The sequence below is a fragment of the Spinacia oleracea genome, chromosome 1, assembly GCF_020520425.1.
Source record: "Spinacia oleracea cultivar Varoflay chromosome 1, BTI_SOV_V1, whole genome shotgun sequence".
NCBI lineage: Eukaryota > Viridiplantae > Streptophyta > Magnoliopsida > Caryophyllales > Amaranthaceae > Spinacia > Spinacia oleracea.
Genome location: NC_079487.1, coordinates 78642662 through 78714750, shown reverse-complemented (window position 1 = coordinate 78714750; position 72089 = coordinate 78642662). Strand labels below are relative to the sequence as shown.

Here is a 72089-nt window from a genome sequence, read left to right as displayed (position 1 = left end):
AAGGAAGATCAGAAGAACGGAACAGTCGTTCCATCTTCAGGTATTTTCGTTATAGACTGTATACTTGCTAATTCAACTTCTTGGGTATTAGATACAGGTTGTGGCTCACACTTATGTTCCAATCCACAGGGACTAAGAAGAAGTAGAAAGTTAAGCAAGGGTGAAGTCGACCTACGAGTGGGAAATGGAGCACGGATTGCTGCATTAGCTGTAGGAACTTATTATTTGTCGTTGCCCTCCGGGCTAGTTTTGGAACTGGAAGAATGTTTCCATGTTCCAAGTCTTACTAAAAACATCATTTTAGTTTCTTGCTTAGATGCTAAGGGATTTTCCTTTTTAATAAAAGACAATAGTTGTTCGTTTTATTTTAAAGAGATGTTTTATGGATCTGCTAGATTAGTCAATGGACTTTATTTATTAGATCACGATAAACAAGTTTATAACATAAATACCAAAAAGGCCAAAAAGGATGATTCAGATCTCACCTATCTGTGGCATTGTCGATTAGGCCATATAAACTTGAAACGCTTAGAAAGACTTCAAAAGGAAGGAATTCTAGAACCATTTGACTTAGAGGATTATGGTAAATGCGAATCATGTTTACTTGGCAAAATGACAAAGCAACCTTTCTCTAAAGTTGGAGAAAGAGAAAATGAACTATTGGGTTTAATCCATACAGATGTATGTGGACCAATGAGTACAAATGCTAGAGGTGGTTTCAGCTACTTTATCACTTTCACTGATGACTTCAGTAGATATGGTTATGTCTACCTAATGAAGCATAAGTCTGAATCCTTTGACAAATTCAAGGAATTTCAGAGTGAAGTAGAGAATCAATTAGGCAAGAAGATTAAGGCACTGCGGTCTGATAGAGGCGGTGAATATCTGAGCTATGAATTTGATGACCATCTGAAAGAATGTGAAATTCTATCAGAATTGACTCCTCCTGGAACACCACAATGGAACGGTGTGTCGGAACGGAGGAACAGAACCTTGCTAGACATGGTCAGGTCAATGATGGGTCAGGCCGAACTTCCATTAGAATTTTGGGGACATGCACTAAATACAGCTGCACTCACTATAAATAGAGCTCCGTCTAAAGCTGTCGAAAAGACTCCATATGAGTTATGGTTTGGAAAGCCTCCATAAGTGTCTTTTCTTAAGATTTGGGGATGTGAAGTATACGTCAAGCGATTAATTTCAGACAAACTTCATCCGAAATCTGACAAATGTATCCTTGTGGGCTATCCAAAGGAAACAAAGGGGTATTACTTCTACAATACATATGAGAACAAGGTGTTTGTTGCTCGAGATGGTATCTTTTTGGAGAAAGATCACATTTCCAAAATGACAAGTGGGAGAAAAGTAGACCTCGAAGAAATTCGAGTCGAACAACAAACTCTAGAGAATGCTCAAGATGACATTCAGGATGAAACTCAGAGATCTTTAGAAGTATCTGGTGAGAATCATGGCCAATCTAGAAATGTTACCCCCCGTAGATCGCAAAGATATAGATCTCAACCGGAAAGGTACTTAGGTATTTTGACGAACGAGAGCTATGACGTTCTATTACTTGAAAGTGATGAACCTGCGACTTACAAGCAAGCTATGACGAGCCCTAGCTCCACGCAGTGGCAAGAAGCCATGCAATCTGAATTAGACTCCATGTCTGAAAACCAAGTATGGGATTTGGTCGATTTGCCAGATGGCTACCAAGCCATTGGAAGCAAATGGGTTTTCAAACTGAAAAAGGACAAGGATGGGAAACTTGAAGTTTTCAAAGCTAGATTGGTTGCAAAAGGTTACAGGCAAGTCCACGGTGTGGATTACGATGAAACCTTTTCACCAGTTTTAATGCTAAAGTCTATTCGGATAATGTTAGCAATCGCTGCATATTACGATTACGAAATATGGCAGATGGATGTCAAAACTGCTTTCTTAAACGGCGTTTTAACAGAAACTGTGTTTATGACACAGCCTGAAGGTTTTGAGGATCCAAAGAATGCTAAAAAGGTATGCAAGCTAAAGAAGTCAATCTACGGATTGAAGCAGGCATCCAGGAGCTGGAATATACGTTTTGATGAAGCAGTCAGTGACTTTGGTTTCATCAAGAACGCAGACGAATCTTGTGTATACAAGAAGGTCAGTGGGAGCAAGATTGCTTTCCTAGTATTATATGTCGACGACATATTACTTATCGGAAATGACATTCCTATGTTGAACTCTGTCAAGATTTGGCTTGGAAAATGTTTTTCGATGAAAGATCTAGGAGAAGCACAGTACATATTGGGCATCAAGATTTACAGAGATAGATCTAAAAGGATGATTGGACTTAGTCAAAGCACTTATATCAATAAGGTGCTTGATAGGTTCAAGATGGCGGACTCCAAGCGAGGCTACCTACCCATGTCTCATGGAATAACTCTAAGCAAGAATCAGTGCCCAAAAACACTTGATGAGCGTAGACGAATGAATGGGATTCCATATGCATCATTGATTGGTTCAATAATGTATGCTATGATATGTACACGCCCGGATGTTGCGTACGCACTCAGTGCTACGAGCAGATACCAGTCAGACCCAGGAGAGGCGCATTGGACTGCTGCCAAGAATATTCTGAAGTACCTGAAAAGGCACAAAGATGACTTCCTGGTCTATGGTGGAGATGATGAATTAATTGTTAAAGGCTATACGGACGCAAGTTTCCAAACCGACAAAGATGATTTCAGATCACAGTCTGGGTTTGTCTTCTGCCTCAACGGAGGTGCAGTAAGCTGGAAAAGTGCTAAGCAAAGCACCATTGCAGATTCTACAACTGAAGCGGAGTACATTGCTGCACATGAAGCAGCAAAGGAAGCTATATGGCTAAGGAAGTTCATAGGTGAACTTGGTGTAGTCCCCTCCATTAAAGGACCAATAGCCCTGTATTGTGATAATAACGGAGCTATTGCACAGGCAAAGGAGCCTAGACACCACCAGAGAGTCAAGCATTTACTTCGTAGATTTCACCTTCTACGAGAGTTCGTTGAAAGAAAAGAAGTCGAGATAAACAAGATTGGAACTGATGACAACATATCAGATCCATTAACTAAACCTCTGCCGCAGGCGAAGCACAACTCGCACACTGCAGCTATGGGAATCAAGCATATTGGAGAATGGCTTTGATATCCCTGTTTAATGTTTTAAAGTTTTAGAGTTTAAATCTTTGTAAAACATTATTGGTTAATCATTCACAATAAATGAAAAGAATTCATTTTTCCATTTAATTTGTGGTTTATTAAATGATGAGTCCCTTCAATTTGACGATATATTCAAGATAGACTGTCAGGACCAGTCCTGTGACTAAGAAATGTCTATCAAGTGAACTTGAATGTCAAAGGTTGAAAATGGTCCCTAGTCGGAGTTTTCCATAAAATTGGACGCATAGAAAACGTTAGACGATTAGAATGCAAGATGACTAGTAGTTCTGTTTCTTGAACTATGTGGACATGGCAATGTCATAATCATTTGCATAGATACTTACTTTGGGAAGACTAGTATCGGACAAGACCTATGAAACTTTAATGTAAGAGATGAAAATCTGTCATAAGTAAATTTCATTAAAATTATTAGACACTAAATCCTCAATACCTGAGTGATTTGAGATTACTTGTTTGAGAACTGGTTGCTTTGACGTTGACCAACCGTCGCACCGTAAAAGGAGGCTATAAAGGCAACGCTCAGGTAATCACCTATCAAACGAAGTCTAATCTCAAGATCGCAAGATTGGGATTGTGCTCCCATAAATCGGGATGAGATGCTTAAAAGTTGTACAAGGCCACTCGGAGAGCTAGAAACTGTGAAATGCATGGCCGTGCTCGGATGAATCATAGGCTATGATTATCTGTTTATTTGATCAGTTGAACTCTGAAACCGAGGAACACCTCTGGACATAATAAGGATGACAACTCTTACCCTATGTTCAAGAGCAAGCATCGAGCGACAAAGGAATTAGGAAATTCACACTTGTCCCTAAGGACAAGTGGGAGACTGAAGGAAATAATGCCCTTGGTCCAAGTATGCATTCTATGTTAAAGTCTAATAAATGCGGTTCAGTATTAATTAACAAGTTAATAATTCAGTGAGATCAAGTGAGCTGAATGCCTAGCTAGAGGCCGCTTCAGTTCAAGTGGAATTAATGATATTAATCCACAGCTTACTCTTGACTGAACCCGTAGGGTCACACAAATAGTACGTAAACGGATCAAGTATTTAATGGCATTAAATACTCCATCTATGGATATTCGGAATCGACGGATCTTGGTTTCAGTGGGAGCTGAGATCGTCACAGGCAAGAAATGAATACTCCGGAAACGATGATATTACCGGAAACGGAAATATGGATCGTATCGGAAATATAAATATTATCCAAGTCGTAGATGTTGTCGGAAACGGAAACATGGTACGTATCGGAAAATATTATCGGAAATGGAAATATTACCGGAATCGGAAATATTGCCGGAAACGGAAATATTGTCAGAATCGGAAATATTATCGGAATCGGAAAATAATTCTGGAAACGGAAATATTAGATATTTGTTCGAAACGGAAATTAATTCCGGAATCGGAAATATTAAATGTTGTTCGTATCGGAAATGAATTCCGGAATCGGGAATTTAATCGGAAGCGTATCGTACGAATTAGCATCGAACGAGGCCCGCTAGACGAAGGCCCAGCACGAAGCCAGGCCATCGCCCAGCGAGCCGCACGCAGCAACGCACGCCTCGACCAGGCCCAGCGCAAGGCCAGGCCCAGCCAGGGGCGCGCACGCACGCAGCACCGCACATGGGCTGTGCGCTTGTCGTGGGCCGCAAGGCCTGCGCGGGTGCACGGCTTGTACGATGCGTGTGCGGGAAATCCTAATTCTATTAGGATTCGTGCGAAGATTAAAATCCTAATCTTATTAAATTAGAATTGCTTTGTTATTTAGAGTCCTAATAAAGTTCTAATTAACAAATCCAGATCCTAGTAGGATTACAATTCCTTTTCCATACCTCTATAAATAAGGGCGTAGGGTCATTATTTATATACAAGTTTTCAAGTATTCAAAGCTAGGATTTTTAAGCAGAAAAATCAGCCATAACTCTTGCCCATTTAGCCGAAAATAAGTGGTACCTTAAGGGCGATTCTAGTTAGTCAATCTTAAGGCGGATCCGGACGTGCTGTGGACTATCTACGGAGGGACGACACTTGGAGTCCTAAAGACTTGTTCTTGTTCGGTTCGGGCGCAGCTAGGGAAGGCACACAACAAAGAGTATGCATCTAAACTGTGCTAAATGATTATGTGTAAATAATATGCTTTCCTGACTTTATGGTTTTTCCGCATGATTTATGAATTGTCATATGTATCATAACCTAACAGGAGGTAGCTGGGTGGCTCGGTGGTGTGGCACGGTGCCAGAGGTGAGGCGGCGATGGTGGTGATTGACTGGTGGTGGCAGAACGACGAGAGAGGGAGAAAGGGGCGCGAAGGAGAGGAGAGACAGGGGAGATGGGGGGTGTTTCGTGGGTGGTTCTGGGCGGTGACAGGGCGGTGCGGCGATGGCAGCAGGTGGTTGCCTAGGTGGTGAAGGTGGCTGGAGGTGGTGGTGCGTGGTGTGGTGGTGCTGCTAAGAGAAAAGGGAGGGGGAACAGGGGAGTGTCGAAGGGGAAGAGCAGGGACGAGGGGTGGAGTGTGCGGTGGTGCTGGGGCGACGGTGGTCAGGGGGGGTTGAGGTGGTTGTGAGAATGGTGGTGCACGGTGGTGGCTGCGGTGGTGGCAGACGGTGGTCGATGGTGGTGGTTCGTGAACCGAATCAAAGGGAACAAGGGAGTGAGTTTGAGATTGAATGTGATTGTTGTTGAAATTCCACCTAAAGTTTCTGAATTTGTACATGAGAATTGTGTTGAACAAGCTAGGAATTGTGCTTGGGGTCCAAGCATTTTCATTTGGACTGAAATGTGGGAAGGAAGGAAGTTTTTGACTTCCTGGTTTGAGCGTGGGGAGCAAGAAAATAAAGCTGACATTTTCATTTTTTTTTTAATTTAATAAATTCACAATATTTGGCAAAAATTCAGAATTTGTAATAAAATGTTTAATTAAAATAATTCCTTAAAAATAAATAAATTATCGTTAACGAAAATAAATAATTTCAGTTTATAAATTTATCGTTTAAAATAATTCGTAAAAACGATTAAAATAACGAAATTCGATTATTCGTAATTTAATTAAAACGAAATTAAGTTAATAAATATTTTTAATTTTAATAAATCGAGTTTAAAATTTCGGGGTATTACATTCTTACCCCCTTAGAAAAAGTTTCGTCCTCGAAACTGGAGCTCAGTCGAACTAGCCATTCATAGAAATCATACAATTCATACTTATTCGTTCTATTCGCTAGACAAACTTGGCGGAATAACATTATAACATAATCATTCAAAAAGCATATTAGAATTCATACATCTTATCGTTTCTAAACGAATAACTGGGGATATTTCGCTCTCATTTGCGCTTCGACTTCCCATGTGGCTTCAGATGTCAAATGATTGGCCCACAAGACTTTAACCATTGGAATTACTTTGCTTCTAAGTCGTTTCTCTCTTCGTTCTAGAATTTCAATTGGCTTCTCCTCGTAAGTCAAATCGTTTCGCAATAGCAAGGGTTCGTGCGTAATCACATGGCTAGGATCAGGAACATATTTTCTTAACATCGACACGTGGAACACATTATGCACCTTCTCCAAGTCGGTTGGTAAAGCTAGTCGATATGCTACTGCACCTACTCTTTCTAATATCTCATATGGCCCGATATATCTTGGGCTCAACTTTCCTGTTTGACCAAATCTCATTATTCCTTTCGTTGGCGAAATTTTCAAGAACACGTGATCTCCAACCTCAAACTCTAGTGCTCTTCTTCGTTGGTCGGCATAACTCTTTTGCCTACTTTGTGCTTCCATCATTCTTGATTGGATTAAACGAATCTTGTCAGTAGTTTCTTGAATCAATTCTGGTCCTATAACACGTGCCTCATCGATATCACTCCAACATAATGGTGTTCGACATTTCCTTCCATAAAGCGCTTCGTAAGGTGCCATACCAATAGTGGCCTGATAACTGTTGTTGTACGAAAATTCAACCATAGGTAGAAACTTCTCCCACGTTCCTTGAAAATCCAAAATACATGCTCTCAACATATCCTCGACAATTTGATTGGTACGTTCTGTTTGTCCATCAGTCGTTGGGTGAAATGCAGTACTGAAGTTAAGTTTCGTCCCAAGAGCTCTCTGCAATTCTTTCCAATAAGTTGATTGATACTTCGTATCACGATCAGAAACAATCGAACTTGGCACTCCATGCAATCGCACAATAGTGTTCACATATAGCTCGACAAGTTGATCTAAACTCGAATTGCTCTTCATTGCTAAGAAATGCGCTGACTTCGTTAATCGATCAACAATAACCCAAATAGCATTCATTCCCTTGGTTGATCTTGGTAAACCTAGGATAAAATCCATTGAAACTGAATCCCATTTCCATTCTGGCACATCCAGAGGTTGCAACAAACCTGCTGGTCTTTGATGCTCGATCTTGATTCTCTGACATGTCAAACATTTAGCCACATACTCTGCCACTTCTTGCTTCATGTTGCTCCACCAATACACTTGCCTTAAATCCTTATACATCTTATTTCCTCCAGGGTGAATCGAGTATGGTGAACTATGAGCTTCTTCTAAAATTCTCTTTTTCAACTTCTCATCATTAGGCACACATAATCTTCCCTGAAACCTTAACGTACCATCTTCTTGAATGACAAAACCAGGTGACTTCCCATTTTGCACTTCGTTTCTTATTCTTTCTAATTGCAAGTCCTTACATTGCGCTTCCTTAATTTCATCAATCAAAGTTGGCTTCATTACCAACACATTCAAACAAGGGTTTCTTTTCATGGTAAACTCAATTTCCATCTCTTGTAGATCATATTGGTTGGCTCGGGAAAAAGTTAGGATAGAATTTAAGTGAGACTTCCGACTTAATGCATCTGCAACAACGTTAGCCTTTCCGGGATGGTATTGAATATCAAGGTCATAATCTTTAAGAAGTTCTAACCACCTACGTTGTCTCATGTTGAGTTCTTTTTGGGTGAAAATGTACTTAAGACTCTTATGGTCAGTGAAAATTTGACACGAAACTCCATACAAATAATGTCTCCAAATCTTAAGGGCGAAAACAACAGCTGCAAGTTCGAGGTCATGGGTAGGGTAATTTTGTTCATGAACTTTGAGTTGGCGTGAAGCATAAGCTATAACTTTTCCGTTCTGCATCAAGACACATCCTAACCCATTCTTGGAAGCATCACTATAGATTACAAATCCGTCAGTTCCAGATGGAAGGGTAAGAATAGGGGCAGTGGTGAGACGTTTCTTAAGTTCTTGAAATGCACATTCACAATCATCATTCCACACAAATTTGGTATTCTTTCTAACTAATCGGGTTATGGGTAAGGCAACCTTAGAAAAATCTTGAACGAATCTTCGATAGTATCCAGCTAAACCCATAAAACTCCGTACTTCGGGTACATTAGTTGGTCTAGACCATTCCACAATTGCTTTTATTTTCTCAGGGTCAACAGATACACCTTTCTCAGAGATAATATGTCCCAAAAATGATATTTCCTTAAGCCAGAATTCACATTTCGACAACTTAGCATATAACTGGTTTTCAATCAACATATCTAACACTTTTCTCAGGTGCTCCTCGTGTTCCTCATTACTCTTAGAATATACCAAAATATCATCAATGAAAACAACTACAAACTTATCAAGGTATGGTTTAAAAATACGGTTCATCAAATCCATAAATACAGCTGGCGCATTGGTTAACCCAAAAGGCATTACAACAAACTCATAGTGACCATATCTAGTTCTAAAAGCTGTCTTTGGAATATCCTCAGGTTTAATTCGAAGTTGATGGTAACCTGACCTCAAATCAATTTTAGAAAACACTTTTGCACCTCGAAGTTGGTCAAACAAATCATCAATACGGGGTAAAGGATACTTATTCTTAATGGTAATCTTGTTTAACTCTCGATAATCTATGCATAACCTCATAGTTCCGTCCTTTTTCTTCACAAATAAGACAGGGGCTCCCCAAGGTGAAACACTAGGTCGAATATATCCTTTTTCAAGTAACTCATCTAATTGTTTCTTTAATTCTTGTAACTCAGCTGGTGCCATTCTATATGGTGCCTTAGAAATAGGGGTGGATCCTGGAATTAATTCAATGATAAAATCTAATTCTCTTGGTGGAGGCATACTAGGTATTTCTTCTGGAAAAACATGTGGGTATTCACAAACAACAGGTATGTCAGTAATGGAAGGTACACGGGTATTTAGGTCAACAACACTACATAGGTAACCAGATAAACCACTCTCAATCATTTTACGTGCTCTCAAAGCATGGACAATTTGAATCGTTGGTTTCCTTATTAACTTTTGGAATGAAACTCTCTCTTCATTCGGTGTTCTAAGGGTCACACTTTGCCTCGAACAATTAAGGTTAGCTTCATACTTAGTCAACCAATTCATTCCCAAGATTACATCAAATTCAGATAGGTCAAAAGCTACTAAGTCTGCTAGAAACTCTACTTTTTCTATTACAATGGGACAATCTCTATACATGGTTCTACATTTCACTATTTCTCCACTAGGAAGGGAAACACTCATAGCATGAAAGTCACAACATGGTTTCAAACTTAAACATATAACAAACAATGGTGAAATAAAGGAATGTGAAGCTCCAGAATCAAAAAGAACATGGGCAGGTAACGAATGGATAGAAAAGGTACCGGTGATAACATTATCATCCTCATCTGCTTCATCTTGTCTCATCACAAAAACTCTTCCAGTTGGCTGTGGTCGTGGTGGATTGCGGTTCGAACCTCCTGCATTGTTGTTCCGACCACGATCGTTGTTAGTTGGAACTGGTCCTCTCATGGTTGACGTCACTTGATTTGGGCAATCTCTGACGTAATGATCATAACTTCCACATCGATAGCAAGCATTTGTGCCAACACGACATTCACTCTCAACATAACTCCTTTTTCCACATTTGGCACGTCCTTGCGACCGATTGTTCCTTCCTCGAAATCCTTGTCCCCTATTATTTCCTTGATTACCATCATTCCTCCTTTGATTTCCCTGGTAACTTTGGTTAGGCTTCTTTGCTCCTCCTTGGCTTTGGTTATCATTTCTCCTTTTATACCCAACATTCTTCGCTTCTCGAAGTAGTACCACTCGCTCCACATTAGCTGCAATATCAACCATATCCTGGTATGAAGTAAACCTCTGAGTGGACAACCTATCCTGGTATTTAAGGTGCAGACCTCGCTCAAAACGGTTCATCCTGGACTGCTCTGTCGACACCAGGTCTGGTGCAAACCTTGACAACTTCATGAACTTATTTGCGTATTCCAACACGCTCATTGTTCCTTGTTGCAGGTGGAGAAATTCGTCTTCCTTTTGTTTCCTCAAGGATGGTGGATGAATTTCTACACTTGCAACAAGGAACAATGAGCGTGTTGGAATACGCAAATAAGTTTATGGAGTTGTCAAGGTTTGCACCAGACTTGGTGTCGACAGAGCAGTCCAGGATGAATCGTTTCGAACGAGGTCTGCACCTTAAGTATCAGGATAGGTTGTCCACTCAGAGGTTTACTTCATACCAGGATATGGTTGATATTGCAGCTAATGTGGAGCGAGTGGTACTACTTCGAGAAGCGAAGAATGTTGGGTATAAAAGGAGAAATGATAACCAAAGCCAAGGAGGAGCAAAGAAGCCTAACCAAAGTTACCAGGGAAATCAAAGGAGGAATGATGGTAATCAAGGAAATAATAGGGGACAAGGATTTCGAGGAAGGAACAATCGGTCCCAAGGATGTGCCAAATGTGGAAAAAGGAGTCATGTGGAGAGTGAATGTCGTGTTGGCACGAATGCTTGCTATCGATGTGGAAGCCATGATCATTACGTCAGAGATTGCCCAAATCCAGTGACGCCAACCATGAGAGGACCAGTTCCAACTAACAACGATCGTGGTCGGAACAACAATGCAGGAGGTTCAAACCGCAACCCACCTCGACCACCGCCATGTTAGGTTATGATACATATGACATTACATAGATCATGCGGAAACAACCATTAACCCAGGACAACATATTATTTACACATAATCATATAGCATAATTTAGATGCATACTCTTTGTTGCGTGCCCTCCCTAGCTGCGCCCGAACCGAACAAGAACAAGTCTTTAGGACTCCAAGTGTCGTCCCTCCGTAGATAGTCCACAGCACGTCCGGATCCGCCTTAAGATTGACCAACTAGAATCGCCCTTAAGGTACTAGAAAATTTCGGCACTTTTATGAGCAAGATGTGTGTTTTAATTTTCTCTCAAAAACTCACTTTTGAATACTTTGAAAACTTGTTATAAATTGTGAGCCCTAGCCTCATATTTATAGGGGTATGGAAAGGGAATCGAAATCCTATTCAGATACAAATTAATTAAACCTAGAATCCTACAAGAACTCTAATTTAATTAATTTATCAAATAGAATTAGGAATTTAATCATTAACCGAACTCTGCATATTTTAGGAAACGTGCACGAACACAAACACTTGCACACACACGCACGGCTGCCACGATGGGCCCCATGCGTGCGCGCGAGCAGCAGCCCACGCAGCGCCCGCGCGCGCTGCGCAGCCTGCTGGGCCTGGCCTTGCGCTGGGCCTGGCGTGGCTGTTTGTGCGGCGCGCTTGGCTTGCTGGGCGATGGCCTGGCTTCGTGCTGGGCCTCGTCCGGCAGGCCTCGTCCGATGCTTATTCGTACGATGCGCTTCCGATTAAATTTTCCGATTCCGGAATTCATTTCCGATACGAACAATATTTAATATTTCCGATTCCGGAATTAATTTCCGTTTCGAACAAATATTTAATATTTCCGTTTCCGGAATTATTTTCCGATTCCGGCAATATTTCCGATTCTGACAATATTTCCGTTTCCGGCAATATTTCCGATTCTGGCAATATTTCCATTTCCGATAATATTTTCCGATACGTACCATGTTTCCGTTTCCGGCAACATCTACGACTTGGATAATATTTATATTTTCGATACGATCCATATTTCCGTTTCCGGCAATATCATCGTTTCCGGAGTATTCATTTCTTGCCTGTGACGATCTTAGCTCCCACTGAAACCAAGATCCGTCGGTTCCGAATATTCATAGATGGAGTATTTAATGCCATTAAATACTTGATCCGTTTACGTACTATTTGTGTGACCCTACGGGTTCAGTCAAGAGTAAGCTGTGGATTAATATCATTAATTCCACTTGAACTGAAGCGGCCTCTAACTAGGCATTCAGCTCACTTGATCTCACTGAATTATTAACTTGTTAATTAATACTGAACCGCATTTATTAGACTTTAACATAGAATGCATACTTGGACCAAGGGCATTATTTCCTTCAGTCTCCCACTTGTCCTTAGGGACAAGTGTGCATTTCCTAATTCCTTTGTCGCTCGATGCTTGCTCTTGAACATAAGGTAAGAGTTGTCATCCTTATTACGTCCAGAGGTGTTCCTCGGTTTCAGAGTTCAACTGATCAAATAAACAGATAATCATAGCCTATGATTCATCCGAGCACGGCCATGCATTTCACAGTTTCTAGCTCTCCGAGTGGCCTTGTACAACTTTTAAGCATCTCATCCCGATTTATGGGAGGACAATCCCAATCTTGCGATCTTGAGATTAGACTTCGTTTGATAGGTGATTACCTGAGCGTTGCCTTTATAGTCTCCTTTTACGGTGCGACGGTTGGTCAACGTCAAAGCAACCAGTTCTCAAACAAGTAATCTCAAATCACTCAGGTATTGAGGATTTAGTGTCTAATAATTTAATGAAATTTACTCATGACAGATTTTCATCTCTTACAGTAAAGTTTCATAGGTCTTGTCCGATACTAGTCTTCCCAAAGTAAGTATCTATGCAAATGATTATGACATTGCCATGTCCACATAGTTCAAGAAACAGAACTACTAGTCATCTTGCATTCTAATCGTCTAACGTTTTCTATGCGTCCAATTTTATAGAAAACTCTGATTAGGGACCATTTTCAACCTTTGACATTCAAGTTCACTTGATAGACATTTCTTAGTCACAGGACTGGTCCTGACAGTCTATCTTGAATATATCGTCAAATTGAAGGGACTCATCATTTAATAAACCACAAATTAAATGGAAAAATGAATTCATTTCATTTATTGTGAATGATTAACCAATAATGTTTTACAAAGATTTAAACTCTAAAACTTTAAAACATTAAACAGAGACATCAAAGCCATTCTCCAATATGCTTGATTCCCATAGCTGCAGTGTGCGAGTTGTGCTTCGCCTGCGGCAAAGGTTTAGTTAATGGATCTGATATGTTGTCATCAGTTCCAATTTTGCTTATCTCGACTTCTTTTCTTTCAACGAACTCTCGTAGAAGGTGAAATCTACGAAGTACATGCTTGACTCTCTGGTGGTGTCTAGGCTCTTTTGCCTGTACAATAGCTCCGTTATTATCACAATACAGGGCTATTGGTCCTTTAATGGAGGGGACTACACCAAGTTCTCCTATGAACTTCCTTAGCCATATAGCTTCCTTTGCTGCTTCATGTGCAGCAATGTACTCCGCTTCAGTTGTAGAATCCGCAATGGTGCTTTGCTTAGCACTTTTCCAGCTTACTGCTCCTCCGTTGAGGCAGAAGACAAACCCAGACTGTGATCTAAAATCATCTTTGCCGGTTTGGAAACTTGCGTCCGTATAGCCTTTAACAATTAATTCATCATCTCCACCATAGACCAGGAAGTCATCTTTGTGCCTTTTCAGGTACTTCAGAATATTCTTGGCAGCAGTCCAATGCGCCTCTCCTGGGTCTGACTGGTATCTGCTCGTAGCACTGAGTGCGTACGCAACATCCGGGCGTGTACATATCATAGCATACATTATTGAACCAATCAATGATGCATATGGAATCCCATTCATTCGTCTACGATCATCAAGTGTTTTTGGGCACTGAGTCTTGCTTAGAGTCATTCCATGAGACATGGGTAGGTAGCCTCGCTTGGAGTCCGCCATCTTGAACCTATCAAGCACCTTATTGATATAAGTGCTTTGACTAAGTCCAATCATCTTTTTAGATCTATCTCTGTAAATCTTGATGCCCAATATGTACTGTGCTTCTCCTAGATCCTTCATCGAAAAACATTTACCAAGACAAATCTTGACAGAGTTCAACATAGGAATGTCATTTCCGATAAGCAATATGTCGTCGACATATAATACTAGGAAAGCAATTTTGCTCCCACTGACCTTCTTGTATACACAAGATTCGTCCGCGTTCTTGATGAAACCAAAGTCACTGACTGCTTCATCAAAACGTATATTCCAGCTCCTGGATGCCTGCTTCAATCCGTAGATTGACTTCTTTAGCTTGCATACCTTTTTAGCATTCTTTGGATCCTCAAAACCTTCAGGCTGTGTCATAAACACAGTTTCTGTTAAAACGCCGTTTAAGAAAGCAGTTTTGACATCCATCTGCCATATTTCGTAATCGTAATATGCAGCGATTGCTAACATTATTCGAATAGACTTTAGCATTGCAACTGGTGAAAAGGTTTCATCGTAATCCACACCGTGGACTTGCCTGTAACCTTTTGCGACCAATCTAGCTTTGAAAACTTCAAGTTTCCCATCCTTGTCCTTTTTCAGTTTGAAAACCCATTTGCTTCCAATGGCTTGGTAGCCATCTGGCAAATCGACCAAATCCCATACTTGGTTTTCAGACATGGAGTCTAATTCAGATTGCATGGCTTCTTGCCACTGCGTGGAGCTAGGGCTCGTCATAGCTTGCTTGTAAGTCGCAGGTTCATCACTTTCAAGTAATAGAACGTCATAGCTCTCGTTCGTCAAAATACCTAAGTACCTTTCCGGTTGAGATCTATATCTTTGCGATCTACGCGGGGTAACATTTCTAGATTGACCATGATTCTCACCAGATTCTTCTAAAGATCTCTGAGTTTCATCCTGAATGTCATCTTGAGCATTCTCTAGAGTTTGTTGTTCGACTCGAATTTCTTCGAGGTCTACTTTTCTCCCACTTGTCATTTTGGAAATGTGATTCTTCTCCAAAAGGACACCATCTCGAGCAACAAACACTTTGTTCTCAGATGTATTGTAGAAGTAATACCCCTTTGTTTCCTTTGGATAGCCCACAAGGATACATTTGTCAGATTTTGGATGAAGTTTGTCTGAAATTAATCGTTTGACGTATACTTCACATCCCCAAATCTTAAGAAAAGACACATTTGGAGGCTTTCCAAACCATAATTCGTATGGAGTCTTTTCGACAGCTTTAGACGGAGCTCTATTTATAGTGAGTGCAGCTGTATTTAGTGCATGTCCCCAAAATTCTAATGGAAGTTCGGCCTGACCCATCATTGACCTGACCATGTCTAGCAAGGTTCTGTTCCTCCGTTCTGACACACCGTTCCATTGTGGTGTTCCAGGAGGAGTCAATTCTGATAGAATTCCACATTCTTTCAGATGGTCATCAAATTTATAGCTAAGATATTCACCGCCTCTATCAGACCGCAGTGCCTTAATCTTCTTGCCTAATTGATTCTCTACTTCACTCTGAAATTCCTTGAATTTGTCAAAGGATTCAGACTTATGCTTCATTAGGTAGACATAACCATACCTACTGAAGTCATCAGTGAAAGTGATAAAGTAGCTGAAACCACCTCTAGCATTTGTACTCATTGGTCCACATACATCTGTATGGATTAAACCCAATAGTTCATTTGCTCTTTCTCCAACTTTAGAGAAAGGTTGCTTTGTCATTTTGCCAAGTAAACATGATTCGCATTTACCATAATCCTCTAAGTCAAATGGCTCTAGAATTCCTTCCTTTTGAAGTCTTTCTAAGCGTTTCAAGTTTATATGACCTAATCGACAATGCCACAGATAGGTGAGATCTGAATCATCCTTTTTGGCCTTTTTGGTATTTATGTTATATACTTGTTTGTCGTGATCTAATAAATAAAGTCCATTGACTAATCTAGCAGATCCATAAAACATCTCTTTAAAATAAAACGAACAACTATTGTCTTTTATTAAAAAGGAAAATCCCTTAGCATCTAAGCAAGAAACTGAAATGATGTTTTTAGTAAGACTTGGAACATGGAAACATTCTTCCAGTTCCAAAACTAGCCCGGAGGGCAACGACAAATAGTAAGTTCCTACGGCTAATGCAGCAATCCGTGCTCCATTTCCTACTCGTAGGTCGACTTCACCCTTGCTTAACTTTCTACTTCTTCTTAGTCCCTGTGGATTGGAACATAAGTGTGAGCCACAACCTGTATCTAATACCCAAGAAGTTGAATTAGCAAGTATACAGTCTATAACGAAAATACCTGAAGATGGAACGACTATTCCGTTCTTCTGATCTTCCTTTAGCTCTGGACATTCTCTTTTGTAATGGCCTATTCCATCACAATAAAGACAGCTTGATGTGGACTTGTCCTGCTTTGATTTAGCATTGCCCTTGGACTTTCCACCTTTCTTGAATGGTCTCTTTCTAGCCTTGAGTAAATCTTTGGCTTCACAGTCCAGTACTATTTCAGCCTTTCTGACAAGGTGAATAAATTCTGCAACTGTTTCTTCTCTTGGTTCACTTAGGTATAGTTGCTTGAAGCGACCAAACCCACTGTGTAGTGAATTGAGCAAGACAGAGACTGCCATCCTTTCGCTTATTGGTGTTCCTAGTAGACTTAGGCGATCAAAATATGAACACATAAGATCCACATGGAACCTCAGTGGGACGCCTACCCTCTGTTTAGTGCGAAGGAGCTGAACATGTGTTTCTTGGACCTCCATCCTATAACACCTGTTGGGAGAACTAACCTTTAGACCAGACATTGATTCAATCAACTCATGGACGTTCAGGTCCCTGTCCTCCGTACTTCCACGACAGATATCCCTCAGATTCTTGATGAGCGTAAAAGGTTCATAGGCTACAAACCTTTTAGCCCAATCATCAGGGATATTGTTCAGCATGAGACTCATAACCTTTTTGAGATCCGCATCCCAGGCGTAAAATCTCTCAGGGGTCATGTCTCTGGCATAGTAGCTTGGCATGGGATGTGACAGTACATACTCAAGTCCATTGAGTTTGACTATTTCAACTAGCTTAGCTTCCCATTCAAGAAAATTTGTCAGGTTCAGCTTGACCATAAGCTCAGAACCCATGATGATGTTTTGATTGTTGTTTGCCATATTAAAACTACAATTGAAAAGAGTAAACAAATAAATAACCATTCACAGTTTCTCTTAATAAACTTAAATTCTAGCATACATGCATAATTCAATGTTTATTAAGCATTTTATTCAAGTTATGTGTTCCGGCAGGTGTGAATAAAATGATTCCAAGATCCTAAAATCATTGAAGAACTAAGCACAGTTTGTCGACTTAATCCTAGAACATCTTAGGTATGCAAAAGCCTTTTGCTAATAGTCTAGAAACTATTCTTGGTTGATAGGTACGTCTAAGAACTTATTAGGTAAACCTATCGAATTTGCCACGACATAAAAGGACTCCTTACTTATATCGTCGAGTTTCACCAAAACTAACATGTACTCACAATTATTTGTGTACCTTGCCCTTTAGGACCAATAAGTAACACCTCGCTGAGCGAAAACTATTACTAGATTGATGTAAAGGATATCCAAGCAAGTGTATATTTTGGCATGGCACCTTTTAACTCAATTTTTAAGTTTGGAACTTAAGGCTCTTACTATGTTGGTTAGATTTTAAGTGAACTAAAATCCTTAATCATGCAACATAATCAAGCTTTTGATCTCATGCATTTTAAGACATATTTAAAACAATAAATAACTTAAAGCATGCATAAGATAAATGTGATCTAGTATGGCCCGACTTCATCTTGAAGCTTTGACTTCAAAGTCCGTCTTGAAAATCTCCGTGGGAGGCACCATTTTCTTCAAATAGGATAAGCTATAACTAATTACAACTATTTGATGGTACGCAGACCATATTTGAATTGAAAAATAACTTTGGTACTTTAGACCAATTACATTCAAATTAATGGTACGCAGACCATATTTTCTATCCTATTTGGGCCATACTAGTCACTTCATAACCTGCAAAACAGTACATATACAATATATACCATTCACCCATTCATTATCATGAATGGCCCACATAGCTGGTTAGTAAAACACATTATGCATCACGTAAACATTTGCAGCAATTAATCAAGGGCACCAATAATCTACCAATTATTCAGTCCTTATTAATTCTAATCAAGTTGTTTTAACCTTAAGGATTTGTAGACCTAATCAAGAGTTTATGACCAAAAAGCGCTCCCACTTAAACCAATAAATTTATATGCTTTACTAATTTTAAACATAAAAATGTATTTCTAGTCCAACCGGAAACATACAAATTTAATTAAAATTTAAAGCTCATATCAATTTATAGTTGAATCCAAAAGTTTAATTTAATTTCAGTCGTATTTAAATTAATTCATGATTTTAATTTTAGTAAAATAATTAGAATAAATAAAATTTATTATAATTACAATATTCAAAATTAAAATCCAAGAAAATAATTTAAATTATTAATTTTAAAATTAATTAAAGTTACGTGAACTGAAATTTTCAAGTTAAACATTCAAAACGATCTTTAATCGTAACGCAAACACCCTACGCGTTGCACGCCCATGGGCCGCACGCACACAGCCATTGCTGGCCATGTGCGCGCAGCCCATGCGCTCGTCGCATAGCTGCTGCATCCCCATCGCAAGCCTCCGCACGCATTGGTGCTCGCTGCGCGCGCCAGCGCTCATCGCACGCGAGCTATCGCTCGCAGTGCGCGCGCGACATCGCTCGCTGGGCGCGCGAGCCATCGCTCGCTGTGCGCGCGAGCAATGCTGGGCGCAGCGCTCGTGGCACGCGAGCTTGCGCTCGCTGCGCGCGAAGCTGCGCGCTCTTGTGCGAGGCAGCGCGCGTTGTGGCGCAGCTCGCTTGCTGCCCACACGCGACTGCCTTGGCTCGCCCTTCGCCCATGCCCATTCGTCCATTGCTCGTGGCATACGACACAAGGCAGGGCTGCTGCCTTGTGCTCGTGCACTACGCCCTTGCTCATTGCATTCGTGCCGCACGGGCGACGAGCTCCCTTGCTCGTCGTCGCATGCCCGCATTATACAACACCCCTTAAGGGTAACACGAAGCGTCCATTGCTTCGTGCGTGCAAGTTTTATGAACGAATCGCATAAAAATTTAAAATTTATATTTAAAATTAATGACAAATTAATAAATAATATTAATTTCATAATTTTAGGGCGAAAAATCGAAAATTTATTATCCAATTGATTTCCGATTGTTATGGATTCAAGTCTAGGTCATAAAAATTTAAAATTTATCATAAATTTACAATTTTTATGGTGGTTTTTAATCATAGGTTTCAAATTAAATTACAATTAATTATGAAAATCAAATTAATTCTAAATTATTCTAATTTTCAACAAATTAATCATAATTACAAATTAGATTGCATAATTAACAAGACTAGGCATTCAAACTTGTTAAACATATGCAGTAGGTCAATCAAAAATTCAAGATTTATCAACAAGAATCGCAAATATTTAATTTAACATCTTAAATTTACGAAATTTTGCATTCGAAAAACTAAAACCTTCGAAAAGTCATAGTTAGGCTTCGAATTTGAGAATTCTGGGTTCGGCAGAAAAAAACTATTTTTGTCAAAATTTTAGAATGCCTTTTACATGCGGAATTGACACAAAAATCACTCAATTCGGATGAGTAACGAAGAAACTGCCGAAAAACTGCGTACGTATAATTAAATAAACGCAATTTGCAATTAACAATTACGAAAATTAATCACCCCTTTTAATTCTTGCAAATTTGTAATATTTAACCATGTTCATGCAATTTAGATTATGAAAATAATAAGGGGCTCGTGATACCACTGTTAGGTTATGATACATATGACATTACATAGATCATGCGGAAACAACCATTAACCCAGGACAACATATTATTTACACATAATCATATAGCATAATTTAGATACATACTCTTTGTTGCGTGCCCTCCCTAGCTGCGCCCGAACCGAACAAGAACAAGTCTTTAGGACTCCAAGTGTCGTCCCTCCGTAGATAGTCCACAGCACGTCCGGATCCGCCTTAAGATTGACCAACTAGAATCGCCCTTAAGGTACTAGAAAATTTCGGCACTTTTATGAGCAAGATGTGTGTTTTAATTTTCTCTCAAAAACTCACTTTTGAATACTTTGAAAACTTGTTATAAATTGTGAGCCCTAGCCTCATATTTATAGGGGTATGGAAAGGGAATCGAAATCCTATTCAGATACAAATTAATTAAACCTAGAATCCTACAAGAACTCTAATTTAATTAATTTATCAAATAGAATTAGGAATTTAATCATTAACCGAACTCTGCATGTTTTAGGAAACGTGCACGAACACAAACACTTGCACACACACGCACGGCTGCCATGATGGGCCCCATGCATGCGCGCGAGCAGCAGCCCACGCAGCGCCCGCGCGCGCTGCGCGCTGCGCGTGCTGTGCGCGCTGTGCGCGCTGCGCAGCCTGCTGGGCCTGGCCTTGCGTTGGGCCTGGCGTGGCTGTTTGTGCGGCGCGCTTGGCTTGCTGGGCGATGGCCTGGCTTCGTGCTGGGCCTCGTCCGGCAGGCCTCGTCCGATGCTTATTCGTACGATGCGCTTCCGATTAAATTTTCCGATTCCGGAATTCATTTCCGATACGAACAATATTTAATATTTCCGATTCCGGAATTAATTTCCGTTTCGAACAAATATTTAATATTTCCGTTTCCGGAATTATTTTCCGATTCCGGCAATATTTCCGATTCTGACAATATTTCCGTTTCCGGCAATATTTCCGATTCTGGCAATATTTCCATTTCCGATAATATTTTCCGATACGTACCATGTTTCCGTTTCCGGCAACATCTACGACTTGGATAATATTTATATTTCCGATACGATCCATATTTCCGTTTCCGGCAATATCATCGTTTCCGGAGTATTCATTTCTTGCCTGTGACGATCTTAGCTCCCACTGAAACCAAGATCCGTCGGTTCCGAATATTCATAGATGGAGTATTTAATGCCATTAAATACTTGATCCGTTTACGTACTATTTGTGTGACCCTACGGGTTCAGTCAAGAGTAAGCTGTGGATTAATATCATTAATTCCACTTGAACTGAAGCGGCCTCTAGCTAGGCATTCAGCTCACTTGATCTCACTGAATTATTAACTTGTTAATTAATACTGAACCGCATTTATTAGACTTTAACATAGAATGCATACTTGGACCAAGGGCATTATTTCCTTCACGCCAGCTGGAAGAGTTTTTGTGATGAGACAAGATGAAGCAGATGAGGATGATAATGTTATCACCGGTACCTTTTCTATCCATTCGTTACCTGCCCATGTTCTTTTTGATTCTGGAGCTTCACATTCCTTTACTTCACCATTGTTTGTTAAATGTTTAAGTTTGAAACCATGTTGTGACTTTCATGCTATGAGTGTTTCCCTTCCTAGTGGAGAAATAGTGAAATGTAGAACCATGTATAGAGATTGTCCCATTGTAATAGAAAAAGTAGAGTTTCTAGCAGACTTAGTAGATTTTGACCTATCTGAATTTGATGTAATCTTGGGAATGAATTGGTTGACTAAGTATGAAGCTAACCTTAATTGTTCGAGGCAAAGTGTGACCCTTAGAACACCGAATGGAGAGAGAGTTTCATTCCAAAAGTTAATAAGGAAACCAACGATTCAAATTGTCCATGCTTTGAGAGCACGTAAAATGATTGAGAGTGGTTTATCTGGTTACCTATGTAGTGTTGTTGACCTAAATACCCGTGTACCTTCCATTACTGACATACCTGTTGTTTGTGAATACCCACATGTTTTTCCAGAAGAAATACCTAGTATGCCCCCACCAAGAGAATTAGATTTTAGCATTGAATTAATTCCAGGATCCACCCCTATTTCTAAGGCACCATATAGAATGGCACCAGCTGAGTTACAAGAATTAAAGAAACAATTAGATGAGTTACTTGAAAAAGGATATATTCGACCTAGTGTTTCACCTTGGGGAGCCCCTGTCTTATTTGTGAAGAAAAAGGACGGAACTATGAGGTTATGCATAGATTATCGAGAGTTAAACAAGATTACCATTAAGAATAAGTATCCTTTACCCCGTATTGATGATTTGTTTGACCAACTTCGAGGTGCAAAAGTGTTTTCTAAAATTGATTTGAGGTCAGGTTACCATCAACTTCGAATTAAACCTGAGGATATTCCAAAGACAGCTTTTAGAACTAGATATGGTCACTATGAGTTTGTTGTAATGCCTTTTGGGTTAACCAATGCGCCAGCTGTATTTATGGATTTGATGAACCGTATTTTTAAACCATACCTTGATAAGTTTGTAGTTGTTTTCATTGATGATATTTTGGTATATTCTAAGAGTAATGAGGAACACGAGGAGCACCTGAGAAAAGTGTTAGATATGTTGATTGAAAACCAGTTATATGCTAAGTTGTCGAAATGTGAATTCTGGCTTAAGGAAATATCATTTTTGGGACATATTATCTCTGAGAAAGGTGTATCTGTTGACCCTGAGAAAATAAAAGCAATTGTGGAATGGTCTAGACCAACTAATGTACCCGAAGTACGGAGTTTTATGGGTTTAGCTGGATACTATCGAAGATTCGTTCAAGATTTTTCTAAGGTTGCCTTACCCATAACCCGATTAGTTAGAAAGAATACCAAATTTGTGTGGAATGATGATTGTGAATGTGCATTTCAAGAACTTAAGAAACGTCTCACCACTGCCCCTATTCTTACCCTTCCATCTGGAACTGACGGATTTGTAATCTATAGTGATGCTTCCAAGAATGGGTTAGGATGTGTCTTGATGCAGAACGGAAAAGTTATAGCTTATGCTTCACGCCAACTCAAAGTTCATGAACAAAACTACCCTACCCATGACCTCGAACTTGCAGCTGTTGTTTTCGCCCTCAAAATTTGGAGACATTATTTGTATGGAGCTTCGTGTCAAATTTTCACTGACCATAAAAGCCTTAAGTACATTTTCACCCAAAAAGAACTCAACATGAGACAACGTAGGTGGTTAGAATTTCTTAAAGATTTCGATCTTGATATTCAATATCATCCCGGAAAGGATAACGTTGTTGCAGATGCATTAAGTCGGAAGTCTCACCTAAATTCTATCCTAACTTTTTCCCGAGCCAACCAATATGATCTACAAGAGATGGAAATTGAGTTTACCATGAAAAGAAACCCTTGTTTGAATGTGTTGGTAATGAAGCCAACTTTGATTGATGAAATAAGGAAGCGCAATGTAAGGACTCACAATTAGAAAGAATAAGGAGTGAAGTGGAAAACGGGAAGTCGCCTGGTTTTGTCATTCAAGAGGATGGCACGTTAAGGTTTCAGGGAAGATTATGTGTGCCTAATGATGAGAAGTTGAAAAAGAGAATTTTAGAAGAAGCTCATAGTTCACCATACTCGATTCACCCTGGAGGAAATAAGATGTATAAGGATTTAAGGCAAGTGTATTGGTGGAGCAACATGAAGCAAGAAGTGGCAGAATATGTGGCTAAATGTTTGACGTGTCAGAGAATCAAGATCGAGCATCAAAGACCAGCAGGTTTGTTGCAACCTCTGGATGTGCCAGAATGGAAATGGGATTCAGTTTCAATGGATTTTATCCTAGGTTTACCAAGATCAACCAAGGGAATGAATGCTATTTGGGTTATTGTTGATCGATTAACGAAGTCAGCGCATTTCTTAGCAATGAAGAGCAATTCGAGTTTAGATCAACTTGTCGAGCTATATGTGAACACTATTGTGCGATTGCATGGAGTGCCTAGTTCGATTGTTTCTGATCGTGATACGAGGTATCAATCAACCTATTGGAAAGAATTGCAGAGAGCTCTTGGGACGAAACTTAACTTCAGTACTGCATTTCACCCAACGACTGATGGACAAACAGAACGTACCAATCAAATTGTCGAGGATATGTTGAGAGCATGTATTTTGGATTTTCAAGGAACCTGGGAGAAGTTTCTACCTATGGTTGAATTTTCGTACAACAACAGTTATCAGGCCACTATTGGTATGGCACCTTACGAAGCGCTTTATGGAAGGAAATGTCGAACACCATTATGTTGGAGTGATATCGATGAGGCACGTGTTATAGGACCAGAATTGATTCAAGAAACTACTGACAAGATTCGTTTAATCCAATCAAGAATGATGGCAGCACAAAGTAGGCAAAAGAGTTATGCCGACCAACGAAGAAGACCACTAGAGTTTGAGGTCGGAGATCACGTGTTCTTGAAAATTTCGCCAACGAAAGGAATAATGAGATTTGGTCAAACGGGAAAGTTGAGCCCAAGATACATCGGGCCATATGAGATACTAGAAAGAGTAGGTGCAGTAGCGTATCGACTAGCTTTACCAACCGACTTGGAAAAGGTGCATAATGTATTCCACGTGTCGATGTTAAGAAAATATGTTCCTGATCCTAGCCATGTGATTACGCACGAACCCTTGCTATTGCGAAACGATTTGACTTACGAGGAGAAGCCAATTGAAATTCTAGAACGAAGAGAGAAACGACTTAGAAGCAAAGTAATTCCAATGGTTAAAGTCTTGTGGGCCAATCACTTGACATATGAAGCCACATGGGAAGTCAAAGCGCAAATGAGAGCGAAATATCCCCAGTTATTCGTTTAGAAACGATAAGATGTATGAATTCTAATATGCTTTTTGAATGATTATGTTATAATGTTATTCCGCCAAGTTTGTCTAGCGAATAGAACGAATAAGTATGAATTGTATGATTTCTATGAATGGCTAGTTCGACTGAGCTCCAGTTTCGAGGACGAAACTTTTTCTAAGGGGGTAAGAATGTAATACCCCGAAATTTTAAACTCGATTTATTAAAATTAAAAATATTTATTAACTTAATTTCGTTTTAATTAAATTACGAATAATCGAATTTCGTTATTTTAATCGTTTTTACGAATTATTTTAAACGATAAATTTATAAACTGAAATTATTTATTTTCGTTAACGATAATTTATTTATTTTTAAGGAATTATTTTAATTAAACATTTTATTACAAATTCTGAATTTTTGCCAAATATTGTGAATTTATTAAATAAAAAAAAAAATGAAAATGTCAGCTTTATTTTCTTGCTCCCCACGCTCAAACCAGGAAGTCAAAAACTTCCTTCCTTCCCACATTTCAGTCCAAATGCAAATGCTTGGACCCCAAGCACAATTCCTAGCTTGTTCAACACAATTCTCATGTACAAATTCAGAAACTTTAGGTGGAATTTCAACAACAATCACATTCAATCTCAAACTCACTCCCTTGTTCCCTTTGATTCGGTTCACGAACCACCACCGCAAGCACCACTGCAACCACCAGCCACCACTACTGCCACCACCGTCCAACAACCACCAGAACCACCCTAATCAAGCACAACCGCCGCCACACCCACCGCAAGCACCACCTCACCTCCCCTGCTCTCTTCACACTCCCCTGTTCTCTCCCCTGTTTCCTCCCCCTTCGCCCCACCGCACCAACACCACACCACGCACCACCACCTCCAGCCACCTTCACCACCTAGGCAACCACCTGCTGCCATCGCCGCACCGCCCTGTCACCGCCCAGAACCACCCACGAAACACCCCCCATCTCCCATGTCTCTCCTCTCCTTCGCGCCCCTTTCTCCCTCTCTCGTCGTTCTGCCACCACCAGTCAATCACCACCATCGCCGCCTCACCTCTGGCACCGTGCCACACCACCGAGCCACCCAGCCACCTCCATCCTCTCCTCTCCTTCTCTTCGTGTTCTCCCCTCCCCTGTTCCGCGCCCTGCTCCCAGAAAACCAAAACCAAAATTTGGTTTTCTTTGGTTTTACTCTCCTTTAAAAACCCAAAATCAAATTGGATTAAATTAATTTGGGCCTTGGGTAAGAAACCAACTTATGATTTCAGATTTTCCTAATTTATTAGTTTCATGTTTTAATTTATTTCTATGATATTCACTAATAAAATTATTTACTATTTTTCAGGTTTAATTATCGATTTTAATAAAGGAAATTACTAGTTTTATTTAACAAAAATGGAATTTAAATAATATTCATGACAAACAATTTATAAAATAAATATATATACATATATATTTTTTGATTGAAAATTAGATTAATATTAGTTTCAGTAAATTTCAAAAGTATATTTTATTAAAACTCTTTATTTATAAAATTTATTAATTATAAATCTATGATTTTATAAACTATTGATTTTAAAGTATATTATCGATTTAACTAAAATCAGTTACTAAATGGATTTATCAGGGACAAAACTTAAATAAGATTTTCCTGTAAATTAACTAAGGAAAATATATATATTTCGATTGAAATTTCAATTAATTATATATTCTTCACTAAAATTGGCGTTTAATTATATTTTCATTAAAAATATGAAATTATATATTATTTTTAACATTATTATTAGAAAATTTGTTAATTATAAAGTTTCGAAATTATTAAGTTAAATTATTTATCAATTTGGTACTAATTCAATTATTTAATATTTTTTAAAGAAATTGGACTCGGAGCTCAGGACGAACGAACCAACGAAAATCCCTTAGCAAAGTCGCGGAATTAAGGTAACGGCTATTGCTAGTACCCGCAATTCCCTTTTAAATGTGATTATGAAATTACAACGTATGATTGATTTATTAAATGAATGTTTTGACATGTTTTATGAATTGCGGGAAATGAAATATGATTTTATTGAATAATTTATTATAATATGATTTGATGGAATTATTCCTTATTTTATGATTGATTATAAAATTCTATGATGATTGATTGAATTTCTTATAAAATGTTGTTTATAAGAAACCAGGAAAGAAAGGATGTTTGATCTTATGATCCAAAGGAATTATGTTACTTCAACTGAAGTAAAAAGACTAAAATGTAAAATTAAACGAAACGTGATAAATGAAAGTGAAATTCCTAGTCCGTTTGGCAGTATATGTTCACAGGTTACGATTCTCGGTCATGCATGTACCCATGGGGCATCCGCCCATTGAGCCAAGGCTCTCATGTTTTCGGGCCAAGGCCCCATGTTTATGGACAGCGGTCCATCGTGGAAGACGTTCCACCATGTCATACTTGCCACGACTAGCATGTGCACCCAAAAGTTAAGAATGAATTAAATAAAGGACTTTATAAAATGTTTTACATTATTCTATTCTCCATGTGTTATTAAATAAAATGAATTGAAATGAATTTACGTTGCTAGAATAGTTCGTTACTGAGTCTTCGGCTCACCGTTATTTTGTTTCCTGTTTTAGGTACCGCTGGGATCGATGGGAACGAGTAGTGGCGAGGATTTCACCTTAATAATATTCACTTAGTTTATGCTTAATGTTTTAATAGTTTAATTAAAGACTTTTAGTAATTTATGTACCTTTATTTTGGTAATACAAAAGATTATTATATTAATTTTTGGGATTTAATATCTTATGATTGATTGTTGCCTCGTAATTCCCAAGAGGGAGTTACGGCAAGTAATGGCCCGACCAATTAGGTTAATTCCGCTGCTAATTATGCTTAAATAATGTAATTAGAGGTCGGGGTGTTACAGATGTATATAACAGTGAGAATTCACGCTACAAGTTTTCATACTTTGGACACATATTTCAAAGCGTAAAGATTTGAATATCATATATGTGATGTGCATTTTGTAAAAAGTTTGGTGTATATTATACGCTTGGATGTTCTAAGTTATATAAGTATGTGCAATAAAGATCGTATCTAATGATTGGTTAAGGTGGTAAAATATTAACTTTTCATTTGATAGATCTCATGTTCAAATATTATTGTGGTAAGTTTTTTATGTATGTTATATGTGATATATATTCCTTGCTAAGGAGATGACGCGACATGTTCTGGTGATTAGAGAAAGTTATACATGACACGCATACGTTATTAAAGACGCATTTTAATACAATAGTATAGATTTTTATTGTTTCTAAAGCATGTCTTGTTATCAAAACTTAGTACAAAGATTGGATCTTGTCTAAATATTATGATCGAGATAATCCTACTATTCCTCCTCCCTCTAAAAAAATATATTTTTGTCCACTTTTCAAAGAAAGAATTATCTTGGATTTCACCACCTCTTGCATGGTTTTAACTTGATTTTGATGGTTCTAAACTGCAAAATGTCATTATCAGCCTTTGGTTTTGTTATTAGAGACCGCCAATGTAGTATTTGTTTAATAGGAGCCACGATTATTTCAGATAAATGTACCATTCTTGAAGCAGAAGGTTGGGGTCTTAGAGAAGTCCTCAAAGGAGCTTCTTTCACGGGAGTTAGAAATATTATTGTCGAAGGAGACAATCTTATGATTATTAACTCCCTTAAAAAATCATGGGAAATCCTTTGGGAAATTAACTCTATTATTTGTGATGCAGGGTTGGATTTGAAGACGTTTGATTATGTATGTATTCAATAGTGTTTCCGGGAGGTGAACTAGGCTATGGGGTTCATGGCTAGATAATAAAGGTCATTCTTCTTCGACGCTTTCGTTTTGGTTTTCCTCTTTTGATAGTGTTCTTTCTCTTATCATCTGAAATGAAGTTTTAGGTTGGCCCACTATTCGGTGATAACCTAGTTTTTTCTCCTAATAAAAAAATAAAAAATAATATTAAACTCATGTGTCGAAGAAGATTTGTCATTGTGATGTTTGTGTTTGTTTTAACATTGAACTAATGTTTGTCCCGGGCGATGCCCCGGGTTACAACGTTAAATAGTATGTGAAGTAATTTGTATTTTTCTATGCATTGTTTACATGTGTTGGATATGTGAGTTTGACTTTTTTTTCTAATAACTACCCGGAAATCGTTTATTTTAGTTGGATGTGGTGTATTGTACATTTGTACATAGTATTTTTTTCCCAATAATTGTGTTCTTAATCCTTTTGGGTTTGTTTGTTGTCGTAAACTATATCAAATATCTAATTAATGTCTTGTATGTTATGCTCCATATATGCTACACATAATTGTTGATTAATGAATGAAAAAATATGTTCTTTTATATATGAAAAATGGAAAATTTAAAGTAAAGATGTAGAAATCATTCGAAGCCATGTTCAATAATGGTTACAAAATAAAAAATTTCTTGCAATTATTATGTTGTGAAAATTAGCAAATAACATAAAACATGTGAAATTTAGTATAATATAAATACACACTAATCCTATCCAACTTAAATATATTTAAATCCTAACCCTTTTAAAAGTAAGAGTTGCCTCAAAATTTTCTTAAGAATAGTTAAATTACCGTCCTACCCTTACAATACTCTTTGAAAGAAATGTATTTTCTCTTAAGAATAGTGTAATCACCGCACTGCCCTTTTCAACCCTTTGTCCCCACTTGCGCCATGTTGTTTCATCTTCTACCCGCCCACTGCTTTTGAACCCCGCTGCTTTCTCTCTCCTTATTTTTCTTTCCACTTCCATTAAACCCTAGTTCCTATCTCTCTAATTTGCTCCACCCCTTCACCGTTTTCTCTCCTTCCATCATCCGAATATCTTTCTTTTTCCATATGTTTTTACTGAGATTGATTTTTGCATTTGATATGTTTGATGGATCTATTACTTAATCTCAAAGGTGAGTCTTCGCTCTTTTATTTTCTCGCTCTTTTAATTCTTGCTGATTTTTGTATAGTTTTGATTTTTCGACGGTGAATATGATTTTAGTAGTTTTGTTTAATTAGATGATTTTTTATTTATTTTTTTGTTTTGGTTGGTTTTGATTGTTCTTGGTTTAGATGACAATCGGTTTCCAGCTCTAAAAAATTAAATTGAAATTTTGGGTTTTGAAACCTATTTTAGTCGGTTTAGTTTCGATTCTTTGTTTGGACTTTTATGTTTTTTGTTAATTTGTTTATGATTTCTAGCATGTTTTATCCATGAGTGAGTAGTTGTTACTTCAGAAGTACAAAAACTTGTGAGATAAAGTAGTTATTTGCTAACATTTTCCTGGGAAATAATAGGTTAGTAAAGGAATTGCCCTAAAATTCCCAAAATTCGACCTTCCCAATCCTTAATCCGTACCGCTAAAACCTCCAAGGTACATGATTGAATGTTTAAATTGTTTGAAGTTTCAGCAGGATATTTATCTAGTTCTTTTGAAAAAATTAATGTTTATTTTATGATATGGGGGAACTGTAATTTTCATTTTTGTTGTCAATTTTAACGAATTGGGTTTTTTTTGTCTAATTTGATTGGGGTTTCTCCAAATTGTAGGCTAACCCAAATCCCGAAGTCATGTAAAATGTGGCCGGCAAGTGTAGCCGCGTAAAGAATTGGTATGTTGTGTTACCTTTATTTATTTGATTTCATGAAATTTATTTTTAGTTTCTCGGCATTTGAAATTGAAGGAAAAAACTGTAATTTGGATTTGGTAGATTTTAATTTAGTAAGTTGATATGACTTTTCTGGAAGTATTTGTGTGTTTGTAATTTTTCTCAGTTATTCCATATGTTTTGTTGGTTTAGAAAAAATTAGGTTGTGGTTTGTGAGTTCAAGAAATAAGTAGGTAATTGCAAGTTTTTGGGGTTTCAGATTTATCTTCTCTCAATTTCTGTTTTTTCTAGGTCTTAGGTATTTAAAATTTGATTTTTAGGGGTTCTTGGTGTTCAGATTCTTATCTTCTCTCGATTTCTGAATTTTCTAGGCCTAGGTTTAGGTATTTAAATTTTGATTTTTGTTTTGGTGTTTCGGATTCTAATTTTTACTATAGTTCCTCCATTCTTTGTTTCAATTTCCGCAATTTGGGAGCTTTGTTGAGATTATAATTTTTACTATTGTTCATCCCTTGTATCCCTCCCTTACTTTTTGGTGTCAGTTTGTCATTTTTCATCTTTCTTTTGTAGACACTGAGTTCTTGAGGCTGAAATCTACAATTGATGAAATAGGTGACGATTCTCCCTTTTTCCCTCTCATCTTATCAAATCTATACACTAGAGAGCTGGTAAATACTCTCAAACCCTTCATTTAATCTGGTTAACTGACTTCCTTCTTGTTGTCTCTTGCGTATGATTATATGATTGCTAATTCATTGGTTTATATTCAGTGCATTGGAAAAAGTAAATGCGGTTTATGAGTGGCAGGAAAATCAAAATTGGAGAAAGTGTATGGTGATCTTAAAGTGACATATGCGTTGCTTGATTTTTTTTGAAAACCATCCTTCTCCTCTCTTCCTTCTATGTTCTTAGGTGTTATGTTTTGATTGGTTCATAATTCATTCTTAATTTTCAGACATAGTTAGCTGAAGTTTTTCATGTGCTATATTTTGTGATCAGTTAGAAAAACACCAGGTTGAATATGCACTTATAAGTATTTTGTTATGTATGCCTAATCAACTAGGCTATTGTACTTTTGCTTTGCAACAGATATTTCGGGTAGCTATAATTTATCTTTATAAGGCTAAATTGGAGTTTTAATTTTAATGTCTGATGCTTCATCTTGACTGTGAACTGCAAATGGCAATGGCAATAACCTCAGAGCATTTACGTAAACAATCAGTTGTTGTAAAACAAAGTTGTTTCCACAACATCTGGTAGCTTCCATACCCCTATATGTTTCCATCCATTTTTGACACTTTTTAGTGTTTGATTAGTTTTATAACACTGTTCTTATATTCCCTTCTTTTGTTGCCCTCTTTTCCATATTACCTTGGTGCTACTTTGAGTAAGAAGAAGTTGTCGGCTTCCACCACGCCTGTGGCATATTGACTCAGGGGTCTCTTTTACATGAATTATTGTTTATCGTGCTATCACTGACTAGAATTACTAGATGGTAGATTGGTTTGGTTTAATACACTGCTAGCTGATTTATTTTTTATTAATGTAATGAGTGATTACCATCAATGTTACTACTTCTCGGTATAGTATTTAGGTGAGCTTTTGGTTGCTCGGTCTATATATCAATTTCTTTTGCTACTGACCTACTGTTGGGTTCGTCTAAATTTGGATATTAAATTCTAAATTTTAGAACTTCTAGATTGGGGGTTCGACTAGATTTGTGAAGTTTAGACCTTTAAATGAGTTTTGAAGTCTTTATGGTATTTTTTTTATTTACTATGTCTAAGTAAATGAGAAAAAAAAAACAAAGATATTGTACTGAATGTGTGTAAGCTGAAAGCAAATTACTGATGTAAGCAAAGATCAACTAGTTGTTGCAATTGTCCCGTCAACTACAAGTAATTTGAAAGCAGCATATCAACATCCAAACTAGAAGAACTCAAATTGTCCTCTTGGCTTCGTAAATTCACATTTAATGACTTGACATTTGCAACTACAAGCTTCAGACCTGATAGTAAGAAACCAATACTGCTCTAATGAAACCTGGCACAGGTCTTACTGTTGCAGTAAAGACACTCAAGCATGAGTTGTGTTTTGTTATTTTGACTCTTAATTGTTGCTCCAGTGACACTCTTACTGTTGCTCTGGTGTTTTGTTTATTCAGGGTCACAAAGAATGGATGGTTTGTTGTTTTGACTATATTTTTTTGCCTTACTTCGTTACATTTAGTATCTTGAGCTGTGTTTTCCCTTACTTTTCCATATGATCTTTACATCTGGCAGGTTAGGTCAAACTTAATGGCTATTCTATTCAAGACTATCACTACAACAGTTAAAGGAGAAGGATTGATATGGGAAACACAACAATAGTTAAAGGAGAAGATTGACATGAATCACTAACATGCCTTTGCAGCAGTTATACTGCTCCCTTTTGTTTTTACAAAACTGTACCATCACATTTTTTAATGAGAATTGTTCTCTAAACCATTATTTGTAAAATATTATGGTTTTTGAAAAGAACAAGATTCAACATGCTATATTTTCCTAGCAAAAATGTGCCTATGCTTTATGTAAAGAGTATGTTTTATGCAGTTATTTAGATATTTAGGTGCTAATTTACAACTTATGAGTTAAGGACATTGTAGAGGAACATAAAAACACTCAAGCAATAAACTTGATGAGCTACTCAAACATCTTTATAAAGCTATCTCTTTCAAGTGGCTCTATTGCGTTGATTTGTGATACAATTATAGATTTCTATATATACAAACAATACTTTTGCTAATCATAATTTATATAGGATCATTTACATAAATTAATAAGTGCTCATGTTTTACGTAACATTTTTACGAGACAATTTTGAATATTTTGGGGGATTGTGTGCGCTAGCTCACAGTCTAACAACTAGTATAGTTAAAAGGCATAACTAATACTTAACTAAAATGGTAAAAAGTTTACTATAGTTCTTGTTGGCCCCATGTTCAAACCCTAACAAAAAATATTTTGCGTATCATTATTAAAAGCACACCTCCTGTCATTGTTGATGTGGAGCCTTGTCATGTTTAGAAAATGTGACACGTGGCGGCGTGACATGCTTTACATTGGAGATTTAATAATAGGATAGATTTGGTTTTATGATGTCATTAACATACTTTAATTTGACTTTATGATGTTTAAGTCCATCACGCGATATGTTTTGGATTTTGTAATATTCAACTTATCCAAAAAATATTATGTAGTTTAAGTTATGTCCCTTTATATTATTTACATTAGATACGTATTTACCTGAAAAAAAAATTAACGTAAATAAAAATGTAGCCTAAACAAATGTAAAATTAAAGAAAATATAAGAACGTAAAAATTAATTAAACTAAATACAATTATTTATCTTAATTAAGTGTTTTAAATTATTAAATTATTAATATAATGAATAAACATAAAATAAATACAAAATAGATCGAGAATGTGGAAGATAGAAAGTGGGATGGAGTATGGTGAATACTGAATAGTAAAAGTAAGAATGATGATTTTTGTTTTTAAAGTACATTGGTGGGGTGAAATTTTACAAAAATGTTGTTTGTGAGGAAAATGACGTGGATGAGTAAAAAAGTGGTAGACAAAGAGTGATGAACTTTTTTTTACTCATTGATGATACTACTCTAAAAGCATGCATGATTGTAAAATTAGTCACCATTGCTCATGCTCTAAGGATAAGATTCAATGACATGATTTATATTCATAAAAGAAAAACAATGAAAATATGAAAGTAATACGGAGAAGTGATGTAAGTCTTTGACAATTGGCATACGCTATTACAGCCAACTCCGTACTGACTACGTTGGCGTCAGTCGGAAATATGTATCCAACTTACCCAAGTAATGTAGCTTTCTCTGACCGAAATACCCTCACTGGAAACAGCTAAATGACAGCTACATCCCCATCTTACATTTTTTAGTCTTTACACTTCAAAGAGGAGTAGCTCAGATCAAAGTTATACCACCGTACTACAAAATTGTACTCCCTCCATTCCTTTATGTTGTTCCCATAAAGAATGTTGGGGGGTTTTTAAGAAAACTGAATCTTTGTTTGTATTGGGATAAGAGTAATGATTGGGTGTAAGAATAATGATTGTGTGTAAGAGATTATATATTTAAAATAAAGTAAGGAGAGAGAAAATATTAAATAAATAAGATAAATGAGAGATATTTCATTAACAAAATAATCAGATTAAAATCGAACCAGAAAAAGAACAAAATTAGAACAACTCTAAATCGAACCACTAAATCGAACCAGAAAATTCGATTTAAAATATAACCAAAAAATAAGAAAATCCAACAAAAACCCAGAAATTTAGACTTCAATAACTCACAAATTCGTGAACATTCAACCCGAAATTCGACCAAAATTCGACCAAAATCAAACCCCAAAATTCGACAAAAATCAAACCAAAATTCGAAATCAAACCAAAATTCGAGAACAAAATCAAACCAAAATAAACCCGAAATAAACCCCAAAAATCAACCCGAAATCAAAATTCGAGAACAAAATCAAACCAAAATAAACCCGAAATAAAATCAAACCAAAATAAACCCGAAATAAACCCCCAAAACCAAAATTCGAGAACAAAATCAAACCAAAATTCGAGAACAAAATCAAACCAAAATAAACCCGAAATCAAAATTCGAGAACAAAATCAAACCAAAATAAACCCGAAATAAAATCAAACCAAAATAAACCCGAAATAAACCCCAAAAACCAAAATTCGAGAACAAAATCAAACCAAAATAAACCCGAAATAAACCCCAAAAACCAAAATTCGAGAACAAAATCAAACCAAAATAAACCCGAAATAAACCCCAAAAATAAACCCAAAATTCGAAATCAAACCAAAATTCGAAACCAAAATCAACCCGAAATAAACCCCAAAAAATCGACCAAAATCAAACCAAAATTCGAGAATATTCAACCCGAAATTCGACAAAAATTTCGGCAAAAAGTTCGTCCAAAATCAACCAAAAATTCGACAAAAAATTAACCAAAAACTCGACCAAAATCAACCAAAAAAACAACCCAGAAATTCGTCATAAGTTCGCAAAAAAAAAAAAAACCCTAAAAATTTGAAACGTGAATACAAAAATAAATAAATACCCAATTGATCTCAATTTCACGATTTTGAGGATTTAGAGGTCAAATTCGACCATGAAAACTCTAGATCTAGGGTTTTCGTGGTCGAATTTCACCATCTAAAACCATAATACGTATTCTACAGCTTTTTCGGGTGGTGGTGGCGGTGGCGGAGTTGTGGTGGTGGTGGCGGCGATATTGAACGAGGAGAGAGAAAAGTGAGAGAGGAAGGAGGAGAGAGAGAAAAGTGAGAGGAGGAATATGAAAATGAAGAACATCTTTGATGTTCTTGAGGGTATCAGCAATCTTTGATGTTCTTGAGGAAGGTCGAATTTCAGTAATGAAAGGAGGTTGAAGAGAGAGAGAGAAATCAGTGAGGTGAGAGAGAGTGAAATCGGAGGTGAGAGAGAGTGAAATCAGAGAGGTGAGAGAGAGTGGAGGTGAGAGAGAGTGAAATCAGAGAGGTGAGAGAGAGTGAAAGTGACGGTAGTGGGGTGGGGTTATGGGGGATGGGAAATTAATTAAATAAGGGTGGTGGGGAAAAAGAGGGTGGAAAAAGGGTAAAATCTTAGGGTTTTTTTGGTAAATAGTGGGGAATCTTAGGATAAATTGGTAAAAAAACTATGGCCAAAAATAGTAAAGATTCAGTAGGGGAACAACAAAAAGAAATGCCAAAAAAGGAAATGGGAACAACAAAAAGGAATGAAGGGAGTAAATCATAAGTACCAAAATGTGCGAGTCCACCAAACAAGGGAGACCACCGACAGGGTATTTCTGTCTTTTGGCTTTCCTATTACTATTGCTGCTTACGCTACCGACACTCACCAATGTCCCCAACCCTTCTTTTTTCAAATTTTTTCTTAATAAAATTACAATAAGCCATCAATTTGCATTATTACAATCATAAATAAATGATTAAGTAATGCATTAGGAACACACATTAAACTAATAAAACCCCACTTAAAAGAGAAAGTGTTGTGTATACTCCTATTTCAGTAGAGGAGGAGAGAGAAAGAAAGAAAGGCGAAGAAGCAGGGGATATGGTGATATGATATCCCCCATTTCAATTGATTGGATTTCTTTCAAATTGAGCAATTACCCAATTCAGATCTCCCAATAATACCCCTGACCCACAAAAATTCTGCAAAATTTGGGGTTCAATTTCTTAGCTGAAGATCCAGCAATGGAGGCGACTGGTGGAATGGTGGCTGGATCTTACAAAAGGAATGAACTTGTTAGGATTCGCCATGATAGTACTGATAGTGGGGTGAGTTTTCCTGATCAAGTTTTGATCTGATTCTGATTTTGCATCTTTTTTTTTAATTACTTTTAATTTTGATTTACATTTCTGTTCTTATTAAGTGATTAGGTCTATGTTGATTGCTCAATTTAGTGATTTGAACTGTTTTGAGAATCGAAATTGGAATTTGTTACTTTGTAATCCAGATTACTTGATGTAAGAATGAGGTTATGAACTTATGATCACTGAAAGTAATCAAATTTAGTTTGTGTTTTGAGGAATGAGACTGTAGTGCTCTACAGTTCATTCTGAATTTTCGGCTAATTGAGCTGGATTTTTGGTGATTTAGTTTCAACTGACTACATTTTTAGTAATTTAAGTTGTTGGAAGTGAAAATTATGAGATCAATTGGTAATTTGAGTAGGATTTGTGCTTAAATGTTGTTTTCCACTGTTAAGCGTAATCTCGTGCTGCAACGAGTGATCTGACTTGCGATGCTTGGATGTTCTGGTTGATTGGAACTTGGAAGATAAGCTTCCTTGTGGAATCTTGAACCATAGAGTTCGCGATCATGCTATTTACATTTTTAGTTTGTAATTGTGTGCATGCGTCTATAATGTTCTGTATTACAACAATCCATAACTGTGTGAAAGATGGAGTTAATTGATTAAAAATGTTGACGTGGGTCAGGAAAATTCCTGCCGGTTGATTTATTGAGATTGTTTGACAAGTAAAGATCTTTGATTTCATCCTTTTCATTTCTTGCATTTGACTTTGATCAATTGCGACATTTGGGTTACTACTGGAGATGTCATTATATTCCATTGTCCTATCAATTCATGATTTTTTTTTTGAATATATTGTTATGAGGCTTGTTTCATTGTGATCATCGGCCTGCTTCCTAAATAATAGTCATTTGACGCGAGTCTTTCTTTTTTTTTTGGGTTAATTGCAGTCCAAATCTTTGAAGAATTTGGATGGACAAATCTGTCAGATCTGTGGGGATACAGTGGGAGTTACTTCGAATGGCGGTGTCTTTGTCGCTTGCAATGAATGTGCTTTTCCAGTTTGCAGGCCTTGTTATGAGTATGAGAGAAAAGATGGAAACCAGTGTTGCCCCCAGTGCAAGACAAGATACAAGAGACAGAAAGGTTTGCTTGCTTTAATTTATATTCTTTATAGCTTTCAATAATCCTTATTTTATTTGTATCAAGCTCTGCCACTTTAGCATAGGTGAATACTTAAAAAATATGAGTTTTTCACCAGGGAGTCTTCGCGTGGAGGGAGATGATGAAGAGGAAGATGTTGATGATTTGGATAATGAATTCAATTATGAAAGGGGAACCAGCAAGGCTAGACATCAATGGCAGGGTGAAGATGTAGATCTCTCGTCATCTTCTAGGCATGGATCTCAGCCAATTCCTCTCCTTACCAATGGTCAAGTGGTAGGTGACAAATGCCAACTTTCTTGTTCATGTTCTTTCCGTATTTTAATTGTTGGACAGGACTAGGCTTGTCATATATGTGCATCTTGTATTGTGGTTTAGTTCCCAAATGGTCAGTATTTTTTTATTATGTAAGTATAGTTTTGGGAAATAAGCTTGTATTCAGTCTTTCAAATCTGGAAGCTTATGTTTTTGCAAGAAGCTTCAAACTACTTAGTGATTCGATGCTACAAGTTGATAGTGGAGATATTTAGTTTGTTCCAAGGTGTGTGAACTGCAATTACTTGTTAGTGATTGCAGACTTTATAACTTTATCTGGCAGTAATATCACTAATATTGGGTTTCAGTGAACACTCTAGCTCATAAGTAAAATCCTTGAGAAGCTGTTGTTGGTCAAGTATCAGTTATATGGCTATGTTATACGCAGCTCGAAGTCTGGCTCTGTGGTGGTGTAAGATATCTATGTTGATAGTCTTGTTGACTTGAAACAATGTTTTAACTTATTCTGTCTATTCTATTTAACATGCTACTTGTTTACGAGTATATATGAGACTATCCTGTTGATCACCATCAGCCTAGGATCTCTTTCTACTTTTATTGGATGTGCTCGACAGTGTAGTAATTAGAGTATTTACAGCTCATTTGTCTGTTGGGTGGATTTTGGTTACTGTTTATGGCTGGAAAACTAGCTGCTTATTAAGATATTCATTATTGTCTCAGGTTTCTGGGGAAATACCAAGTGCGACACCAGACAATCAATCTGTGCGAAGCACATCAGGTCCTATAGGCCCTGAGAAGCGTGGTAACCACTCCCTTCCTTACATTGATCCATGCCTGCCAGGTAATCTTGTTGTGTTATGCTTCTGTACTGTTACGAATCTCAATATTTTTGACGTTGTATGTTATACTCGATGCTAATGCCATGTGTTTTGACAGTTCCTGTGAGAATTGTGGACCCTTCAAAGGACTTGAATTCATATGGGCTTGGTAGTGTGGACTGGAAGGAAAGAGTTGAAAGTTGGAAACTGAAACAGGAGAAGAATATGACTCATACGGGAAATCGATATTCAGAAGGGAAAGGGGGTGATGTTGAAGGCTCTGGTTCAAATGGTGAAGAACTCCAGTTGTGAGCATCTGTCCTTTGCTCTTATTCTCATCTTTTCCCCGCTTTGGGATTGGGTGTTCAGTTGTTCACTGAATGAATGCTTTCCGAAGTTCTGGGTGTTTTCATTTTTATGCTCTACTTACGCTAAGGCTCTGTTTGGTAGGGTGTAAAACGGATTTTATGGAAAACTACTTTCCCCTTTTCAATCATTTTTACGTTGTTTGGTTTGATAAGGGATGGAAAACAATTTTCCGTAACTCCCTCAGAGGTGGAAAAACCTTTTCCATTTGAAAGGGATGGAAACCACTTTTCACTTTTCCTCCTTACCTCCCTCTCTCTTCTTCCCCTAAATCTTCTTCACCATCTTCTCCCATTTTCTTGTAAGGAACCAAACAAAGGAAAACTAGTTTGAAACTGTGTTTTCCCTTGGAAAATATTTTTTCATGGAAAATCATTTTGCACTGAAAGCGTTTTAAACCAAACCAAACGGAGCCTAAGTGGAGATAAAGTTTGGGGTTTATATCATGCAATTCTTGAGGTGGAACATTGAAACCTAATTTTTCTTTTGCAGGGCTGATGATGTGCGTCAACCAATGAGTCGAATTGTCCCTATCCCTTCATCGCATCTCACTCCTTATCGAGCTGTGATCATTTTCCGGCTTATCATTTTAGTCTTCTTCTTGCAATTTCGTATTACCCATCCCGTGGAGGATGCATATCCATTATGGCTCACATCAGTCATCTGTGAGATCTGGTTCGCAATGTCATGGATTTTGGATCAGTTTCCAAAATGGTATCCTATCAACCGTGAGACGTACCTTGACAGGCTCGCGTTCAGGTCAGTCAGTGTGCTTTTAATGGCTTACTCTTAACATGTAAGAAGTATGTGTTATTGGTGTAATCACCCACCCCATGACTGTTTACTGTTATTTTTGTGGTCATTGGGATAAGGCTCTGAACTTGAAAACCATGCATTATTTTGCTAGGCATGACCGTGAAGGAGAGCCGTCGCAGTTAGCTCCTATTGATGTGTTTGTCAGTACAGTGGATCCTTTGAAAGAGCCGCCTATCATCACAGCTAATACTGTGTTGTCCATTCTAGCAGTGGACTACCCAGTCGACAAAGTTTCTTGCTATGTTTCAGATGATGGGTCTGCGATGCTGACATTTGAAGGTCTTTCTGAAACTGCTGAGTTCGCCAGGAAATGGGTGCCATTTTGTAAGAAGTTCAGTATTGAGCCAAGGGCACCCGAATTCTACTTTCAACAGAAGATTGATTACTTAAAAGACAAGATTCAGCCTTCTTTTGTCAAGGAACGCAGAGCAATGAAGGTAATGGATGAAATAATACTCTGCTTGGCTCCATCTTTCCTGGCCTGTTTGGTCTTGAACCGGCCCAGTGGTTATCACTAGTCTTTGACATGTTACTGATACTTAATTAAATGCAGAGGGAGTATGAAGAATTTAAGGTCCGAATCAATGCCCTTGTTGCAAAAGCACAGAAGGTGCCTGAAGAAGGATGGACAATGCAAGATGGAACAGCCTGGCCTGGAAATAACCCCAGGGACCATCCAGGAATGATTCAGGTAAAATCCTCGTTTCTTAGCTACTAGAATTATTACTATTTATTATTTTGGCTGCCTTGCGGATCTTACAATCCTTGGTTTACAGGTGTTTTTGGGCCACAGTGGAGGCCTTGACATGGATGGTAATGAATTGCCGCGATTAGTTTATGTTTCTCGTGAGAAGAGACCTGGTTTCCAACATCACAAAAAAGCTGGTGCCATGAATGCTTTGGTTAGTTTATTGTTTTAACCCTTTCGTTGTCTCCCCTCCTTTTTTTATACAGAGTGCACTCTTTTAGTACTCATGTGCTATTTGGGTCATTTGACACATTCAATCATGTTCTTCCTTTATTTTTATTTCTCACAAGTATTTTTTGACTGGAGTGTCACTGTCATGCTTCTGACAATCTTTTCATTATGATGGTTTTTTGTTTTTATTCTCTCTGTGATGCTTGATTCCCTTAGGCAGTTAGGCTTGCACTAGTGTTATTTGCTCCATTTTTTATTTTTCGATAAGTTATATTTCTCCGTTATCAAAGACAAGAGTTTGATTACATGTTCTATTGGATTCTGCAGATCCGTGTTTCTGCAGTACTGACAAATGGTGCATATATACTGAATGTCGATTGTGATCACTACTTCAACAACAGCAAATGTCTTAAAGAAGCCATGTGTTTCATGATGGATCCTGCTCTTGGGAAGAAAGTATGCTATGTGCAGTTTCCCCAAAGATTCGATGGCATTGATTTACACGATCGATATGCTAACAGAAACATTGTGTTCTTTGATGTATGTTCCCATTTCTCTATTATTGTGCCTTTTTGTCTATAATTCGAAATATTTTCTAGACCTGTTTCCTATTTACAGATCAAAGCTTGAATAATTTGTTGTCCTTGTACTATGCAGATTAACATGAAGGGTCAGGACGGCATCCAAGGGCCAGTTTATGTGGGAACTGGATGTTGTTTCAACAGACAAGCGCTTTATGGGTATGATCCAGTATTGACTGAAGAAGATTTTGAGCCAAATTTCATCATCAAAAATTGTTTTGGATCAAGGAAGAAGGGGAAGAGTGGTAACAAAAAGTACATGGATAAGAAGAGGGGACCTAAAAGAAGTGAATCTTCCATACCAATTTTCAACATGGAAGACATCGAAGAAGGTGTTGAAGGTAAAACAAAGTGCATTTTACTCACTCACTCCCTTTATTGTCTTAGCTCTTGTAAATTTTTGCTTGGGGATAATTGTAAGGGGTAAAATTAAGTGTTTGGTGGTCAAAAAAAGGTAATAATTCGCCGTTATTCTTGTTGGGCAGGCTATGAGGATGAGAAGTCCCTTCTTATGTCTCAGAAGAGACTAGAGAAGCGATTTGGTCAGTCACCGGTGTTCATTGCAGCTACCTTCATGGAAATGGGGGGTATTCCACCTACAACTAATCCTGCGACACTTCTGAAAGAAGCCATTCATGTTATTAGCTGTGGATACGAGGACAAGTCTGAATGGGGTAAAGAGGTGAGAAAAGTAGCAACCTTCATACCTCCCCAAAAAAAGTAGCAATTTTTTTCTGCATTTGTGAAATTTGTCTATAATAAAATTAATAACACCCTTATTTATGCCAATTTGCTCAAAACTACCCCTTCTTGCTTTATCCACCTTATATTATTTTCATTTTGAGTCTTTGACAATCTAAGATCATACAAATAGTAAATTTTGCGTTGATTTGAGAAACTAACGGGTTGCATACTGTGTATCCAGATTGGGTGGATATATGGTTCAGTGACAGAAGATATTTTGACTGGATTTAAGATGCATGCTCGTGGGTGGATGTCGATCTACTGCATGCCTCCCAGGCCAGCTTTCAAGGGTTCAGCTCCCCTCAATCTTTCTGATCGTTTGAACCAAGTGCTTCGATGGGCTTTAGGGTCTATTGAGATTATGCTTAGCAGGCATTGCCCCATATGGTATGGCTATAAGGGAAGGTTAAGATTCTTGGAGAGATTGGCTTACATCAACACTGTGGTTTATCCCCTAACGTCTATTCCACTTATTGCCTACTGTATTCTGCCAGCTATCTGTCTATTGACCAATAAATTTATCATTCCCACGGTAAGTATTGTTTTTTCCACATTGTTTAATTTGTTTCCTAATTGGTTGGATTCTGAATGGGTTGGGTTGGGTTGTGTGTTGGTTGCAGCTAAGCAATTTCGCTAGTATATTGTTTATCATGCTTTTCATGTCCATTGCTGCAACGGGTATTCTTGAGCTGAGATGGAGTGGAGTATCCATAGAAGACTGGTGGAGAAACGAGCAGTTCTGGGTTATTGGAGGTACATCAGCCCATCTGTTTGCCGTGTTCCAAGGTTTGCTGAAGGTGCTGGCCGGTATCGATACCAACTTTACGGTTACTTCCAAGGCAGCGGACGAAGATGGTGATTTTGCAGAACTTTACATATTTAAATGGACCGCACTTCTTATCCCTCCCACGACGGTCCTGATAGTGAACTTGGTTGGTGTAGTGGCGGGTGTTTCTTACGCCATTAACAGTGGTTACCAGTCATGGGGGCCACTGTTTGGGAAACTGTTCTTTTCATTCTGGGTGATTGCTCACTTGTATCCCTTCCTCAAGGGTCTATTGGGTCGTCAAAACAGGACCCCTACCATCGTGATTGTTTGGTCCGTTCTTCTTGCTTCCATCTTCTCGTTGCTTTGGGTTCGGATTAATCCTTTCACCACTGATGCTGAGAAGGCTGCAGCTGGTAATCAATGTGGTATCAATTGCTAGATTAAGTTACGAGGCAACGTTACCTCTTTTTGGTTCAGCTTTGTGTAAATACCAAGAAATGACAAAGTCGGTTTAAAAAATGACATATGTCAAACGACAAACGTTCTTCTTATGCCCTTTAAAGGAAAGGAAAGCTTATTAGGGACCAAAGTACATATTTCTTTAGCTTCGCAGTGTTTGGTGTTGCTCTTCGCTGCCTGTATTTTTGATTTTTTGCTAGCCATTGACACTTTGGTCTTACAATGTTATGTCTCATTTTGTTTCTATTTATGTAGCATTATTATTGTTATTATTATTAATTTTATTAAGATTTGTAAAGGAAACACACTTCAGATCAGATGTACTATTCTTTTTGAACCATTATATAAATACATAGACGTTCGCACGTATTTGTGCATCAAGACTTTTGTTTTTTGAGTACTTGGGAGTTGGGAATCAACTCGGTATGCTCCGTAGTTCATTCACCAATGCAAGTCTTAATGTGATTGACTTGTGAAGTTGTGAAACAAGAACAAGTCTTGTTTGAGATCGCCTTACAATAATGTCATTGACTTGTGAAACAAGAACAATATCGGAAGATCCCAAATAAGTAACAAGTCACCCTACCATGAAATTGTCTCATACTACTACGTACTAGACTCCTTTCATTTGAAAATTGCCATTTATTTTCGGTAAACAACCAGTTTGTAAATACTCGTTAGCCCGATCCAAATATCGAATTAATTGTAATGTATTCAAGGTTTTATTTTTATTAAATAATTAATTATCATAATTAAATTAATAAAATATAAATTCCGAGAAAAAAATTATAAGCACAAACGAAAAATTAAATTAAGTTAGTTGCACAACAGAAAATCAAAAACCCATGCCTCGCCTAGCAACAACATCAACATCACCCACGTTGAGCTCGCGCTTGGCCATCGCTAGCGCTCGCTGGGCAGACAAGCATCGCACAACAACGAGCATGCTCCCTTGCTTGATGTACCACTCACACAGTGCTCGCCCATCCCCGCGGCCTTCGCCCACGCCATGTAAGGTGTTGCACAACGTACAAGCTTCTCCCGCACGCCATAGAAGTGGTGCTTAGGGACGCTTACACGCCCTTGGCCCTTACGACCTTGTTCGTGTACGCTAGCTTGTGAACGTTAACGATTGAAAAATCAAAATTTATAATTTTCATAATTCATGACAAATGAAACTATAAGGTTGTAAGGTGTATGCTAAAGAAGAAAAACTATATACGCGGGTATGGGGCCGGGATGAGACGGGATGGATACTCAGGCCAGTAGTGCCGTGGATAAATTTTAGTTTGTACCTTTTAGGTCGGAAATGTGGATGAATTTTGTACTCGCCATGAATGATAGGACGGAGGATGGAGATACCCACACCCAAATCCTTCCCACACCATTGACATCCGTAAGGACGATGCTATTGCAAATAAAATCATTATGATAATACAATTGTTATTAAATGCATTGATTTATGGGTCGGGTCATTTCGATTCAAAATCACTTCAAGTGATTTTATGCAATTGGTAGAATACTCATTGCTAATACACAACTTTAACCAAGACGGATTAATATTTAATAATCTTATTATAGAAACGATGTCGTATGAAGAACAGCATGCAACATCCAAGATAGGCTTGGTGGCCGAGCACAAATCATGTTTCTAGTTTTAGAGGAGAGAGAAAATAAGAAAGAAAGAGTCAAGGGTTTACGGTTTGTGTACTAGTTTAACAACAACAACAACAACAACAACAACAACCTACCAGTCACCCTGAAACCCCAGTTTTCCTGAAGAAGAAAAAAAACAAGCGAAAATGGAGCAGGTTGCAGAGGCCGTTAGCAATCTCACCATCACAGATTCACCCAACAACAATGAAAATAACAACAACAATGAGAACAACAACAACAACAACAACCACAACAACAGCAGCAGCAATTTCAACAACAACAAGAAAAACCGTATTCAAGTTTCCAACACTAAAAAACCCCTTTTTTTCTACGTGAATCTTGCCAAGGTAATTATTTTCGTATTTTGATGGGGTTTTCTTATTGTTTTTGATGAAATCTTATCTGGGTTTTTATTTAATTTTTAGTATTATTTTGTTAATTGGTTGCAAATGGGACTAATTTGCTCGTTTTTATTTTAATTTTTGAAAATGTTGGTGTGTATGTAATTATTGATGATACCCAGATAAGGAAATGCGGTATACATTGGCAGGACGTGTTACTGGGTATAACTATGATAAATTTGTCAGGATTTTTGTTTTATAGGTGGGAACAATGTTGTGTGAAATGAATTTGGAGTTTCCTGTCATTGATGATTAGGAGTAGTCATTAATCAGGGTGGAATAGGTTTAATTTGGAATCTGGTTATTGCGATAGAGCTGATTTACACTGATTCAAAGGTAGACGACAAAATCAGGATGGGTTAGTGATATTTCAAAAATTTATGCATTATGTAGTGGTTATGATTTAAAAAATTTAGTGATGGGTTCGCTAATTTTGCTGCTCTGAGTACTCGTATGGTACTCGAGCTTCGTGGGTGCATTCTTTAGTTTTGTGTCTAGTTAAATATGTGATGTGGGTTTATAGATGTAACTAAAATTACCAATGAACTGCATTTGTTAACCTGTGCTATGATATCTTAATGGCTGTGGAATTAATGTGGACGATATTATTTTTGTAGAGATACATGCAACAGCACACAGAGGTGGAGCTCTCTGCTCTTGGAATGGGTATGTCTCTTATTTGTTTGATCTATTCCATAATATGCTTTCTTGTTCTGCTTTATTTTGTAGAAAAAATTGAAAGAAAGATGATGAGGGTCATATGTGGTCCTCTCTTTTTACTTGTTCTTGTAATGTTTTAAAGGTTTAGCCTTTTTATGCTGGTGGCTTGTGTTTAACCTGAGAGCCGGGATTTCTTGGCAAAATAAAATGGTTACTCGTTTAAACCTTAATTTTTTCAGTTTTAATAAACGGCTGATAAGCTCAAGGTTTAACAGCTGCACTTAGGCTCCGTTTGGTAGAGCGTAAAACGTTTTTAATGTAAAATGATTTTCCATGGAAAACATTTTTCAAGGGAAAACACAACTCCAAACTAGTTTTCCTTTGTTTGGTACCTTAAAGGAAAATTGGAGAAGATGGTGAAGATTGAAGGGAAAAAAAGGAGAGGGAGTTAAGGAGGAAAGAAGGAAAAATGGTTTCTCTCCATCTCAAATGGATGTGGAAAAGGGTTTTCCACATTTGAGGGAGTCATGGAAAATTGTTTTCCATCCCTTGCCCAACCAACAAAGTAAAATGATTGAAAAGGGGAAAATCGTTTTCCATGAAAACGTTTTACGTCCTACCAAACGGAGCCTTATAGTTAGACTGTTTCCTTCAGCACAGCTACCAAGGCCAATCTAGTGTATCCAAAGTAGAATATATTGAAGGTTCTTCTGATTAGTTCAGCTACTTAGCTAGATTGTTTGGTAACATACATTTAAGTGACAGGTATACAGACATGGAAATACGGGTAACTGAAGATACAGGACAAATATACAGATATAGGCAATGTATTTTTAAATCTAGGTAAATAAAAAAATATTGTAGAAATTTGGGTAACTCTTTTCCTCTCAAATTTTGTATGCGCCCAATATGTTTTGTGTATTAACTTTTTGCAAACATGCAAGAGTGTAATTAATGAGTTAACCTGAACCTATGGTATGTTAACATAGTGGAAAAGGAAGTTATACAGATGAATATGCATTTATTAACCGTAGAGGCCAATGTTTTGATACAACCATGAAAAGGTGGATGAATCAAAGAAAGTTAGATTAGATAGTTTACTTAGTTATCAGTTAAAGGAATAATAATGTACACGCACTTGCACAAAATCATCTATACGGGGTTGAGATGTGCAGAACTCCAATATGTGTCAGATTACGATCACGTCTCCTAAAAGTCTGTGCAACATAGTTATATCAGTTCTTTTTGGTTGGCTATTTCTTGCTTCTTATGGTATTTGTTTGACCCCTTTGCAAACTAGCATGATACTCATGTTAGCCTTTTTGTGTATTGACTTTCCACACTCTCCTAACTATTTTAATAGTTTGTCTTTTGGGAAAGGGTTGTGTTGGTTAAGCCGTTAAGGCGTGAGTACAATGAAGCCAATATGTGCCAGTGTTAGAGCTTGTATTAGGAAATACTGAAATTTCAAAGGCTTTGCTAATATGTTGAAAACTTGTGTGAGTTTACAGAAAAAGGTGACTGAAATCGTGAAATTTAGGTTTGCCCACGAGTAAACATCTGGTCTTGGTGCACTTGGGAGTTTGTGGTTATTAGTTTTCTCCTGCAATTGTTGGAGCCAAATACCATTACCATAATACTTTTGAAGTTTTGATTTACCTGCAATTGCGGTATTCAGATACCATTATCATAATACTTTTTAAGTGAAACATATTCAAAATGAGCTGCAGGCCTTTTATTTGCCTTGGTTCGCTTGGTGCATAATTACGTATTATAAATGAAGCCTAATTGATTCCTAGTGGGTACATGCTGTCAGTCCATTTGCACTTCAAATATTTTACTAACTCTGTACCCTGTGGGCTTGGTTCTGTATAAAACCTTTGTACCAATAGCCTGTTATTCCTCTGAATGATCTAATTCTAACGATTTAGTGCTTGTTTTCTTAGATCAGGGAAGTATTTCTTCCCAAAAAGTTACCAAGTACACTCATGGCCAATTAGTTTCACTTGCTAAGAATTCAATTTATATGTCAACCAAACAACTGCTTACTTGCTTGATGTTCTGTGCAGCCATCGCAACAGTTGTCACAATTGCTGAGATTTTGAAGAACAACGGATTTGCTGTTGAGAAGAGTTAGTAACTTATTTCCTTTTCACTTGTCTCACTCTTGCACTCAGTTGTTAATGTTGTTTGGGATCTTCTTCTCGGTATGTATTGTAAATTATGGTCAAATATTGATACTACGCTATTTATCTTTGATAGAAATAACCACTTCAACAGTCGACATCAATGAATCAGGTGGGAGGCCTGTCCAGAAAGCTAAGGTATTTAGCCAACACAGCTGTTATTTTGTACATTTGTTCCTTGTGTTGTAGGAAATAACACAATTGTTAGTGGAAGATGTCCATTTCCTGAGGAAAATGAAGTACTCTGAATGAAATTGTCTAGATTTAGTTGCCACATTGGCCTAAATAGGCATATTAGAAAACCAGTTACTGGAAGAGGGATTATTATTATTCAGTTGTGTTGATTCTATTTTTATATTCTCGTGTAGATCGAGATTGTACTGGAGAAGTCAGAGAAATTCGATGAGCTGATGGCCGCTGCTGCAGCAGAGGCTGCTGAAGAAGAGGAGCAGGCGTAGGATGTCCAAGCTCTACAGTTTTATCTATCAGACTATCAGTCTCTATTGTGTGTTTGCTGCTGGGTTGTCTTGATTTCTGCCAAGTAAATTGTACTAACAGATTTAGCTACAAAGGCTTTCCCTATCAATTTTGTAACACAAGGAAACAAATCTTGTACTGGCTTCTCACACTGCAAATTGTCATTTATTATTTATGTTATGCTTATAGGATTTTTGATTGTCGCATTCACTTTAATTACTATCAAGTACTGGTAAAAGTTCGTCGATAGTTATGGCTTGCAAAGATCGTCACTCTTAGAGAACTTGATTGTATTTGTTGTTAATCCAATATGCAGGGTAATGTAATTCATACTTCTGCAATAATTGAGAACACAGGTTCACGCGTTCACCTACAGCGCTGCAACTTTGAACAATAGCGACACACGAATTCCTAACGCCCAATTTCTGTCCTTTTAGCCCACGATGCACACTACACAAACATAGCTCACCAAATCAAAAACAGTGGCTCAATAAAAACCAACCAGATTGACAGCCATGTGTCTGGGACTCTGGGTTAAGAAGGAGCTTTCAAAGATGACACTGTGATGTACAAAATGGTCAATTCGACAGATTCAAGTCACCGTTAAAAATGTTTCAATGCAGCTACTTGAATTGCCATTCATGTAAACAAAACTGCTCAAAATTTCACTAATCAACACCAGCCAAAATTAAACCTTCTGCATGTTATTCACTTCATTTCATAACCAAAAAAGAAAAAAAAGAAAACTGTGATATCTCTAGAAAAAAGCATCAACTCCTATAGAGTGGCCATTTGAATCAAAGTCCAAGCAAAGGCCTTGTGACAAAACAAAAGTTGCAGAAGGTAAAATCGCCGTACAAAAACTCCAATTGGTAAAACTCTCCTATGCCTCATCTTCATCTTCCACCAGTATCCTCTTGCACGCTTCGTAGCACATAAACGAAATCCCAGCAGCTGGCATCAACTTGACACAACTAGGGCCGAGACCTCTATAAAGACCTTGTACTCCTTCCTGCTCTAGGATAGTAGCCAAAGCATGCAACACGTTTTTGTATACCTTTCCACTAACAGCCCCTGCTTGCATATGCTTCCTTGCTACCTCAAGAGGAAAAGTTGCAGTACTGGAGATGGCACCTGCCAAAGAACCAATCAGCAGGGTTTCTATGTTGCCAATCTTCTCTTGCTTGAAGAATTTTCGATATGCTTTCCGCAGCGTGTCATACGCACAGTAATTGGTTGCAGCATATGGAATCACTCCAATTAAGCTCGGGGCAAGGCCTCTGTATAGCTCAGAAGCGCCTTCTTCGCGTATAATCTTCACAAAAGCATCAACTATACCGTTGTATACACCCCTCTGTAAATTAATTTTAGCACATAGGATATGATGATACAAATCATAAGTGGGATAATATTTCTAGAAGAATAAATGTAATAAGAAGATGGACGCACCTGTATGGTTAATCGGGTCTTCACCAACTCGAGAGGATATGTCAAAATGGTAGAAGAGACCCCAGCACAGGCCCCCGCAATAAGTGAAGGTGGGATAGGGACTTTAGGTTGTTCTCCTTGCTTTGTTGACAACAATTTATTCACTGTATCATATGTAAGAAGCTATACAAAAAATAGAGAGAACTATGAGCGTACATTCATGGATCATCTCATATATTATACCAATATTGATATCATGTTATGATTTATAAAAAGTCATTATAGCAAACAAGCTTCATGTGAGCTCAAACTAACTCACAAATCACCAATGTTAGCAGGACTAATAAATTCTCAATAAACAGAAACGAGGAGAGCATTACAGTAAGAAACAATGAAAGTTTTATGATGTCAGCGGGACGTTTTGCTAGCATAATAGAAGAGCACTCCTCTTCCCGTATTAGATGTTTAGAGCAAGCAGACAGCTTTCAAAAGGATTTCACCACAAAACTTTACAGCATTCTGTAACTCATCATCATTTGACAACAAAAACAGGAATAAAATAAGAGAAAGCCGAGAAACTCAAGCAAAATCATAGAATCGCTTCACTAAATTAGAAAATCAAATCAACACTATCATCAACCACAATTACTGAAAAGTATCTCCCATTATTTAGCAATTAATAACATTTATCAATAGCTCAAGTGAATATTTATGAAACTAAATTAATCCTAAGAAATGCATAAAACCAACCGTTAATAAAATGAAATGCTACTCGATTCATTAGGTGATAACTTCGTCAAATAGAGATTTGCAAACAACATACTTTTTGCTTCAATGTTTGGTACAAGCACCATGTCTCTCAAAAACCCGACTGTTGACCTGCAGCAGAATTATCCACCACATTTTCACAACTCCACACAATGTGACAACTAGAGGAAACCCTTGCAAAGAAGCAATACAAAGGTTAAAATCTAGCTGTTAATTATGATTAGTGGTCTCACACAATGCTCAAGGATGATATTGCTTTCGGCACTTATACTCCATGAAGGATCCACCTCAACAATCCCTCAAACAGTAACGAGAGAAAATTTGTTAGTTTATACTACTTTTCACGATGTTCCAGTCTTTTAGTAACTAAAATATAACCATCCATAATTCTTTAACTAGCTTTTCCTTCTCCCTCATTGTTGAGAATTATCTTTCAACATTCACATAGTAAAGGTTTGAAACTTATTCAGGGGAGAAGTGCATAGGGAACCACAACCAATGTAAACTTAATGGTTACTACTCTTACTAGCAAGAAAGCGGAGAGCAATCTGTTCCCGCTGAGTAAACCACAATGGCAATGTTTAAAAGCAATGACATGTACAGCTTCATCAGGATGTTCACTTTACTTAAAGTTGATACATTTAAACTGATATCATAACAAGGGGCAAGATGTCCTGATGTAATATCACCAAAAAATGAGCAGTGTCGGTCAGCAAAAGACAGCAAAGTTTAATCTAACCCCACAACCACCGCGCTTCATCGTCAAAGGTAAGTAATGAGTAAGTTCGATGTACACATCAAGAGACAAGAATCATACTGATTGCAATAGAAGGATAGGCAATCAAGTATAGATAAAGATTTAACTAGCTAAAATCGGCTAATAGTTGCACGCTAATGCATTCCTCAATTGTAATTGTATGACCTTTCCCATAACTCATAATCATTCACAAGAATTTACCCAAATAACACATGCATCAACCCCTAAACAAAAAAACATCCAATAACCAAAACAAGGCAGACAAACTGCATTGTTATTTCAACTAGGCCAAAAAACAATGTTAAGAGCAAAAATATTTAAAAAAAAACATAAAAAAGATTGAATAGAATGAAAGGTTTGTTATACCTCAATAGCCTTACTAGGAGCCACCCGAATAACATTAATCAAATTCCCACAAAACAATCCAGTCCAACCATCAGTCTTCATAATTTCTTTGAACACTTCAGTAGAAGAATGTCCACTACTCCCAACCATCAAATGAGTCCTAATAGTCTCCAGTGGTGCCACAGCCGTCCTCGAAACCGCCCCGGCAATCGCCCCGCTAATCAGCCTCCTCAATGAAGGGTTAGCAACCTTAATCTTCAATTTAAGACTACTTTTCTTCTTCTTAGCGGTTTTCTCATTCTCAGGAATCCCAACAATTTTGAACCCTTCTGGAGATGAAACATACTTTACATACAAATCCATACATGGAAGCTTAAAACCCCCTTCATTGTCCTTTGGATTTGAAGGATTTGGAGATACCCCACCACTAAACCCCACCTGCCCTACATTTGCAAACAATCCTCTTTTATAATTAGAATTCTCTTCTGGCATACTCCATTGAAGCCCCAGATTGCAATTCGTTAAAAACCCATTTTCATTCCCATTACAAACTTTCAATTTATCCCACTCCATATAGTAAAATCACAGAAAAAAATAACAAAATTTGCTAGGGTTTTTCTTTTAACAACGGAGGCTTTGCAGCAAAACCAATTAATTGATTTCAAAGAGGTATATTTCAAAATCGTAATTTTGCGCAACAATCAAAAGAAAAAATGAGTAAATTTTCAAAAAAAAAAAATTAGAATGGAAAATTGATAAAAGGTAATACAAATTTGTTATTTTGTTTAGGATTAAGATTGAAAAAACTACACCCGCCCACTCCCCGATAGAGAAAGAGAGGAGAGAGAAAGGGGAGGTTTTGTTTTAGTTGTCTGGTGTGCTGCAATTTGATGAAGTATTTATACAATTATATTATTATTATTCCGAATTAACTTAGGTTTAAATACATTGCGTTACATAAAATAAGATTCTTGATCTACTCAGTTTAGGAGTCACAATTCTAATAAAGAAGACGGAATTGGACTATTGGAGTGAGTGAGTCAGCGAGTGTGGTCTGACTAGTTTAAGGTGAGTTTTGGAAGACTCAACTCGTTCAAGTATCATTCATCACACGGAATACAGATTACAGACATTATAGAGTACGAGATTCTCTCCTATGTGGACGTTGGTTTAAACTTTAAACTTTTGTGGGTACAACACTAATTTAAGTACGTTAAAGACGAGGAATGCTACATCGCCGGTGGACAGCGACAAAAAGAGTCCATACCCAGTGTAAAATGGTATTTTCGCTATATGAGTTGAAAAGTCAAACAAATTACTAAATATCGGCAATATGACATTAATTGATACAACAATGACAGTATTTTAATACAACAATGACAGTATTTATGTAAACGATGATAATACTTACTTCGTATATAACACTTGTATACATATTTTTATCTATTCATTTAATATGCAACACTTTTATCCATTCATTTAAGTGATCCCTTTACTTTTTCTATTTCATTACACTTGTATACATAATTTTCTTTTTTTGGGTGATTGTGACAGTATTTTAATACAACAATGACAGTATATATATAACAATGACAATACTTATATTACCGCTAACAGTATATAAGAAGTTAGCAACACTTGTACACATTTATTTAAGTTTGGACAGCGATGTAGCATACCTCCGTTAAAGACTTCCGTGTTGGTTCACTTCACTGATCACTTGTTTCACTACTATGGAGTATGGAGTAGTCTTTAAGCCTAGTCAAAGTGTTCCAGAAACGTTTGTTAATTACAAATAGATTTGATCAACGCTAGTCCTACCCGTTGGCTCAACAATGGTACGTAGTATGAGTTTAATTGAGCTAGGTTTGTTGGGCATGAACGTTTGTTAACTATAAACGTATTTGATCAATACGAGCCCAACCCATTGGCTAAAAAACGACATGCGTTTAATTGGGCCAGCCTTGTAAAGAAATATGATGGGCATGATTTAAGGTGCGAAATGTAGTTTTATCCTAAACAATTGGTTTAACCTATAGTCGGTTTTAGTTGGGTCAGATAGAGATTTGGGTTTAAACTTATGTGGGCAAGCATATCAGCATATGGTCTATCCCAAGACCAATAATCACATGTTTAATCAAACAAATAAATTATACATGTATGATACATCATATTTATATGGATCTTTTAGATACATTTTTAGACTCTATTTGGTTTGATGGAGGTTTTATTTTTAGACTCTATTTGGTTTGATGGAAAACGTTTTCAGTGAAAATTGATTTTAAAAGGGAAATCACAATTCTAAACTAGCTTTACATTATTTCGTTCCCTACAAATAAAGTCATAGTGAAAAGTAGGGCTGCAAACGAGTCGAGCTGATGTGAGTTTACCTTGTTCGAGCTAAGATTGATAAGGACTTTATCTATTCGAGCTTTGCCCGAGCTTGACCGAGCTTTGCAATTTGTTGTTTGAGCTTTGTTCGTTAAGCATCTGACTTTCTCGAGCTCGGCTCGAGCTCGTTCGTTTAGCTTGAGGTCGAGCTCGGGTTCAAACTAAACGAGCTTTATTCGAGCTTGATAAACGAGATCGGAAAATCTAACTTGATATTTTTATTCATAAATAGCAGGCTTCTTATATAAATCCTTGGTTCTTCTTGACGGAGGTTAATAACTTTGCAAGGGTATTTCATACTACCATTGAGATTTTAAGGAAAGCAATAATAAGGAATGAATTTGGAAACAAAAAAAGGCAAAAGTAAGAGAGTTGGGAGTCAATCAATCAAATCGTCATATTGACGCAAAGTAATATAGTTAAGGAGAATTTAACAAAATATATGAATATGAATGAAATATTCTACGGTGTATTTTACTTCATGATTGATCCACTTTTTATAATTTGTTGACATTTAATGCTCATATATTCTTTTAAAAACTTATATCTTATTCCATAATAAAATAATTTTTTCGAGCGTTTAAACGAGTAATTTTTTTTTTTGACAAATAAACGAGTAATTAATGAGCTATAAACGAGTGCTGGTGAACGTACGTTAACGTGATGTTGTTCGAGCTTGGCTCCTTTACCTATCGAGCCTACGATTTTTTGTTCAAGCTCGTTCATTAATTAATAAATGAGTTTTGACCCGACTTTGACCGAGCTTGTTCGTGAGTTTCTCACAAACATACCGCCTCATTTGCAGCACAAGTGAAAAGGCAATTGAGAATAGTTGGATTTAAAACTAGAGAAAAGAGGGAGGTAAGGAGGATAACTGGTTTCCCATAATTTTTGTTTGCTCCCATTGAAAATTGGTTTTACATCCATTGGCAAAAAAAAAAAAACACGGAAAATGATTGAATGAGGAAAATATATTTTACATACACTCGGGGTGGTCAACTCACCACCCGGGTTCTAGTGAGAACCTCCCTTAATATGAGAAGAACGGATGAGATCGAATCTAACAATTCCAACGGTGCGGTAAACACGCGCTCAATTTTCTATCTTCTTCCAAAAATATTTGACTTTCTCTCTCTACGCCAAGAAACATATTATCACATATCTCTTCATTTTCTTCAAATTTTCAGGAAATTGGTCCGAAAGTTTGATACTCTTGTCATTAATAAGATTCAATTTCACTCGGTTTTGCGCAAAATCTAATTCGACGACGCTAACTTTTTCACTTGGATCTGTATAATTGATCCCCGAACTCAGGTATTACTCGCAATTTCTTTAGGTTTTAGCTAAATCTTTTTAAATTATTAAATAATTCGCTGCGAAGGATAGTTTTCCTTGATTTATTGAGTTATTTTAGCAGATTTTTTATTTAATTTTGTAGCAAGATATTGTGCTAATTTTGGGGCTAGATTTTGTGCTATTAATGAGAGATGATATTGAACACTTTTTGAGTCTTTGAGATTTTTCACGCTTGATTATTGCTTGATTTTACTGAATTTTGGAGCAATTTAGTCGAAATAAATTTCTGCGTATAAGGCTTGGTCGAGTTTTAGGTAATTTTATTCATATTTAAATTATCCAAAACCGTTGCTTATAAATTCTACTGAAGTTGAACAATAATTGTTTCTACATTTCTATCATTGTTTAAAAGTGGATAGAAATCTAGTAGAAGAAATTCAATTAGGCTCTGTTCTATTGGACTTATTTTGACTGAACTTTTATTATCTTAACTTATCTGAACTTAACTGAACTTATCTGAAATTAACTGAATTTATCTGAACTTATTTTATCTAAAAAAACTTATTTTTATCTGAAATAAACTTATTTGTGTGTGAAAATGTCTGAAAAAAACTTATTTTTGCTGAACTTATATTATTTGAACTTATCTGAACTTATCTGAACTTAACTTGTAACTCCCCGACCTCTAATTCAAGTAATCAAGCAACGGAATTTACCTAATTCGGCCAGGACATTATTGTCGTAACTCCCTCTTGGGAATTACGAGACAAACATCATAATAATTACTTTAAATCTCCACTACAATATTATTATTCTTTTATTTCCTTAATAAAGTAACTTTCATAACTTACTAAAGAGTCTTCACTAGAGTTATTATAATTTAAACATTAACTAGGTAAACATTGCTAAATTGAAATCCTCGCCACTACTCGTTTCTGTCGTCCCCAGCAATACCTAAAACAGAAAATAAAACGGTGAGCCGGAAACTCAGTAACGAGCTATTCTAGTAACGTAAATTCAATACAACTCATTTTAGTTGATAAAATAGGGAGAATAGAATTAAGTAAACATTTAACAAAACATTATATTAATTCATTCTTAACATTTTATTAACATGCTAGTCGCTAGCAAGTATGACATGGTGGAACGTCTTCCACGATGGGTCGGTGCCCTTAAAACATGAGAGTCTTGGCCCAATGGGAAAGTTCCCCATGGTTACATGCATGACCGAGAATCGTAACTTGTGAACATATACTGCCAAACGGACTAGGTCTTTCACTTTCACTTATCATGTTTCGTTTAATTTTACTTTTCTTAACCTTTGTACCTCAGTTGAAGTAACATAGTTCCTTTAGATCATGTGATCAAATACATATTATTATTATTATGGTTTTTTTTCATAAACATCATGTAAATGAAATAATTCAATCAAAGCACATTTCATTCCCGCAATTCATAAAACATGTCAAAAAATTCAGTTTATAAATTCAATCATAATTAACGTCATAACTTCATTAACACATTTAGAAGGGATTGCGGGTACTAGCAGTAGCCGTTACCTCAATTCCGCGTTATGCTAAGTTTTGTCCTTGGTTCGATCTTCCTGAGCTCCGAGTCCGAATTCTTTTAAAAGATTAAATGATTGAATTAATATTAAAACGATAAATATTGTAAATTAATATTTTCTAAGTAATATTTTGAGTTTATAAATTCATAAATCAATTAGATATGAAATAATTAAATAAAACGTATAATTAAATTTAAGTTCTAAGTGAATTGATAATTCTAGAGAAATTCTCAACTTGTTTGCATAAAACAAAAATTTAGAATTAATAACAACCAACAATATCAATATTAGAAAGGAGAGTTGGGCCAAAATAAAAATTGGGCTTACATGGAGAGTTGGAGTTATGATAAAATCAAAGCTCCAAAATAGGAACTTGGTTCCTAGAACGCACACACAAAAAGAACAAAGAGGAAAGCAAGGGAGAAACAACAACAACAGGAGCAACGAGGAAGGAAACAAAGGGAGAAGGAAGGGTTGGCGGCTCAGCCTGGGCAGCACGGCAGTACGCCGGCAAGGCAGGAGGGGGACCAAAAATAATTAAAATTAATTTAATTAAAATAAAGGTGTCCTACGAAAAATAATTAAAATTAGCGAGTAATCGCATTTGCAGAACAAAGGGTTTCTTCTTCCTCTCTCTCTGGTGGCGCACGTTAGGGCGAACCTACTATCGTGCACCCACCTCCATTAATGGGTAAGAAGAAGAAATCTACGAACCGCTCTTCACCTCAAGCTAGTGATGCTTCTCTGGAACACAATGCAACGCACAAAAAATGCAACTTTAGGCCATAATTCTGCTACATCTCAACCTCAAGCAACTGGTAGCTCTGCTTCCATGGAGTCGTCGGGTGAGTTGATTTCTTCTCCCCTGGTTCATGCTAGTGCTGGTTTAATACCTGTTGAACTTCACAACACTATTTTACAATATCATCACTCTCTTGGCATCCCTGTTCCTACTGTGAATCGAAATGAGTCGTTGGGTTCAAATCTGGAGGGGGGTGGGATTTCAGGTCATGCTAGTGGAAATAGGGGAGGATCTCAAGGAGGGGAGGAGGTTAATGAGAGGATTAGAAACTTGGCTGTGCAACTTGAGGAAACTTTGGTTCAAAGTAATCAGATATGTGAACCCATTCAAGGAGTTGTTGGAAACCAGCAGGATCAAAGAAGGCTGAATTTGCAGGATCCTCCTGTAGTGGCAACTGCTACAACTGCTCCTGCTTGGTCTAGTCTATTTCAACGTTCACCATTAACTAGTAAGGGTGCTTCCCTTCAATTTGTTGCTCCAATTCTGAAGGAAGGGAAGAAAATGGCTCAATTGCAGAAGCCTGAGGTTGATGCCTTGACTGAGAAGTGGATTAGATCTCTAGTGTTATACATAGTGGGTGAAGTACCTACTATTGCCTCTATTAAACGATATATTGCTGCAAATTGGAGTCATGTTAGTCCCCCTAGTATCTATTTACATGATGATGGGTATTTTGTAGTCCATTTTAACTCTATTGAAGAGAGAAATGAAGTGCTGAGTGGAGGTCCTTATACATTCTTCAGTAGACCAATAATCATCAAGCATTGGTCATCAGATTTTGACTTTTATGAAGAGGTTCTTAGGGTCATACCCCTGTGGATTAGGTTGCCTAATTTACCCCTTAATTGCTGGAGTTGTGATTCACTGAGCAGGATTGGCAGTTTACTAGGAGTGCCTGTTTGTGCTGATGACTGTACTACCAAGCAACAAAGAGTATTATTTGCAAGGCTTCTGGTTGAAATGGATGTCACTGCTGAACTTCCAGAGCACATTTGGATTGAAGATATAAGTGGCAATGTGTTCAAACAGAAGGTTCAATATGATTGGAAGCCTACATACTGTCACCAATGTCAAATGCCAGGCCACAATTGTGAAGCAGTGAGCTACACTCACCATCAACCCACCAGGAAAGAAACACAGAAAGTGAAGAAGGTGTGGGTTCCCAAGGAACAACAACCTGTAGCTGCTGGTGCACCCACACCTACATCCACCCCTTTGAACCAACCAGTTGCAGTCACACATTCTGGTGCTGATGCAGGATGGAGGGTTGCTACAAAGAGCACAAGAAATAGGGGTGTGCCTGTTTCTACTAGCAATACTTTCTGCACTTTGGTTGAGGATGATTCTTATAATCCTGATACTGATGATGATATTGATGGGGATACTGCTATGGGACAAGGGGATGGGATTGTTTTTCCTCCAGATCCTTTATGCTAAGCTTATGCACATGGAATGTTAGAGGGATGGATAACCCCTCTAAGGTTACTGAGGTAAAAAAACTTCTAAGCTACAATAATGTTACTATTATAGCTATTCTAGAAACTAGAGTAAAGAACAACAAATTTCAGACCATTTCCAGAAAGTTTGACACTCAATGGCAGTGGGAACACAATTATCTTTTTTGCAGCAGGGGAAGGATTTGGTTAGGGTGGCAACCTGGCCTTGTCATAGTTAAAATTAACCAGACTCATGAGCAATTCATTCATTGTGAGATCATTGATGCACAGGGTGATTTTGCTTTTTATTTTACTGCTGTGTATGGCTTGCACACTATTGATGACAGGAAGAAATTATGGAGTGAGCTTGGTCGAATTGGGAATGGAATTGGTAATATTCCATGGCTCATTGCTGGAGATTTCAATGCTATTCTTGATATTCAAGATAGAATTAATGGAGCACCAGTCTCTTGGGCTGAAATTAGGGACTTTGCTGCCTTTATTGATGATTGCAAACTTTCTGAATTAAGAAGTAGGGGTCACTTCTATTCATGGCACAAAGGAGGGGATTCTACTAAAACTGCTAGCAGAATAGACAGATGCTTAGGGAATGCCGAGTGGATGCATAACAAGAGTGCTATCTGTTCTGACTATCTCAATGCTTCTCTTTCTGATCATTGCCCCCTTCTTATCAAATGTATCCCAGAATTTAAGGGGGGTGGAAGACCATTTAAGTTCTTCAACTATCTTGCTGATCACCCTAGCTTTCTCACTATGGTGGAACTTGGCTGGGAAAAGAATGTTCATGGGTATGCTATGTTCAAGGTGTGGGAAAGACTCAAATTGGTTAAAGTAAAGCTCAAATCTCTGCACCAGCAAGAATTCAAAGGGATCCAGGACAAAATTGACCAAGCTAGATCTCAGTTAGATATTGTTCAAAACCAACTTCAGAACTTTCATTCTGATTCCTCTCTGTTGGATCTAGAACAAAGGTGTGTTTCTCAGTTAAGGAAATGGTTAAAAATTGAAGAAAGTGCTCTGAAACAGAAGGCTAGGCTCCATTGGTTGAGGGATGGTGACTCAAACAGTAGTTATTTCTTTGCTGCAGTCAAAGAAAGGCACAGGATCAACAGGATTGCTGAACTTACTGATGATGCTAATAATAAGCTGGTGAGACCTGCAGATATTCAAACTGAAATAGTTCAGTTCTATACTTCTCTCTTGGGTTCTGCTGCCCAAAGTCTTCCTATGATTGATATTCCCACTATGAGGAGTGGACCTCAGCTGAACTATGAAGATAGAGCTTACCTGTGTTGCCCAGTTACTAATGCAGAAATTAACCTTGCACTGAAAGGTATTGATGATTGTAAGGCCCCTGGTATTGATGGGTTGAATGCTGTGTTTTTCAAAAAAGCATGGCCAGTTATTAAAAATGATATCTATGCTGCAGTTCAAGAATTCTTTGAAAAAAAAGTATTGCTGAAGCAGATTAATTGCACTTCTATTACTCTAGTTCCTAAGGTCCCTAATCCCACCAAGATCAAAGAATACAGACCAATTGCCTGCTGCACAGTTCTTTACAAGATCATCTCAAAAATTCTTACTACTAGATTACAGAAAGTGGTGAGCTCTGTAGTTAGTGAGTGCCAAGCTGATTTCATACCTGGAAGACATATTGCTGACAATATATTGCTGGCTACTGAACTTGTTAAAGGCTACAACAGGAAGCACCTATCCCCTAGATGTATGATCAAAGTGGACCTCAAAAAAGCTTATGATTCCATTGAATGGAGTTTTCTCAGGTGTATTATGACTGAACTGGGATTTCCTACTGTGTTTCTAGATTGGATTTTTGCTTGCATCACTTCTGTATCCTACAGTGTTCAACTGAATGGAAGACCATGCCCTCCCTTTGCTGCTAAGAAAGGTCTTAGACAGGGAGACCCTCTCTCTCCTTTCCTATTTTCTATGGGTATGGAGTATCTCTCAAGAAACATGAACATTCTCAAGGCTGATCCTAATTTTAATTTTCACCCCAAGTGTGAAAGATTGAACATCACTCATATGATGTTTGCTGATGATCTCCTCATGTTCTGTAGAGGGGATCCTATCTCTGTCTCCATGATGTTTCAGAAATACAAGAATTTCTCTATTGCTTCTATATTGGAAGCTAATCTGGATAAAAGCAATGTCTATTTATGTGGTATTACAAGTGCAATGCAGAACCAGATTCTCTCAAGTCTTAATATTACAATGGGTGAATTCCCTTTCAGATACTTGGGTGTCCCTCTTTCTACCACAAAGCTATCCTATATTCAATGTAAACCTTAAATTGACAAGGTTCTTGTCAGAGCCAAGTCTTGGACTACAAGATTTCTTTCCTATGCTGACAGGTTACAATTGATCAAAACTATTCTACTCAGTTTACAGAACTTCTGGTGCCAGATCTTTGTCCTTCCTAAAAAACCTATAAAAGAAATTCAAGGGTACTGCAGGCTCTTCTTGTGGACTGGTGGCACTACTAGCTCAAAAAAAGCTCTGGTTTCTTGGGCAACTCTATGTCTTCCCAAAACTGCTGGTGGTTTAAACATTAAGAACATGGAACTGTGGAACAAGGCAGCTGTTTGTAAGCTCCTCTGGGCACTTTCTCACAAAAAAGATAAACTTTGGGTGAGATGGGTTGATAGCTATTACATTAAAGGGAGATCTCTTGGTAGTTTTCAGTGCTCTAGCAACATGTCATGGGCTTTGAAAAAGATTTTTGGTTGTCTGTCTCTGGGGGAGAGTGTGGGTGGATGGGATAGTGTAATGAAGAATGATCAATTTTCCATCAATCTGATGTATAAGAAACTATGTGGTGACTTTCCTAAGGTTCCATGGAGAAGGGTAACATGTAACAACTATGCTACTCCTAAGAGTCTATTCATTCTCTGGTTGGTGATCTTGAAGAGAATACCTACCCTTGACAGGTTGCTGAAATGGTCAATTGTCACTTGTGATAGCTGTCTTTACTGCAATACTACCTCTGAATCTGTTGAGCATCTCTTCTTTGAGTGTGGATTTACATCTCAAGTCTGGCAAAGGGTTCTCACTCTCCTTCAGTTTTCTAAGGTTCCTGCTGGTTTTCATGATGAATTAGAGTGGATATTGAAATGCAGTAAGAAGAATGGAGCTAGGCAGAAGCTATTGGTGATGTTTTTTGCTGAAGCAGTTTATTCTATTTGGCTCAACAGGAATGATAAACTGTACAACCAACATTGCAGAACTCCTGCTGAATTGTTTAAGGACATTCAGTTTAGGGTTGCAGCTAGATGTCCTTCTGATCTGTGTACTAAATTGTTGGATTTAAGCTGTTAGCTTGTAATCTGTAGACTGTTTGGCTTTGTGCTTGTATGGCTGTTGCCTGATTTTCCCATCTTTGGTAATAAAATTCCCCTTTTATTTGCCAAAAAAAAAAATTAAAATTAATTAATTTCATTTAAACGACTCCCACTTAAACCAATATTTAGGCCCGACCCAAGTCAAATAAAATAAAATAACGAAAAATTCCACTGTTAGCCCCTCCATGCAAAAATAAGCCCAAAGCCCAAAATTAGCCCTTGGTTTAGGTGAACGATTAAAATTAACGAATCCAACCAAAATTTCAATCCTAGAATTTTTCAATAAGCCATTTAAACATGAAATCATATTCCCCTTCTCACCTAAATAAATTTTCTGATCTAACCAATTAATAAAATTAATTTTCGATCAAAATTTCATTAATCTAGGTTACATTTGGATTAGGATTTTTAAGTAAAATTCATGAACGAAAAAATCAGCATAGGTTCATAATATTATAAACAATAGTAGGATAAAATTTCAATTAATTATAAGTTGATTTGCTCATATAATTAATCAAAAAACGCATCAGAATTAAAGATTAAATTCATTAAACAATAAAAATGCCCAAAAATCCAACTTCGCGGGCCTGTTTTTGAAATTATGTTCTCATGAATTGATTTTAAAACGCCATTTTCAATCAAATTAGGATCAGAAAAGTCAAAATTCCAACACTTTACGAATACAGTACCTTCTTCAACGATTCATCCAATAATCAAGAAAAATATTTGAAAAGTAACAAAAAATTCAGAAACTTTTGACAGCACATAAACATATGAAATATGCTAAAAAGTAATTAATTCACATGAAACTCATGATATCACTGTAGAAGTTTATAGATAAATGTATAACATGATAGCGGAATAACCCCAAAGCCAGGAAACGTGTATAAAGTTCAAATTAAGCAATACATACGTTTGTAGCGTGTTTTCCTCTTATGTCTAAGAACACGAACAAGAACTCGATCCAATCGTAGTTCCTCTACTTGGTTCACCGACAGTGCAAATCCGCCTTGATGATTGAAAGCTTATATCTTAATCAAGATTTTTAGACTTTTGGGAAGAACACTCTATTAGGTTATGATACATATAATTGAATATAAATCATGCGGAAAAACCATAAAGCCAGGAATCCAAATTAATTGCGACATAACAATCAGCATAATTTAGGACACATACACTTTATAGCGTGCCCTCCCTATATAGCTGCGCCCGAACAGAACAAGAACAAGTCTAGGACTCCAAATACCGTCTCTCCGTAGATAGTCCACAACACGTTCAGATCCGCCTTAGATTTAATTAACTAGAATTGCACCTAAGGTTCTATGAATATGTTCGAATTTTTTGGCAAATAATAGACTTAGTTTTAATCCTTAAAACTAGGTGAATAATTGAAATTATGTTGTACATAAATTTGTGAATGCCATCACATATTTATAGAGTAGGAATATGGAATTAGAAGTCTACTAGGATTCAAGAATTCTATAATTCTATTAGAATTAGAGTTTACTTAAAACTAGTAACTTAGAAAATTAATCTTTTAATCTAATCCTAATCTCTTAAGGATTCGATGTATGCACAAACTCCAACACGCACACGAGCACGGCCCACAAGCGAGCAGGCCATGCCCGCGCACGCGAGATGCCCGCAGCAGCCTCGCAGCCCAAGTGCTAATCGCAGCCCGTGTTGCTCGCAGCCATGGGCGCGTTGGGCCTGGCCTTGCTGTGGGCCTGGCGTGCCTCTTGGCTTGATGTTGTGCGCGCTGGGATTGCTAGGCGTGGGCCTGGCTTCGTGCTGGGCCTTCGTCTAGCAAGCTCGTCCGATGCTTATTTCGCACGACGCGCTTCCGATTAATTTTCCGATTCCGGAATTCATTTCCGATTCGAACAATATTTAACATTTCCGATTCCGGAATTAATTTCCGTTTCGAACAAATATTTAATATTTCCGATTCCGGAACTATTTTCCGATTCCGATAATATTTCCGATTCTGAAAATATTTCCGTTTCCAGCAATATTTCCGATTCCGGCAATATTTCCATTTCCGATAATATTTTCCGATTCGTACCATGTTTCCGTTTCCGGCAACATCTACGACTTGGATAATATTTATATTTCCGATACGATCCATATTTCCGTTTCCGGCAATATCATCGTTTCCGGAGTTTCCATAATTTGCCTTTTAACGATTAGATCCGTCGATTCCGAATATTCATAAATGGAGTATTTAATTCCATTAAATACTTGATCCGTTCACGTACTATTTGTGTGACCCTACGGTTCAGTCAAGAGTAAGCTGTGGATTAATATTATTAATTCCACTTGAACTGAAGCGACCTCTAGCTAGGCATACAGTTCACTTGATCTCACTGAATTATTAACTTGTATAATTAATGCTGAACCTCATTTATTAGACTTATCCTTAAATGCATACTTGGACCAAGGGCATTATTTCCTTCACACTCTAATTGAGGTAGAATGAGAATTAGTGTTCTCAAAACTCTCTAGGGTTAGAATGAATAATCAGTTAGTTGGAAAACCTGGTGTTAGGTTATTAAAATAACCTAATAAACAAACCAACCCAACCGGCCAAAGGCAAGGGGCTTCGACCGGCCAGCAGGCCCACTAGGCACGACAACCAACGCGCTGCTGAGCCACGGGCCACAGCGCAGCTGCTGCTACTCTCTTCCTCGCGCGAGCCTAGGCAGCAAGGCCATGGGCCAGCGCTGCGCCCATGGGTCGTGCGCTTCGTGCGCTCGGCTCGTGGGTTGCTTTCGTGTTGCGATTAAATTATCCTTCGACAATTCATTTATGATTTCGTATTTGACGATCCAATGTGGTACGATACGATATACGATTTCACGATCAAATGTTTAATCGTATAATTATGTTTTCCGAACTAATTTCCCGAAAAGCCATTAAATGAATTTTTGATTCATTTAATCCGGCGATATGTTTCCTGTCATTGGTGTGACCTTGTAGGTATAGTCAAGAGTATGTTTTGAGCCTAATAAGGATTATAACTCACTGATCGGAAACATTGCTCCATCTACGTGTTCCGATCACTTGATCTTACTGAATTAATTATTCGTAATTAATCTGAACTTTGGTATTAACCTAATGCACATTGGGTGAAGGACACATTTACTTCAAACCTATGAGGTTCTTCTGTATTATCCATCACTCTTTGATTACACAAATAAAATTTAAAATGCATACTAATTTATTTCATGTAAACCCTAAACCTAGAATTTATCATTATATGATTGTAGGTACGTCATACTAAAAATAATTTTTAAGTAATTAATTGATCATACTAAAATAAAGCATGTTGTCACCCCTACTCTGCTATAAATGGCTTCGACAACTCCGCCACACAAACTTCAGATATTTGTGATTTCATATTAACCTAATAAGTAATAACCACTATTGATAATTATTACAACAATCTTGAATTACCTTACATTTTAATTTGATAATAAATACCTAAAAAAATCAGGTTAATTGCAAAATTTAACATAACCAAAATTGCGAAATTGAAGGAAAATTACTAGCTCTCAGTTGTGGTCGAACTGTTGTTGTCGCCAGAATTTGATTCTCTCTGGTGCCGCAAAATTTTCCTTCACACTGATTGCCGTCGATGATGGTGTCGATTTTAATTTCCCAACCCCAGGTGTAATTATTTCAGGTTAAGGATTATAATTAATTAGTGTTAAATTCTAGAAGAACTAATTTAGGGGAGATAATTGTGTCTGAAAATAATTAATTTCAATTACTTTTTATTAGGAGAGCAACATTGGCGCCAAGGGGAAAAGGAGTGAAAATGGCAAAATTCTCCCAATTTATCCCCCCTTATTTTCTTCTACGTTGGCGCTACTCACCAAAAATTTGGGTCAATCATGTCCAAGGGTTTGACGCACACTGTTTCAAACTCGAGTACATGTAGCCTTTTTGCAAATTAAACTATCCTAAAGACCCTGGAGAGTGACATAACTCCCTTCCACTCCACTTTAAAATTATGCCATATTTGGGTTTATTAATTGTTGATTGAGTCATAACGTAGTATTAATTTGGTTATTTTTTTTCTACGAAGTACTTCGAATATTCATCCTGCTTGCAAGTTCTACTACTCCCTCTGTATTTATTTAAGAGATACACTTGCCTTTTTTGGCCATATTTATTTAAGAGATACACTTGCCATTTTTATTAACTTATCAACCCCACCATCTAATTAAATAATCTATCTACACCCCACCCCCACCCCCTAAAATGACATGGTCCCCACTTGTTTTTCTTATTAAAATATCTACTCCACCCCACTTGTTTTATTACATTATTTCATTCAATTCTTCTTCTTAATACCGGCCCGTGCCCGACCAAGTGTATAATCTATCCCTAAAATGACATGGTCCCCACTTGTTTTTCTTATTAAAATATCTACTCCACCCCACTTGTTTTATTACTTTATTTCATTCAATTCTTTTTCTTAATACCGGCCCGTACCCGACTAAGTGTATCTCTTAAATAAATACGGAGGGAGTAGTTATTGTAACAACAAAATCACAGCTTAAGAGTAAGAGCTACTTTTTTGTTTTGTTTGAGGGACTCATATGGGTATTTTGTCTTTTAAAAGTAAAGGAAAAGAAAGTAACAAAATTTGTTGGATCTCACAAAAAAAAGGGTAATAAAGTAAAAGTTAGAGATATTAGAAAACGGGATTAAAATGAAAGTAAATCTCTATTCTATAAGGGAACACATAAGGTTAATTTAATAATGGTCTTTTAGTATCTTCTATGAAATAGAGTATAATATCTTTATAAGTGTATAATTTAATAAAATTAATTAAAAACTTAATTGTAATAATTCTAAACTGCTTATTTAATGTCATATTGTAAAAAAGGGAATTCCAATGCATGCGACAAACAAAAGTCAACAACAATTTAATGGAATTCCTCTAGCAAACATGAAATCAAGTATTGAGGCAGTTACAAAAAAAAAAAAAAATCCATCCCTTGAGTCTCGCTTTTTTATTATTACAAATTAAACCTAGTACTTATATTAATCACACCCTAATTTTATATGGTTATACAAGCACTTTATGGAATAAATTAAACGAAAAAAAATAAACAAGTAAAAAACACAATCTTTTACGAAGTACTTTTTTTTTTGTATAGACGTTTACGGTAGTTAATTTGTTTACATTAATTCCTAAATAGATTTTGTTATATATTAATATGTTTATTTTTGTGCATACTTTTAAGCACGTGTAGCGTGTAAATATGACTATGGTATCATTTTCGATGTTTTAATTAACAAACTAGTGTGTGGCCCCGGCGAGGCCCCGGCTGCTACATTGAATAACTAAGTTTTTTCTTAAACTCAATATTTGACCAAAATACTTGTATTCTATAGAATGAAAAATATTCGTTAAGTTAGTCAACTACACAGACACGCTACGTCATTTAACATGGCAAATAAATTTTCAATCATAACATCTTACAATATGTATAATTTATTTTCTCGTGTAACTAAGTGCGTCAAATCAATAAATATCAAATTAGATATATATATATATATATATATATATACACACACACACACATAGCTGCATATATACATATGTATATATATGCAGCTATGTAGGGCAACCCTATAGTCCATGGGACTTATGACATCATGTTTCTTCATGTTTGTCATAATGCTTTAATTTTTTTTTTCTCAAAATAGTACATAGAAATTAAAAAGTCACATTAAAATTTAGTTGTGTGCTAGACTTCATGTTAACATTTATTTATAATTAATGTTAAGAGGTAAACCACAATTGATGATTGATTAAGAGGTTAATGAGAATTATCATCCACACTTGAGGTATGGTGTTCAAACCTAATTGCATTGATTTTTTGTTGTCCATGACATAACACTTGGTGAGTGGATGATTTTGTGTAATGATGAGAGTACTATGTGGCACATAGACGTTTTCCACAACGACTTTTAATATATTAACTAGTTTTTGGGCCCGGGCGATGCCCCGGGTTACTACATTAAAGACATTCACATTTACTTATATTTTCTTTTTGCATTGATACATGAACACATGTAATAGCTTAGTGGTAAAGACTTTAATCTTTAAACTCAAGGTCAAGGGTTCAAACCCTATGCAAACCATGTTTGATATTTTTTTTAATGTGTATGAAGATTACATTGAGCAAATCATCCATAAGAAGAGCGCCACGTGTCACATAAACTTTCTTTTAAACGCCTTTTAATATATAGTATAGATATAGATTAGAGAAGGAGGTCATTGAAGTATTATTTTAGTTCATTCTGATCAAACTTTAATTTAGTAACTTAGTACTTAGGTTTCCACGTAAGATATCAATAATATCCTTACAAAATTGTTAATTTATTTTAAAAAACATTTGGAAAATTACTTGTATATATATCGAATCAGATTTTTGAAAATATCGACACGTATAGCGTGCATAGAATACTAGTAAAAAAACATATGAAATAAAATAGGTTGTAAAGATTTAAATGATCCATAATTTAAACGTTAATTTAAAAAACCCAGTAAACTAGCATTAATCTAAAAAAGCAATACTCATATTGGGCTAGTGAATTATTTATTCATATTGAGCGTAGACTCGAATAACACACTGTCACTAAGACACTAACTATACATAGATGGCACTAGTAGTCTAGACTCTAGTTACTTATAATTCATAAAAGCAACGTATCACTAGTGACGTAATAGCGAGCATTTGACGATGTCGTCATCAGTGACACGCCACTGTCGGTGCCGGTGCCGGTGCCGGTGCTTTGTTCAGTTCAGTAGAAGTTGTGGGTTTCAATGATTCGACATGGCCGATGACCACAAATTTTATGTCACCCTTTTCCTTTCCCATCCTGATATCTTTAGCTCGAAATTAACTGAAATCTGATTGAGAGATCTAAGAAAGAGTTAGTAAAGAGTTCCACATTACAATAGAGGATCTAGACTAAATTTGAATGCACGCATTTAAAAAACATGTACGTATGCTAATTTGTATCTCAATTATAGTAAACTTATTCATGTATCACAATTATATCTCATGTATCTCATGTATGCTAATCATATCTCATGTATGCTAATTTGTATCTCATTCATGTATCTCAATTATAGTAAACTTTATAAATTATAATCTTCTCCCTCCGTACCAATAAAGTTTAACTCTTATAGTTTTATCAATACTTAAACGAACCAATAAAATTGCATGATTTTATATTGATAAAATCATAAGAGTTAAAAAATAAAGAAAAGTAGAAAATAAACGAGACTATCGTTTTGAGATACTTATCATTTATATAAGGAGAAAGTAGTAAATTAGCTTAATATGCTATGACTTGTCGTGGGTGTTTTCTAAAATACAAAACACGCATCATATCATGAATTTAGATATACTAAAAAAGTAATGATAAAAAGGCTTCGATCTGCAATAAAAACTACTGTACGTAGTACGGAGTAAAAAATAAAAGAAGGAGAATGAATGTGAATAATATCGATTGATTAGCTAACTAGCTTACCAGAGAGAAGTCAAGTAAATTAGGGGGCTCGTGAAACTATGAAAGTTTATAGAGAATAGTGTTTGGAAATGCAGAGATCGATGGGTTTCAAAAATGTTTTCAACACCAAGACCTTTTTATACCAAATAATTTAATTTAAACTTTTCTTTTTTTTAGAAAGATTATAGTTGTGCCACCAAATTGCATGGATTTGAGTTTGGCAGCATGCATGCATGTAGCCACGTCCAGAAACAGATAAAGAGCACTAACTCCTTTTCCCTCTTGCAATGACACCAAACGAATGGGCTGCACTAAAAGCAAAAACAAATGCCATAAAAACGGTGCGTTTTGTTTCCGTCTGCGAAAACTTAATGGAACAACGAATTTAGAAAATATAACAATAAATAAATGTGTAGTTAATGTTGTGGGTTCAGCCTACTTTTGTGCATAAGTTATGTTAATACTTGTGCTTGTGTTTTAAGTGGAAGCCCAACATTCCACTTATTGTTGTGGCCCAATGTTGGGTTATGTTGAAGCTTCTTTGGGAAGCTTAGGGTAACATTTAGCTCACTTGAGAGGCAGCAAAGGAGGGTGGAAAAATTAGAAAACACACACCCAAAAAGAAAAGGAGAGAAAGAAAGAAGTGAGTTCGTAGCTTTGAGGGCAGCCATCAGAAAACTGTCTTTTGCTAGAGATTTAACGGTCGGATCGTGCTGATTTTTGGTCAGCTTGTTGAGGATATATAAGGCCTTATTTTGAACGGTTGGATTGTCGTTTTGAGCTCTACTTTGTCAGTGGTCGCTGCTGGACAGAACCTACATTTTTTGCTGATATTTTTCATCTCTTCTGTTAGGGGGAACTTATAATCAAAAGTCAACATTATTGACTTTCTGTTTTGATGATCAAAAGTCAACGTTTGACTTCTTGTTTGATCAATTCTGTTGTAACAAAATTCTGTTGTGTCAGTTAGTTAGTTGATAGGCTAACTGTGGTTAAAGCTGTAGTTAAAGCAAAGATGATTTGTATTATAAATAGAGAATTGTAATTACAAAGCTGATCATCAAATAAAATTACAATTTCCTATCT

At 37.1% G+C, this 72089-nt stretch overlaps 3 protein-coding genes across 3 annotated transcripts; 2 read left to right on the top strand and 1 right to left on the bottom strand.

Moving 5' to 3' along the window:
- Positions 1-36564: 36564 nt before the first annotated feature.
- LOC110793390 (cellulose synthase A catalytic subunit 1 [UDP-forming]) lies at positions 36565-44295 on the top strand. Its single transcript, XM_021998262.2, has 14 exons — positions 36565-37024; positions 37953-38148; positions 38264-38442; positions 39163-39283; positions 39379-39568; positions 40119-40385; positions 40534-40879; positions 40996-41133; positions 41219-41344; positions 41689-41901; positions 42019-42283; positions 42428-42624; positions 42868-43218; positions 43307-44295. Exons 1-14 carry the CDS (start codon positions 36941-36943, stop codon positions 43892-43894), a joined length of 3261 nt encoding a protein of 1086 aa, XP_021853954.1. The 5' UTR covers positions 36565-36940; the 3' UTR covers positions 43895-44295.
- Positions 44296-45565: 1270 nt separating this feature from the next.
- Positions 45566-49500, top strand: LOC110793391 (uncharacterized protein At2g34160). The gene is made up of 5 exons (XM_021998263.2): positions 45566-45917; positions 46589-46637; positions 48701-48763; positions 48894-48955; positions 49186-49500. Exons 1-5 carry the CDS (start codon positions 45717-45719, stop codon positions 49273-49275), a joined length of 465 nt encoding a protein of 154 aa, XP_021853955.2. The 5' UTR covers positions 45566-45716; the 3' UTR covers positions 49276-49500.
- Positions 49501-49938: 438 nt separating this feature from the next.
- Positions 49939-53484, bottom strand: LOC110793392 (adenine nucleotide transporter BT1, chloroplastic/mitochondrial). The gene is made up of 3 exons (XM_021998265.2): positions 52614-53484; positions 50744-50905; positions 49939-50648 (listed from the first exon to the last, which is right to left on the bottom strand). Exons 1-3 carry the CDS (start codon positions 53163-53165, stop codon positions 50178-50180), a joined length of 1185 nt encoding a protein of 394 aa, XP_021853957.1. The 5' UTR covers positions 53166-53484; the 3' UTR covers positions 49939-50177.
- Positions 53485-72089: the final 18605 nt, after the last annotated feature.

Excerpts from the sequence above, each read along its gene's own strand:
- LOC110793390 (XM_021998262.2), top strand. The coding sequence starts at position 36,941 with ATGGAGGCGACTGGTGGAATGGTGGCTGGATCTTACAAAAGGAATGAA. Across the intron at positions 38,149-38,263 it reads AAGATACAAGAGACAGAAAG|GGAGTCTTCGCGTGGAGGGA; the intron begins GTTTGCTTGCTT and ends GTTTTTCACCAG. Across the intron at positions 41,134-41,218 it reads ACCATCCAGGAATGATTCAG|GTGTTTTTGGGCCACAGTGG; the intron begins GTAAAATCCTCG and ends CTTGGTTTACAG.
- LOC110793392 (XM_021998265.2), bottom strand. The coding sequence starts at position 53,165 with ATGGAGTGGGATAAATTGAAAGTTTGTAATGGGAATGAAAATGGGTTT. Across the intron at positions 50,906-52,613 it reads CTCCTAGTAAGGCTATTGAG|CTTCTTACATATGATACAGT; the intron begins GTATAACAAACC and ends TTTTTTGTATAG. Across the intron at positions 50,649-50,743 it reads AGACCCGATTAACCATACAG|AGGGGTGTATACAACGGTAT; the intron begins GTGCGTCCATCT and ends ATTAATTTACAG.
- LOC110793391 (XM_021998263.2), top strand. The coding sequence starts at position 45,717 with ATGGAGCAGGTTGCAGAGGCCGTTAGCAATCTCACCATCACAGATTCA. Across the intron at positions 48,764-48,893 it reads CGGATTTGCTGTTGAGAAGA|AAATAACCACTTCAACAGTC; the intron begins GTTAGTAACTTA and ends TATCTTTGATAG. Across the intron at positions 48,956-49,185 it reads GGCCTGTCCAGAAAGCTAAG|ATCGAGATTGTACTGGAGAA; the intron begins GTATTTAGCCAA and ends ATTCTCGTGTAG.